At 36.3% G+C, this 72,089-nt stretch overlaps 1 protein-coding gene and 1 pseudogene across 6 annotated transcripts; one reads left to right on the top strand and one right to left on the bottom strand.

The window, feature by feature from the left end:
• Positions 1 to 15,581: 15,581 nt before the first annotated feature.
• LOC131151913 (probable myosin-binding protein 5) lies at positions 15,582 to 55,553 on the bottom strand. 6 transcript variants are annotated; one of them, XR_009135799.1, is made up of 5 exons: positions 54,459 to 55,546; positions 51,698 to 53,319; positions 49,695 to 49,760; positions 47,782 to 47,842; positions 15,582 to 15,771 (listed from the first exon to the last, which is right to left on the bottom strand). XR_009135799.1 is itself a non-coding variant. In XM_058103407.1 (4 exons), the coding sequence occupies exons 1-3, from the start codon at positions 55,132 to 55,134 to the stop codon at positions 49,701 to 49,703; spliced, it is 2,358 nt and encodes a 785-aa protein (XP_057959390.1). In that variant the 5' UTR covers positions 55,135 to 55,546; the 3' UTR covers positions 15,582 to 15,771; positions 49,695 to 49,700. The 6 variants fall into 6 exon arrangements, 3 of the variants coding, with proteins under 3 accessions (XP_057959390.1, XP_057959391.1, XP_057959389.1); XR_009135800.1 differs by lacking the exon at positions 15,582 to 15,771 and adding an exon at positions 19,055 to 19,273; XR_009135801.1 differs by lacking the exon at positions 15,582 to 15,771 and adding an exon at positions 47,110 to 47,531.
• On the top strand, positions 22,452 to 22,551 carry LOC131152503 (small nucleolar RNA R71; annotated as a pseudogene).
• Positions 55,554 to 72,089: the final 16,536 nt, after the last annotated feature.

Raw genomic sequence — 72,089 nt, 5'->3', positions numbered from 1 at the left:
TTGCTCAAAGTCATAAACATATTTTAGGATATCCTACCATTAGTGGTAAATTAGGAGAAAACGTTTCCTCTCGCCAAGAGCATTGTTCAAGAACGATTCGTATACTCTGAAATGTTCATTGCCAAAATAGTTAGGACATACTTGTCATGCTTAATCTATTAACATGAAAATATTATGCTTATTTCAAACATGTCCACTTATAATTACTTTGGAATTATGTACTAAATTGAAAAATAGTTCTCAAGTTTTGACCTAATGAGCATCCCCTGCCAAGGAATACATGACTCATCATTTGGATGCTAATTAGAAAAGCAATACCAAAGTAATTCAAAAAGAAGTTGTCTTAACATAGGGGTACCCTAAGGATTAAAGACTTGTTAAATCTTTACATAGGGTAACTCCTCACTCTTCACTGTAAAAACATATGTAATCATTCTGCACTCTTATCACAAGAAAAACCTAATCAAGATTTATCTATTATAGCTAAAAGTATGATTAAATAGAAAATTCAGAAACACTTGTATTTTAAGTGACATAGATGTGAGTTATGATATGCCTTACCCTAAAATGTTATCTCAGTTACGGCTTGATTAGTAAATGTATTATTCATGTAAACTCATTTACCACACACTGGTAATAACATCTTTCATCTTACTGAGAGGTGTCTCACCCCAAAAATTCAACCATTTTAGGAAATCCATACCGACATGCGGAGCGAGCTCCGAGATAGAGGGGACTTTAGTATTGCCCTAGCTGCAGGGTAAGTTTTTGAGTTCGGAGTTGTATTTTTGGATATGCCTTTAGGACATTGTGTTTCTTTTGGGGATGTATATGTGTATTTATGTACGTAGTAGAACTATGGTATTGTATATGCGGTTGGATATTTTATGTTTTCCGTTACTTAGATGGTTGGTAATGATGGACAAGTATCCTCGGTACCACTTTGGGTCCGGGATGTTATAATGGAAATCATTATGGGTATCAGAGTAATAAATGTTGTTGCAAAAAGAATATAAATAAATATAAAAAAAATGGTAATAATTTTGGGGTCGTTACAAGTTTGGTATCAGAGCTTAGGTTGCTAAGTTCTGTAGACTTTAGTGCATAATGGAAAACAATACCAGAGTATAAGAATGGATTTTTATAAGGATAGGAAGATGATGAATTGGGATTTTGGTAAAGTCAATTTGAGGGATTAATATGAGAATTTAGGGTTTTGTCTTGCAGTTTGGAGATAGAAACTTTAGGGTGGTTTCTGTGATTTTCATGGGATGATGATTTCATGAAAGCCATGGTAAACTATCATCGATTTTGTTTCTAAATGGTAAGATTGAGCCTTAAATTAGCGGATGGGTGGTATGAAGACATGTTATGATTCTTAGTTAGATTAATGCAAGAATTGTATTATGAAGTTAGGATTCTCATATTATTCTCGTGTTATTGCAGGATGGACCTTGAAAATAGCAATGCACATGTCAATGGTGGTAGTGATGCAAGGCCTTCAGTGTGGGTGGCAGTAACTCTAACTAGGTGTTGCGTAGTGTAGCACAGCAAGTTATGGTAGAAATTGCCCGAAACAGTAGAGAACAAGGCTACCCACTAGCCGATCAGGGCTGCACAATCCAGCAATTCACTAATATGAATCCTCTAGGATTTTTAGGAGGAGTCAACCCTATAGTTGCTGAAAACTGGATATAAAAAATTAAGAAAATACTGACGGTGTTGCACTGCACTGACGATTACAAATTGACGGGAGAGGTTGAGAGGTAGTGGACAGCTGTGAAGTTATTGGAGGAGCAAAGGTCGGTGCCAGTAGTCATGACCTAGATCCGATTTGAAGAAATTTTCTATGATCGCTACTTTCCTGCCACCATCAGAGGAACCAAGGTGAAAAAGTTCCTAAATTTGACCTAGGGGCATTTTAGTAGTACACGATGAAATTTATTGAGCTATCACATTTTGCCCCATATATTGTCCCATACAAGGCTAAAATGGCAAGGAAGTTCGAGAAGGATTTGAGACTAGAAATCTATGAGCAGGTGGTTGTTTTAAAAGTGTAGTATTTTTCAGAATTGGTCGATAAGGCCGTTGTAGCATAAGCGAGCAAGCAGAGGGGTATTGGGATGCAGAGCCAGGGAAAGAGGCCCATGCCTCCTAGATTCCAAGTAGGTACCTGCTGGGGCCCATGGAAGGGAGACAGATACGGTGGAGGTTAGAGGCAGGTGATGGGAAACTATGGATGTCAGGGCGAGCAAACTCTTCCCATCTGCCCTAGATGTGGCAGGAGGCATGTGGGAGAATGCCGTGTGGGAGACAATGTTTGTTATCGTTGTGGGAGGCTTGGACACATTGCACGGGCATATCATGGGCTGTTGATCAATGCACTAGCTCCTAGACCATTCTAGGGGAATAACTAGGCACCCCGAGGAGGCCAGCAGAGGAACACCACACTAGCCAGGTTCTGTGCATTAACGCCGGGAGACATTGAGGCTACGGGTGATGTGGTGACATGTACCATTAATCTGCTTTCAATTAAAGCTATTATTTTACTTGACTCAGGGGTCACACATTCTTTTGGTGTATGGGGTATGTCAAATTATATGGGGTAGAAACTCAACTGTTAGACACCGAGTTTTTAGTAGCTACACTGACAAGGTCAGTAGTGAGGTGTCGAAGGGTGCTCAGAGGCTATCCAGTAGATATTCAGGGAAGAGTATTACCAGTTAATCTTGTGGTATTAGATATGCAGGGGTTTGATATGATTTTGGGTATGGACTAGCTAGCAGCTAACTATGCCAGTATTGATTGTCATTAGAAAGAGGTGATATTTAGGCCTTTTGGAGAGCAAGAGTTCAGATTCATGGGTTCTTGTGTGTGCACCCCACCACAGTTGGTGTTAGCTATTCAAGGAAGGAGACTACTCCTGGATGGTTGCCAGGGGTACATAGTTTGTATAAAGGAAATGCCAGATGAAGAATTGAAACTTGCTGATATTCCAGTAGCCAGGGATTTTTCAAATGCTTTCCCAGAGGAGTTACCTAATTTACCACTGGATCGTGAAATTGAGTTTGCTATTGATTTACTTCCAAGGTCGGCATCGATTTATAAAGCACCTTACAAAAAGGGTCCAACATAATTGAAAGAACTGAAAGAACAGTTGCAAGAATTATTAGACAAAGGGTTTATCAGGCCTAGTGTGTCACCGTGGGGAGTGTCAGTTTTATTTGTAAAGAAAAAAATGAGACGATAAGGATGTGTATAGACTACAGAGAAATAAATAAAATGACAGTTAAGAACAAGTATCATCTTCCTCGTATTGATGACTTATTTGATGAGTTCTAGGGAACCTGGGTCTACTCTAAGATTGATCTTCAGTCAGGATACTATCAGGTAAAAATTAAAGCAGAAGATGTTCCTAAGATAGCCTTCTGAACCAGGTATGGCCACTACGAGTTTTTGGCTATGCCCTTCGGATTGACCAATGCATGGACAGCGTTTATAGACATAATGAACAAGGTATTCCACCAATATTTGGACCAGCTTGTTGTTGTTTTCATTGATGATATTCAGGTCTACTCAAAGAGTTTTGAGGAGCACAAAGATCATGTGAGGATGGTGCTGCAGGTGTTGAGAGACAAGAAGTTGTACGCTAAGTTTAAGAAATATGAATTCTGGCTGAGGGAAGTTACGTTCCTCGGACATGTGATCTTCGGGGATAGTATTTCGGTAGATCCGAGCAAAATAAAAGCGGTAGTGAATTGGATAACATCGAGGAATGTTTAGGAGATTCAAAGTTTCATGGGTTTGGTGAGATGCTACTAGTGTTTATAGAGGGTTTTTCTAGATTATCAAGTCCTCTGAAATGGCTCACAAGGAAAATGTGAAGTTCGAGTGGACCGACGAATGTGAGCATAACTTTCAAAAGTTGAAGCAGCGACTCGTCACCGCACCAGTTTTGACCATCCCATCAGGGGATGGAGATTGTGTTCTACAGTGACATGTCTCTGAGAGGACTTGGATGTGTATTGATGCAAGAAGGAAATATTGTGGCATACACTTCTCAAAAGCTCAAGGAATATGAAAAGAACTACTTGATGCATGATTTAAAGTTGGTTGCAGTGGTGTACACCTTAAAGATCTGGAGGCATTATTTGTATAGTGGGAAATGTGAGATCTTTACAGATCATAAGAGCTTGAAATATTTCTTCACATAGAAATAATTGAATATAAGGCAGAGGAGATGGTTGGAGTTAATTAAAAATTACAACTGTACCATCAGTTACCACCCAAGGAAAGTGAAAGTTAAGGAGTTGTCCCAAGAGGGGGCTAAATTGGGTTATTAATTCTTTTTATGAATTCTTTGACCTCTTGTTGCTTTAACAAACACACAACAAAGCTTTTTAATCACTTAATCAATCCACAAACCAATACTTAACACACCACAGGTAAACACAACTTAAATATTCAACCAACCATTTTTCAATTAAAGTAATCAACCATAAAATATCAATTCAGATATGGTAAGCAACTTTTTGAAAAGTTTCAACCTTTATAGCCCTATGAATATATCAATTTGTTTCAAGCCCTGTATTGAATGAAATTGATTTCTCAATATGATGCACAATATGAAATCCAACACTCCTTCCAAGAACTTGGACTTTAAATAAACTTTCAGTTAATGAGTCTTGGGTGTTAACCAATCAACGTACTCCTTTACGATTTCCGCAATTTGTATTGATCAACCAATGTACTTCCTTTTGGTTTCCGCAAGTCCCAAAATCAAATTAATCTTTAGTTTATTTAATATACAATCTATGCAGTGTATATGATCGAAAATTAAATTCAACCACGCAAATAATATATGCTGGAATTTAAAGAGAGTAAGGAAAGAGAGTGACACCACGTTTTTCATGAGGTTTGACTTATCCCTATCCTACGTCCACGCCTTAGGCCAATACCACCTAAGGATTCCACTATACTGTTCCTTTTCGGGCAGAATAAATCGTTACAAGCGATACCCCATACTTAGAGACTCCTTCAATAGGCTAGAGCAACATCTCTCCAAACGATACCTCACGCTTGGTCCAACGATTCAACAACCTGGAATCGTCAAAAAACTACAAGAGACAAGAAACAAGATGGTGTACAAAGACACTCTCATACAGAGTTGATTAGTACAATCTCAAGCACTAGATACTTCAATATTTAAATATCAATTTGAAATAAGAATGAAGCTCAAGTAATATTTCACCAATATCCTTTTCTAGATGAGGATCAGTAGTAGAAATCAGAGTAGGATGGATCAGCACTTCAGTATTCTCAGCAAATCAGATTTTGCAATGAGTGAGTAAGAGAGAGCTTTGAAAGAGCAAGTGTGTTTTCAGCTTTGAAACATACTTTTCAATTTTTGGTAAGTTTAATTTGCTAGAACCATGTATTTATAGGCTTCTAAAAGTAATTTTTTGTTGCCCAAGATTACTTGGAGTATTTCCCAAGTTTTCATAAAATTTGGGGCACAAGAAACCATTCTTTGAATTTTAAAACATTTAAAAGAATTTGTCGTTAATAGTGTTCAGTAGACTGAAGTGTTGGGTTCAGTCTTCTAAAGTACCTTAATACATTGAAAAATTTAGTTTGGAAACAGTGTCAGACGTCTGAACTGAGGGTTCGGTCTTCTGAGGGTGTACTGTTTGTTCTGTATTCCTTTAAGAAATTCTTTAGCAAACTGAACTAATTCTTCAGTCTTCTATAGAAATTCTTCAGTAGACTGAACTAAAACTTCAGTCTTCTGAAGTAATACTTTAGTCGCCTGGTCGTACACCTCAGTCGTCTAGATAGACCATTTTCTGGTTTTTTTTTTTTTCAGTTTTAATTTTCAAAAAAAAAAAAATTCTCTCTTGCTTTGATTTCTCATAAACATTTTTGGGGTTTGAAATAAGGTCTCTAAGTCCATAATTACCCCTAAAGAGCTTCAACATATTTCATGAGATATTTAGACATTAAGTACTTACAACATTGTTCTTAAAGCCTAGAACTCTATGCTTCAAGTCTTCCATGATATATTTGCTTTGTGTCCTTTTTGACTTGAGATTTGTGTCAACTTTTGATTTCCTCATACTCTGAGATTTTTGGTATTGCTTGAGCTATCTTTGGATGTCTTTGCATATGAATGTAGCTTTAGAGTCCCAAGTAAGCTTTGAACTTTTCATTTGCATTTCTTTAGTTTGAACTTGGTCTATAAGTAAACCTGAAACATCATCACTTAAACACACATATTAAATCATCCTTTATTTGTTATCATCAAAACAAGATTGAAAAGTCATGTTAGTCCAACAATCTCCCCCTTTTTTATGATAACGAATAAGGAGCAAAAATGAGGATTCCTTAGAAAAAGGCTCCCCCTTACAATAAGCATTCATTTTAATAAGTTTGAAAAATGATGATATCAAAAAGTTCAAACAATAATCACAATTAAAGCATATGAACACCAAACAAGTATATCAAGCATTAAACACACACAATCCATTATATTTCAATATAGTATGTGTAGTGTTAGCATTTGTAGTGTGCTTTAACTATTTTAACTTTAATTTTTAACATTCATATATGGTTCAACATAACATTCATTCATTTTAATTATTCATATATGTCTCATATTTTAACATATTCAAATATGCTTTAACATCCATATTTGCCACACAAGTCATCTTTGCTTACAATATTCTCTCCCCCTTTTACATCATTAAAAAAGAGTGAGGGGATAAAGCAAACGGTCATAACACAAGCAAAAAGTCATCATACAAGCCAAGAGTCATTACAAGCATAGAAAATACAAGCAACTCAAAGCAACATAAGCAACTTAAGTGTTTTCATCAAAAGTGCTTAATACATCATAAAAGTTTTCAAGTTTAGCTATCATGCTCAATTTTTGCCCAAAAACTTCTCCCCCTTTTGACATCAATCAAAAAGAGTAAGATATCAAAAAAAAAAATTGCATAAATACTAAAGCAATGAGCAACCATAAGCAAAAGTATAGATCTAGTGAAGGCTTAAAACAAAAAATAAGATTAACAAAAAGTCTCAAAGTAGCATGAAAAAAAATACAAAAGATTGTATATCATAATTTTCAATGACCATGATATCATTATTTATCAAGTCTAACTCCCCCTGAATGAAATGTATTTTATATTTAATAGGTTTAGACTTTCATTCTTGAATTGTAAACTATGTATTCATGAAGATACCAATTGTGCTTTTAAATTTATCTCGCCATGCATCAAATATTAATTTATTTCATGTAAGTGCTCATGGATACTTACATCAAGAATAATACCAATATCATATCAATATCATCAATATCATAACATGCTTATGAATACAAATATGTTGTCATACTCAAGTATCAATTAACATACTTATGGATACCAATATATTTCATAGATACCAATAGTAATATCATATCATGAGCTCCTTATGGATATCAATTTATGTTCATAGATATCAAATTTTCAATTCAACTCTCTCTCCCCTTTTTAAATGTGAAGGCTGTCAATAAGCATATGCATTCTAATGCAAGGTGCAGCCCAAAGCAAATAAGCCTATGATAATTCATCCATTGATTGTGGCCAACAATATTATTTTCATTTGTTTTAATATGATAAGAATCAATAAGCTCGCAAACTCATCCTTATCCCCTATTTCAACATGTTTAATATCCTTGTATTATGAAATGATTTTCCATAGATTTGATCAAGGAGAATTTTCTTCTTGAGTCAATCATATGCTATGAGCATAAAACAAGTTCATTGCACCTACAATACTTTAATCAGTTGTATTTCATATTTTTCGCTTATGAGCTTTGTTTATGATTGATTTTCTAAATATCAAGTATGTGCAAATAATATTATATGTTATGTTCTTTAAAAAAAATTTTAACCTTAAGTACTTATAACTATTCAATTAAGGTTATGTTTTTTCATCCCTTTAGCTATAGCTGAAATATTCGCCATGATATGCATAGTTAATATAGACTTTCAGATTATGCATCAAATCTTTAAGGTAGACATATATATTTATATTTTATGAGTTAAGCATGTCTATTATCAGAGCACATTTATAATTATCACTTTATTTCTTTTAGGATTGGTTAACTTAAATTCTATAGGTTGTTGAGTCATTACTAATCCATTTCATTTCAGCATAATTTTAGCTTTCTTAACTCCTAATAAAAGATTGCTTAAACCTAAAATCTATGGTTTATGAATTAGTCTTTCATCTTGGTACCCATACTTTCTTGGGTTCGGATGGTTTAACAAGAGATGTTTCTTTTACTTTCCAAACTTGTTTAATTTTACATCGCTCCTCTTTAATGGACATTCGAACTTAATATGCCTCTTCTTCTTACATAGAAAACATGTAGTGTGAGTATAAGCATTAGAGGAGGTGCAAGCATAGTCTTTGGAGGTTTTCGTAAAATACCCCATATAGAGGTTTTTTTTCCTTATATTTTCAACTCCATTGAACCCTATGCCTTCTTTATTCAAAGACATTCCTTATGCCCCAAACATTCTATCAAAGTTCTCTTTTCCTTTAGTGAAATTGTAAATTATTTTATCTTGATCCTCATTTTTCCTCTTAAGATCACTAATTCTTGAGTTTAAAGTATTTTTACCCTTTTCTTACAGTTTTTTTTGGTTTTGAGACATCTTGGCAGTTTTATTTTCTAGTTTATAAATATAATTGTCTTTTTCATTATCCATTGAAGTTTTGGACTTTAGATCTTCTAGTTCTTTTATCACCTTCTCATTCTTGCTTTTTAGTCTATTGATTTTTAAATCTTTTTCTCTTTCAGCATGTCTTAGAGATTCCAACTCTTTCATTACACCTTCATTCTTATTTTTCAATGATGTATATCTTTTAGTCACATTAACTAAAATCTTATGTACCTTGAATAATTCATTTTAAAGTTCTTCATAGGAAAACATACTTTCATCATTAGATTCTTAAGATGAATCATTGCAAGAATCATTAATTGATTTGGACGAGAAGCTTTCCTCATTGTCCCATGCCATATAGCAAGTGACCTCTTGGTCACTTGATTCATTGTCTGAACTACTTGTACTCATATTATCCCAAATAGTGACTTTCATTACCTTTTTCCTTTTCTTTGTGGAATATTTCTTAAGTTGTGGATAATTTGATTTTATATGTCCAACATTCTTACAATTATAGCATATTAAAGGTTCAGCTTTTGTTTTCTTTTTATCGATTTCCTTTTCTTCTTCTTCATCTGATTTTGAGTTCCGGATTTTTCTTGTAAATTTATTCTTCCTTCTAAGAATTTTTGCAAGTTTCTTGAATATGAAAACTATTTCATTTTTCATCCATTTATTCTTCATCTTCATCACTAGAGCTTTCGTTTGATGCTTTAAAAGCAATGGATTCTTGAGCTTTAGATTTTCCACTTCTTTCATTTATAGTCATTTCATACGTGAGAAGGGATCCTATGAGTTCATCTAGTGATGTATTTTTGAGATTTCTTCCTTCCCTAATTGCTGTAGCTTTAGGTTCCCATATTGGAGGAAGTCCTCTAAGGATTTTTCGAATCATTTCATAAGTTGAGTAATTCTTTCCTAAGACATTAAGGGAGTTTATGATATGAGTGAACCTAGTATACATGCTTGTGATTGATTCATTCGGGTTCATTCTAAAAGTTTCATATTCACTAGTAAGCATGTCAATTCTAATATCTCTTACATCAATGGTACCTTCATAAGTTACTTCTATTTTGTCCCATATTTCTCTTACTGTTTTGCAGGCCATGACTCTATTGAACTCATTTATGTCAAGGGCACAATATAAAGCATTAGTAACACTAGAGTTTACTTGTAACATCTTGTGATCAATTTTAGTCATGCCTTTTTCTTCCTTAGATACTTCTTTTCCATCTACTAGTTTGGTAGGAATTAAGTCACCGTGTGTGACAACCTTCCATGCTTTCCAATCCATGGTTTAAAGGTAGATCCTCATTCTTTGTTTTCAAAATGTATAGTTGAAACCAAAAAAGATTGGTTGTCTGGTTGAGGATTGACCCTCTTCAAAGGGAGCTACTCCTACGTGTGCCATCTAGATCTTTGTATAACTTCTAATTAAGATTTTCTATAACCCCTCTCCGATACCAATTGAAAGTTAAGGAGTTGCTCCAAGAGGGGGGTGAATTGGGTTATTAATTCTTTTTATGAATTCTTTGACCTCTTGTTGCTTTAGCAAACACATAGTAAAGCTTTTTAATCACTTAATCAATCCATAAACCAATACTTAACACACCACAAGTAAACACAACTTAAATATTCAACCAACCATTTTTCAATTAAAGTAATTAACCATAAAATACCCAATGAAGATATGGCAAGCAACTTTTTGACAAGTTTCAACTTTTATAGCCCTATGAATATATGAGTTTGTTTCAAGCACTGTATTGAATGAAACTAATTTCTCAATATGATGCACAATATGAAATCCAACACTCCTTCCAAGAACTTGGACTTTAAATAAACTTTTAGTTAATGAGTCTTGAGTGTTAACCAATCAACATACTCTCTTATAGTTTCCGCAATTTGTATTGATCAACTAATGTACTTCCTTCTGGTTTCCACAAATCCCAAAATCAAACTAATCTTTAGTTTATTTAATATCCAATCTATGCAGTGTATATGATCGAAAATTAAATTCAACCACACAGTTAATATATGCTGGAATTTAAAGAGAGTGACACCATGTTTTTTACGAGGTTTATCCCCAACCTACGTCCTCGGCTTAGGCCAATACTACCTAAGGATTCCAATATATCGTTCCTTTCCAGGTGGAAGAAACCGTTACAAGAGATACCCCACGCTTAGACACTCTTTCAATAGGCTAGAGCAACGTCTCTCCAAGCGATACCTCATGCTTGGTCCAACGATCCAACAACCTGGAATCGTCAAAGAACTATAAGAGACAAGAAACAAAATGGTGTACAAAGACACTCTCACACAGAGCTGATTAGTACAATCTCAAGCACTAGATACTTCAATATTTAAATATCAAATTGAAATAAGATTGAAGCTCAAGTAAGATTTCACCAATATCCTTATCTAGATGAGGATCAGCAGTAGAAATCAGAGTAGGATGGATCAGCACTTCAATATTCTCAGCAAACCAGATTTTGCAATAAGTGAGCAAGAAAGAGCTTTGAAAGAGCAAGTGTGCTTTTAGCTTTGAAATAGATTTTTCAATTTTTGCTAAGTTTAATTTGCTAAAACCATGTATTTATAGGCTTCTAAAAGTAATTTCGTGTTGCCCAATATTACTTGGAGCATTTCCCAAGTTTTCATAAAATTTAAGGCACAAGAAACCATTCTTTGAATTTTAAAACATTTAAAAGAATTAGTCATTAACAGTGTTCAGTAGACTAAAGTGTCGGGTTCAGTCTTCTGAAGTACCTTAATACATTGAAAAATTTAGTCTGGACATAGGTTTAGACGACTGAACTGAGGGTTCAGTCTTCTAAGGGTGTACTGCCTATTCTACATTCCTTCATAAAATTCTTCACCAGGCATTTATTACTAGTCTGGTACTTCAGCCAACTTTGCTAGAGAAAATTAAGATCGCTCAAATGCAAGATACGTAATTAGTAAAGATCAGAGATAAAGTACAAAGTGGACATAGAGCCAATTTTACTATTTCAGATGATGGTGCTTTGAGGTTTGGTACTAGACTGTGCGTACCTGCAGATACTGAAATTAAAAGAACCATCTTGGAGGAGGCGCATCGATCCTTGTATACAGTGCACCAAGGAAGCATTAAAATGTACAGGGATCTTTGGGAATTCTTTTGGTGGAGCAATATGAAGAAAGAGATAGATGAGTACGTAGAGTAGTGTTTGACGTGCTAAGAGAAAAAGCTAAGCACCAAAGATTTGTGGGAGAATTACAGCCACTCCACATTCTTGAGTGGAAGTGGGAACATATTTCTATGGATTACAGGAATGCCGCCAACACTTCATGGTCAGGATGCTATTTGGGTAGTCACACCCTTAAAGCAGTAAAATGTACAGGGATCTTTGGGAATCCTTTTGGTAGAGCAATATGAAGAAAAAGATAGCTGAGTACGTAAAGCAGTGTTTGATGTGCTAGTGGTAAAATCTAAGCACCAGAGATTGGCGAGACAATTACAGCCACTTCATATTCCTGAGTGGAAGTGAGAACATATTTCTATGGATTTCGTTACAGGATTGCCTCCAGCACTTCATGGTCAGGATGCTATCTGGATAGTCGTAGACCGGTTGACAAAGAATGCCCACTTTCTTCCCATCAGAGTTGGCTACTCCATGAGTAGGTTGGTAGAGATATATATATATATATATATACAGGCAAATAGTGAGACTACATGGAGTGCCTATGTCCATCGTCTCTAACCGAGACCCATGATATTCCTTCGCCATAAGTGAGGGAAATTAATAAAATTGTAACGTTTTTCTTTAAAGTTGGAAATGTGATTGATAGAAAATTTTGAAGATGAAATTTTTATAAGGAGAGGAGAATGTAGAGATCCAAAAAATAGAAAAGATAAGAAAAATAGAAGAAAATAGGAAAATGGTTTGGTGAGGGCCAAACCGTCGACGATTTTGGGAGAGCCCAAGAAAACAGTCGATGGTTATATTTTTACCACAGCCAGGTTAAGGGTAAATAGTAAAAACTGATTTGGTTAAAGACCAAACCGTCAATGGTTTTCTGAGAGCCCAAGAAAACCTTCAATAGTTTTTGCCAGGGACAGAATACTATATAAGGTTGTATGGTCATTTTTCTTTGCAAATATTTTAAAATCCTCACTCTCTCTCTCAATTGCGAACCCTCCCTCTCTCTCTCTCTCTCTCTCTCTCTCTCTCTCTCTCTCTCTCTCTCTCTCTCTCTCTATCTCTATCTCTCTCTCTCTCTCTCTCTCACTCATTTTCTCACTCTAAACTTACCCCATCGACGATCAGACTCCATATCTAAGGGCTAGAGGCGATCCTCATCAATTTGACCGGAGCAGAATTATGTTTGGAGGATCCCAGGCACCACCCCAAAACTGAGGTTAGGAAGTTGTTTATGATGTTCATTGGTGGTTTAACTCGTTTAATGGGTGTATAAGTCTAGGGATGTGAATATGAACATAATTCTGGGGTTGAACTGATAAATTAGGATTTGTGGAATACAGGGTTTTGGTGTGAACGCCGCAGGCACGGGATTAGGGTTCCTATAGGCGTTTCCTCAGGGAATGAGGTAAGGGTGATAAATATTTAATTGTTTGGAATTTCATTGATAAAATAGAGTATGTGGATTCAGGAAAATGTAATTGTTATATTATTCTGGGAAAATACATGATTTCAAGGTTTTTGAGTTCTGAATGCCACAGGAGTGAGTATAGAGATTTTTACCAGGCCACTCGATAATCAAGTAAGGGAAATATATTATGCCAGTTATTTTAGAAATTTTTACTAGTAAAATATAATTTATATATATATATATAGAGTTATGTGATTTCAAAATATGATTTTTGGGATAATTTAGAAGTATGACATTGTGAGTATGAAATTATGTATTTTCAGGAAAATTCAGAATTTTTGGGATATAGGAAAGTTTTACAAATGATATATATTATTTTTATATCGAAGGAAAAATCTAGTTTTTCCTATACAGATTATAGTACAAGAGTTTCATTTAAATTGTGTGGCATGAGAAATATTAGATATAGTACAGAGATTTAATGCAAAATTTATACAGTTATTACAGAACCATGATTATACTATTTTTATAGAACCATGATTATACAGATATTACAGAACCATGAAATATAGATATTACAAATATTATAGAACCATAATATTTCAGTTTATACAGAATCATAGTTATTTTAGTTATATAGAATCATGGTAAAACAGTAATATACAAACGTAGTATCATATAGTATCAGATCCCTGATGGACCAGAACAGATTACAGAGCATGGTACCATAGCTAATATAGTATAAATAGTGCAACCACACATCTCAGATAGAGTGTGGAATGACAGTCAATTGTGCCCAGACAAGAGACGAAGAGCTCCCTGACAGTCAGGACTAGGTTGAGGGGGCCAATCATACTATTGAGGTTTACAGTTTGACTTAGCCTGGTAGTCCAGCCAAAGTTAAGTTCAGTCCACGGGCCGCACAACCCGAGAATGCGAGGTCAATTTATCTATTATATATGTATGTAGATTCATAGAAATCAAGATTTATCTATTATAACTAAAAGTATGATTAAATAGAAATTTCAAAAACACTTGTATTTTAAGTGACATAGATGTGAGTTATGATATGCCTTATCCTAAAATGTTATCTCAGTTACGGCTTAATTAGTAAATGTATTATTCATGTAAACTCATTTGCCACATACTGGTAATAACATATTTCATCTTACTGAAAGGTGTCTCACCTCAAAAATTCAACCATTTCAGGAAATCTAGACCGACGTGCAAAGTGTTTTGAGATGGAGGGGACTTTAATACTACCCTAGCTGCAGGGTAAGTTTTTGAGTTGGGAGTTATATTTTTGGGTAAGCCCCTAGGACATTGTGTTTCTTTTGGGCATGTATATATGTATTTATGTATATAGTAGAACTCTGGTATTGTATATACAGTTGGATATTTTATGTTTTCCACTGCTTAGATGGTTGATATTGATGGACAGGTATCCTTGGTACCACTTTGGGTCCGAGATGTAATAGTGGAAATCATTATGGGTATCAAAGTAATAAATGTTGTTGCAAAAAGAATATAAATAAATAATTTTAAAAAAATGGTAATAATTTTGGGGTCGTTACAATTAAACTGTGTTTTAAGATCACAAAAGTGCTAAGTATTTTATATCCAGTTCAATATCTAAGAAAATAGACAATAAAGGGAAAACACGGTTGTTTCTTAAGACCCAAATTTAAACATATTTTTTTCTCTTCACAGCCTAATTTCATCAATTACTAGTGAGCAAAATTGTGATTGATGTGATTTAATGTGTAAAATGATTGCAATATTATGGCTTAATCACCTAACTATTTCTCCAAATAGTCACATTCAAGTTGCACTAACCCCTAACACTCTAATTTGCCCTAGCTATTTCTCCAAATAGTCACGTTCAATTTGTGTTAATCACTAACACACCAATTTGACTTGGCTATTCCTCTAAATAGTCACATTCAAGTTGCACTAGCCACTAACACTCTAAGTTGCTCAAGCTATTTTTCCAAATAGTCACGTTCAAGCAATTCTAATTGTCTTGAAGGCATGTGGCTTTAGTTCCCAAACCCGAGCAGTCTTTGTCAAAGCTAACCTAGAAATCTACACATCTTTGTAAACCCACACATTTTTTATTTTGTTATATAAGGTCTGGTCTAAAATTTGTGTTTTTTTTTTTTTTTTTATAGATTTGTTACTGAAGGATGACAGAAGACGAAATCTTACTGTCATATTAAGAAACAAACCTATAAAGGGGGGCAGATGTAGACATCCCATTTTGAATAGAGCCTAATATAACAAAAGTAAACACATTTATTTTTATTTATTATTCCGTACAAAATACAGTATGATAAATATAGTGGAATATAGTAGAATATAGGGAAATACGGTGAAATCTAGGGAAATACAGCAACACAAAGAAAATATTGGGGGATGCAAAATACAAGGAATATATAGGGGATATTCGGAAAGTCTCTGCGAGCACCTGCACACACACAAAAAGAAAAAGTCAGAAAAAAATCAAGCAATAAAATCAGTTGATCTGCAAATAAATTGAATGATTTTTTTCCCAAAAATGAATGATTTTCAATAAAGAAGATTGATTTTCTTTTCCTAATCCAATTCCTCGGTTGGGAACCCATATGGAAAGAAATCAGCAAAGAGAATCCGATTTCAATCAGCCTTGGCTAGGGATGGGAATTTTTTGTAGGAAGGAAAGCATGCGCATGGGAAGATAGAACACAAGGAAAGTGGCAATAAGGGAAGGTTTGACTTGTTACCTATGCTGGTCGGGGCCCTGACCCTATAAATAAGATCCAAGGTGAGTGATTTTGTTGGTGTTTCGTCCGATCAGAACACGCGCAACACAAGCACACAACCAATCACAAATCACTCAACAATCACTAATGCAAACACTCAATGATGAAATATACTAAAGAAACAATCCAACAATAATAAGAACAAGCAAAACACAACTAGAACGCAAAAGATATATGTGGTTCGACAATAGCGTACGTCCATGAGAGTAGCAATTCAATTTTCAATATGAACAATGTCAAAGCTTACATATTTGGGTTACAATAGTGTTTAAGTATGAACCCAATGCATATAGAAGAATTCTAGTAAAACTAAACTACATCTATAGTGATCCCCTGTAGGACAATCCTCTAGATAACCCCAATCTACATGCCCTCGAATTCAAAATTCGTAATCAGCGCCGACTGCATCAGTCGATTGTTTAGGCCAAACAGTCGACTGATTGGTGCTCAGAAAATAATCTTGCGTACTGCTTGAAACCGTCGACGATTTAGCCTAATCAGTTGACAGTTTGCCCTAGTGCTACATACTCTTCTCATGCAATTTGTCCCTCACTTCACATAGCTTTCTCTGGTATATATAATCCGCTCAAAATATGGGCCACATCTCTAACAATACCCACCTTGGCTAATATTCACCACCTTGGAAATCTGAAAGGATAACTGCGGCTCTTCTTAGGCCTGTAGTTTGGGTCTGTCTCCCCTCTAGCACTTAGAGACTTTGATCAAGTCCAAACAATGCTTGAACTTGTCTGTCGTGACCGGTTTTGTTAGTATATTAACCACATTATCAAATGTATGGACCTTACCAAGAAGAAGTTCCCTTTAAGCAATCAGTTCCCTGCCCTATGATACCACACATCAATGTGCTTCGTCCTTGCATGGTACACCTGATTCTTCGCCAAATAAATGGCACTCTAACTATCACACTACAACCGAACTCCACCTCGCCAAACACCCATCTCTTTAACGAACCTCGTAAACCACAATGCTTCCTTGGCAGTCTTAGCCACTACCATGTACTTCGACTCTGTAGTAGACAACACCACGAGCGACTATACCATAGACCTCTAATAAATGGGTCCCCCATAAGGGTAAATACATACCCCATGGTAGACTTCCTGTCATCCATGTCTCCTACGTAGTCATCATTCACATACCCGAACACTATCAAATCACTCTGTTGTGCTCTAAACTCAATGCCATACCTGGTTATACCCCTAAAGTACCTGAGAATCCACGTCACAGCATCCCACTGTTGTCGACCTAGATTAGAGAAGAACTTACTCACGATGCTAATAGCATGTTCCAGGTCTGGCCTTGTAGACACCATAGCATACATCATACACCCCACTTTGCTAGTATATAGGACTCTCGACATATCTCGAACCTCGTCGTCTATATTTAGGCATTGGACGTAGATAGCCTAAAATGACTCTCCAAAACGTGTGCTCACTGGTTTAGAATTGGTCATGCTAAACCTCTCCAACACCTTCTCCACATAGCCACCCTAAGATTACCATAGTCTTCGTGCAGCTCGGTCCCTGCAAAATCTCCATGCCAAGTAATCTCTTGGTTGCAGCCAATTCTTTTATGTCAAACTTTTTTTCCAACAGAGTCTTCAACCAATTTACCTTGGTCATATCTTTAGCAGTAATTAGCAAATCATCTATGTATAGCAACAGAAAAATAAGAGACCCATCCACAAGTTCCCTCACATAGACGCAGCAATCGTATTCACATCTCTTGTAGTCAATCTAGGTCATATAGATGTCGAACCTCTTGTACCACTGTCTTGTAGACTGCATTACCCCGTACAGTGACTTGTTCATTTTGCAAACTAAATGCTCATGTCTAGATTTTTTGAACCCTTCAGTAACTCACTCGAAAAAATGAGCTGCTCGGAAGCTATCCTAAGTATAGGAGTTCAGTCCTGTAATATTTAGCCGAAGCGCTAGATCGTCTCCTCAGGGAATGCTGTTTTAATTCCAAATTTTATGTAATTCCAATCAGAAAATTAAAAAAAAATAAAAACAAAAACAAAAAAGGTCACTGAACACAGTTCAAATTCGGTTTTCTAGGATTTTTGAGATTTTGTAATGAAATTTAAACCCTGACTAAAAATTAAACACGCACAAAATAACTGTTTAAATACTAGATTTAAATATTAAAATAATGAAATAAGTAAACCCTGCAATCATCCAACTAAATAAAAATATTAACTTTAAACGTAAACCCAAGTAAAAATACACTCTAAATAAAAACCCCAACTTTAATAATAAAAACACCCAGAGAAAATAATTAAATCCCTATAAAAACTTTAAATCAAAAGACAAATTAAAATTAACAATACTAATGCTCAAACAAGAATTTAAATGCGAGAGAGAGAGAGAGAGAGAGAGAGAGAGAGAGAGAGAGAGAGAGAGAGATTTAAACAGAAATTTATCTAGTAAAAAGAAAGTTCTTAAATTAAACAAACTATTTTTAATCAAAAATTAAACCAAACTTTGAATAAATTAAAAACTTAACAATAAAATTAATTTTAACAAAATTGAGTTCAAAGCAAGAGAGAGATGAGAGAGAGAGAGAGAGAGAGAGAAGGAGAAGGAGAAGCTGGCCGTGTGACGCAATTGCTCTGCGCACCGCTACTGCCCCCTACTACGTCTTTTTAAACAAAAACAAAAAAAAAAAAGCTTTTAAGAAACCCTACCCTACCTCCTTTTCTCCTCCTTCACTTTTCCTAAACTTTCCTTCCTTTTCTTCCCTTCACTTTTCACTTCAGCGCCCAGCATGCCAAGCAAAGAAAGGGGACCCAGCTACATGGCTGGGTCACATCAATGTATTTTATATATTTTTTTCTTGTTTTTTGTTTATCTTGTTTCTCTTTTTTCTTTTTCTTTTTTTTTTTTTATAGTGAACATGAACGATTTCAACCGTACTAAAGTCTGTATCTCTCAAAACTCAAAATATGAAAGTTGTAGAGCTCTTTCTCAACTTTCCTAGAATTGTCGACCTTGATGCATCCAATATTTCTCAAAATGCAAAACATGAAACTTGTATAGCGTTTTCTTATATTTTTACAACATCTTAAATCATCTAAATCGGACGTTGGATGAGAAAGTAATGCACAGATTACAAAGTACCATCGATTTTTAACTTCCAATAGTTGCCCTGCAATAAAAAATATTAAATATTCATAAATTACTCAATAAAACCCAAATATTATAAATAGGACACAATGTTAAAAAATTGAGAATAATTAGGTATTTAATTAAAAATATAAGTCCCAATGCATGAATTAAAATACCTAATTACGCAATTTAGGTGCGTAATTACACCCCCAACTAACGTTTTGCTAGTCTCTGGCAAATAACATGAATGACTTCTAGGGTGGTACCCACAAATGCTAACTTCAACAAACATGAAATGACTGCATATGTGACACAATCATACCGTTTCACATATAAAAATATAACCAAATTTCACACGAATTCATTATATACAATGCATGCAACTCCTAAGTAAGTCTATCATGCAAGTCTCATCGTTATATGGCCATTAAGAACAGTATACTCACATGAAGTTAACCAGAAATACAATTCAGAGTTAATGTAGTCATACAAATATGAGCATAAACAGGTGAAATATTGAGGTATGTGTAATGTGTATGACTGGTTACAACTTAGATACTAGTGGACACCTATAGAACGGTCGTTTTGACTCAGCCTAACTAGTATACCCTCAAAAATACTCAAAAAAGATGGGTTCACAAGTCATATGTAAGGAGGAGTGTTGCAATCAAACATCCCACATATTGTAAGGAACAAACGCTAAATGCATGGAGTCAACTAGTTTGAAGAGGATCCAGTCAATTTGTTAGGTGTCGGGTTCTTCACCCTAGCATCTTCTCACTTATTCACCATGTCCAACTAAGGCTGTCCTAGATCAACTTATTCACAAACCAGGTATGAGTACATCTGAAGTATTAAGCAGGTAAAGAGTCTTCATATGTGGAGAACATGTGTCGTGTCCCTAACCCTTTGTGGTATTTGTGTGGAGCATGTATTAATCTTTCATTTCATGTGCATTTCTAATTTTCCTATTCTTTCTTTTACTTATTCTTCAATTTCTATCTTTCCTTGGTCAATTAAGACAATTATTACACTTCTTTTGTTATCTTCATACCACTCATGTGAATTAAGCTCGAACAGTAATCCATGAACTAAGTCTATTTCTAGGGGTGACTCAGCCTTCACATCTTGAGTAGGCTACAAGATCTAGGTTTTTATCTCCCCATTAGATGCCACCTCTAGGCTAGAAACTCAAAAATAGAGACTAGTGTACAAATAGTATCTAGATAAAAAAGGGAAAGTTGAGTTTCATGAACTCTGAGCTTACGTCAAAAACTCAAAAGAACGATAAATAGCTCAACAATACCTCACAAGGTGTCATAGTCATCACGGGTGCTCTCTCAGTGCTCACAAGAAACCCTAAGTGCTACAAGTCACGTGAACGTGTATTTTCAACCTCATGAGATACCATGTAAATATAAGAGTTTATATAACCAAATTAACACGAATGAAGTACTAATCAACCTACATAAAGTTACAATTCTTAGATTAGTCATATAAAGAGAAACTACACATAAATAACCCACTATACAGTTAAAGTGTGTAACTCTTAAGTTATATACAAGTATGTAAAGGGTATAAGTCAGTGTTAATCATGGTCCAATCATCCATATTCCAAAAAAAAAATTCAATGTATTTTTTCATTCCCCCCCCCCCAACTAAAGTGGAGCGGTTCTTCAATGTGAAAGCATAGGGGAAATAGAAAATATGTGCACGGGAAAAGTAGAGTGTACCTGGGTGGAGAAGTCATGGAAAAGAAAAACTGAAACTACAGAAAAACGTACCTGAAAATTAACTAAAAAAAAACAAAGTAAAACAAAATGAAAAGAAAGGAAAGAAAAACATTACAGTCTGTCTAGTGAAGGCTCTATAGGAATTTCTTCTGGTGGTTGCAGTTTTATAAATTGAACTGGCAGGTCTCCAAATTTGAGCCGCCATAATGAATCAGTCTTATTACTTGCTCGAAAGTTAGTCTCAAATAAATCAATATGTTCTAAGGTACCAAAAAAAACATGTACAGACTGTCTTCCTTGTTTTAACAAGAAAAAATCTTTATTCAGTATATTTTCCAAGAATTTCACTTCTTTAAGAACCGATTTTTGAGGCAAAGTTGTCAGAGCAGTTACCTTTGGTTCTTCAAAAGCATCAGCATTAAAAATTTTACCTGGTTCCTTGAAAGTTAAATTCTCACCAGTCTGCTCACTCTCTTTATTGGGTGTACCCATCACCTTACCACCACAGGGATTTACTTCAGCATTGCACTCCTTGACATTTAATCCCATAGGGAATGATGGTTCCACGACTATCAATCTCTGAGGGTAAGGTACCACAATTTGGTACTCCTTACTGGTCTTGGTATCCATGTTAACTAACTTCTTCAATTATGGGCTTGCTTTCTCTGATTTTTCTTTGACCTCATCTATCTTAGTTGTAACATCAAGTGTCAGGACAACTGTTGGTTTGTCGATGGGTATCTCAGGTCGGGAGACTTCTTTTCCACTTCTTAAAGTAATAACAGTATCCGCTGTCTCAAGAGAATCCCCTGAGACATTATGTAATTGTTGTTGTTGTTGCTGGTATTCTTGAGAATTAGGTTAAGGTTGTGTGGGAAATTCCCCTTTTCTAGGATACTCAGTTGCATACTCAACTTGTTAATGGTGACCTACAATTCATTTATGGTCTGAGTGTACTGATTGTTAGTTATGACCTAAATCTGCATGAACTGCTGAAGAGTATCCTTAAGAGACTTCTCCAGTGGAGCAGGTGCTACATTAGATTGAAATCCTGAAGGTACATAACTCTGAGAGATTTGTTGTGACTGATATTGATGCTGAAAGGTAGCCTGATGAAATGACGATTGATAAAGGGGTGCATAGGATTAGGAAGGCTGATTCCAAAATTGCTCTGTACTATTTTTCTTTTCCATCTCCATACCATCCAATCTTCTGGTAAGGTCAACCAGACATGCCTCGACATCAAAATCATCTTTTAATCCATACCACTCTCCACTATGTATTGCTCTCAATGATTGAGCTGCAATTGGTCTTCTGTCAATCCTAGTGTTGCACTACTCAACATAGCCAGTTAAATGATCCAGAAAATTCAATGCCTCATCAAGCTCCTTCTCGAAGAAATATCCTGAACACATAGTATGAATGAACTGTTTCAATTCAGAAGTCAACGCAGTGTAAAAATAGTTGACTAGGCGCCATGATTCAAATCCATGGTGGGGACACATGTTAACCAAATCTCTAAATCTCTCCCAACTTTCATGAAATGTCTCATCAGATCTTTGCATGAATCGACTGATCTGTTCCTACACAAATTGAGTTCTCTATAAGGAAAAAAATTTATGTAGAAATTTGTTTTGCATATCAGCCCAACTAGAGGTAGAATTAGACCTAAGAGAATTAAACTACGTCTTAACCTTGTCTTTCAATGAAAAAGGAAATAGATGCAATCTAATCGTTTGATTAGTTGCAGCCTCATCTATGAATGTAACACATGCAAGCTCAAAATTAGTTAAATGCTGATACAGATTTTCACACTCCATGCCATAAAATTGAGATATCACAGATATCATTCCATACTTAATGTTAAAGTTCTGTGTATTTTCGGGTAATATGATGCAAGATGGTTGTGTAGTTCATGTGGGCTGTAAAAAATTTATAAGCGTGCAAGATGCAGGTACAGCCATATTTTCTTCAAAACTCTTTTTTTTTTTCTTTTTCATGAGAAAATTAAAATAACAAGGAAAACACTAATTTGAAACTAAAACTGACATTCCCCGACAACGACGCCAAAAACTTGACTCACTCGAAAAATTGAGCAGCTGGAAAACTATCCCAAGTATAGGAGTTCAGTTGTGTAATACTTAACCTAAGGACCAGATCGTCTCCTTAGGGAATGCAATTTTAATTCCAAATTTTACGTAATTCCAATTAGAAAATAAAATAAAACAAAAAAGGTCACTGAACATAGTTCAAATTCGGTTTCCTGGGATTTTTGAGATTTTGCAATAAAATTTAAACCCTAACTAAAAATTAAACACGCGCAAAATAACTATTTAAATACTATATTTAAATACCGGAATAACGAAATACATAAACCCTACAATCATCCAACTGAATAAAAATATTAACTTTAAATGTAAACCCAAGCAAGAATACACACTAAATAAAAATGCCAAATTAAATAATAAAAACACCCAAATAAAATAATTAAATCCCTATAAAAAATTTAAATAAGAAGACAAATTGAGATTAACAATACTAATGCTCAAACAAGAATTTAAATGCGAGAGAGAGAGAGAGAGAGAGAGAGAGAGAGATTAGAGAGAGAGAGAGAGAGAGAGAGATTTAAACAAAAATTTATCTAATAAAAATAAAGTTCTTAAATTAAACAAATTATTTTAAATAAAAATTAATTCAAACTTTGAATAAATTAAAACCTTAACAATAAAATTAATTTTAACAAAATTGTGTTCAAAGCAAGAGAGAGATGAAAGAGTAAGGGGGAGAGAGAGAGAGAGAGAGAGAGAGAGAGAGAGAGAGAGAGAAAAGAGAGAAGGAGATGGAGAAGCTGGCCGTGTGAAGCAATTGCTTTGCGCACCGCTACTGCCCCTGCTATGTCATTTTTTTTTTAAAAAAAAACTAAAAGAAGCTTTTAAGAAACCCCACCCTACCTCCTTTTCTCCTCCTTCACTTTTCCTAACCTTTCCTTCCTTTTCTGCCCTTCACTTTTCACTTCAGTGCCCAACGTGCCAAGCAAAGAAAGGGGACCCGGCTGCATGGCCGAGTCACATCAATGTATTTTATATTTTTTTTTTCTTTTTTGTTTATCTTGTTTCTTCTTTCTTTTTTTCTTTTCTTTTTTTTTTCGCAACGAACACGCACGATTTCACCTATACTAAAGATCGTATATCTCAAAGCTCGAAACACGAAAGTTGTAGAGCTCTTTCTCAAATTTCTCTAGAATTTTGAATCATCTTGATCAGAGTTTGGACAAGAAAGTTACACCCAGATTACGGAGTAATGCTAAAATAGTCCATAAAAACAGCGTATGGTAAATTCACATTTGATTTCGACCTTGATACAGCCAGTATTTCTCAATACACAAAACATAAAAATATTGAAGAGTTTTCTTATCTTTCTACAGCATCTTGAATCATCTGAATTTGAGGTCAGATGAGAAAATTATGCGCAGATTACAAAGTACCGTCGATTTTCAACTTCTAATAGTTGCCCTATAATAAAAAATACCAAAAATTCATAAATTACTCAATAAAACCCAAATATTATAAATAGGACATAATGTTAAAATATTGAGAGTAATTAAGTATTTAATTAAAAATATAAGTCTCAATGCATGAATTAAAACACATAATTACGCAATTTAGGCGAGTAATCAGCTATGTCATGTAAATCAGCTCCTCCAAGTCACCATGGAGGAATATCATTTCTACGTTCGTCTGTTCTAGATGCAGATCATGTTGCGCCACTAACCTTAACACTACCCTGATGGAAGTGTGCCTGACCATAAAGAAGAAGATTTCATCATATTCTACTCCCTTCCTCTGCGAGTATCCCTTCACTACCAAGTGAGCCTTGTACCTTTCTCTTTCCCTTTCTGAAACTACTTCCTTTTTCTTGTGTACCCACTTGCATCCAATTTCCCGCTTCCAATATGGAAGCTCTATCAAGTCCCACATCTGGTTCTTATGCCATGACTCTATCTCCTCCACCATAGTGCCTACCCAGCTACCTTTCTCTTGGCTATGCATCGCTTCCTGATAGGCAGTAGGATCTCCGCTGCTGGTGATGAATGCATAAGACACCAAATCGTCAAAATCGTATCTTGGTGGTGGCTTGATGACGCATCTAGGTCTATCTACAACTATACTCTAACGCAAATACTGGTCATCCGAGCTAGAACTCCTTGTGTCATCTCCACCTTGAGTTTCTGACTCCACTTGCACCGCTGTCTGATCTCTTAGGCTAGGACTCCCTGTATGTCTACCCTGAGCCTCTAACTCCAACTGAATCATACACTCATTGCTATTGCAATTTTTTGGCATCTTTTTCTCTATTTCCATCCTGAGTATGTTGTAACATGGCTTTCCCATCGAAAACCACATCCCTACCGATCACCACCATGTTGGCCACTGGATCTCACAACTTGAACCCTTTCACACCTTTTTGATATGTCAGAAAAATGCACCATCTAGACTTCACATCAAGCTTAGATCTCTCCTCACCTGAAATGTGTGCATAGGTCGGACACCCAAATACTCTAAGTCCAAAGTAGTCCAACTTTTCATCAGTCCACACCTCTTCAGCAACTTTTCCATTCTATGATGCCCTAGGTGATATGTTTACTAAAAAACACGCCATATTAACTGCCTAGGCCCAGAAATTCATGGCGAGCCCAGCCTGCAACCTGAGGCACCGAACCCTTTCAGCTATGGTCCGGTTTATCCTCTTTGTCACATAGTTTTGCTGCTGTGTTCGGCGCACGGTAAAATAACTCCTTATGCCTTGCTGGTCGCAAAACTCTCTGAATTCCAAATTTGTGTACTCAGTCTCTTTGTATGTCTTGTGAAATTTTTTCTTTCTCCTAGTCTAGTTCTCCACTTCAGCTTTCCACACTTTGAACTTGACAAAAATTTCTGATTTGTGACACATGAAGTAAACCAGACCTTTCGAGAGTAGTCATCAATAAAACTCACGAAATACACATGTCCCCTTTGTGATGCCACTCTCACTGGTCCCCAAACATTGGAATGAATGTAGTCCAGCACTCCCTCCTTCTTGTGCGTGGCTGTCATGAACTAAACCTGATTATGCTTCCTAAGTACACAGTACTTGTAGAACTCCAACTTGCATGACTTCACCACTTTCAGAAGATCTCTCTTGTGAAGTTCCTGCATCTCATGCTCTCACATATGCCCTAGACGCATATGCCACAGAAGAGTAATGTTAGACTCAGACTCTACAGTTGCGGCTCCACCTACAACTATAGTACCCAACAGTGTGTAAATATTATCCAGCACTCTCTTCCCTTTCATCACTATTAGAACTCCCTTGCTCACCTTCATTACCCCACCTTCAGACTTGTAACTGAACCTGTTACAATGCAAGGTGCCTAATGAAACCAGATTCTTTCTCAACTTTGGTATGTGCCTCACATCACACAACGTCCACACTACACCGTCATACATCATGATTTTGATACTCCCCATCATGATCACTTTGCACGCAACATCGTTCCCCATCAGAACGGAATCAAAACTGACTAGTCTATACGTAGTGAACCAGTCCTCATTTAGAGTCATATGATACGAACATACAGAGTCCAAAATCCAAGAATCCGCAAACTCATCCAACCCCGATGAAACCGAGAGCATATCATCGTCACTGCTCCCAAAATCTCCTTCTTCAACTACATTCATCATTGTTGACGAACCTTATTTGTTTTCAGCATCTCCATTCCTCCTTTCCGGACACTCCGATTTTATATACCCTCTTTTTCCGCACTAAAAACACTGCACGCCCTTCTTCTTCCAAGACTTGAGGGGAGCCCTTTGGCCGTTTTATCCACTCTGGGAATCGCTCCTCCCATGAACCTAATTCCCCTTTGCCACGAGCTTTTCAGCATGTGAACCCTCGTCGCTGGCTTTCTTCTTTTGGTAGAACCCCAGCAATGCACTTGTGATATCCTCCAACTCTAGGATTTCTTTCCCCAAGTTAGAGTCATAACCATGTTTCGTACATCAGAGATGTCGGTACGAAATTTAGTAGCATCAATGACTTACCTTCCTCCTCGAACCTCATATTGACACACTTCAGATCGTAATAATATGATTGAAAAGTTTGATGTGCTGAGAAAGATCTGAACCCTCCGCCATCTTAAGCCCATAAAGCTTTTCCTTAAGAAATAACTTGTTCATTAGAGACTTAGACATGTACCAACTTTCAAGCTTTTACCATATCGCCGCCGGAGATTCCTCATCCATGACGCTGTACATAATGTCATCGGCCAGACGATTTCGTATTATGGAAATCGCCTTTGCTTCAAGCTCCTTCCAACTTGCTTTGTTCATGTTGTTTGACTTCTTTCCATACAAAGCCTTCACCATCCCTTGTTGTACTACAAGATATTTCACTCTTCATTGCCAAAGCCCGAAATTACCTGTTCCATCGAACTTGTTCACATCGAACTTCATCGAAGAGACCCCAACCATTGTAGAACCAATAGCTCTGATACCACTTGTTGGTGTTTCGTCCTATCAGAACACGTGCAGCAGAAGCACGCGCACAACCAATCACAAATCACTCAACAATCACTAATGTAAACACTCAATGATGAAATATACTAAAGAAGCAATCAAACAATAATAAGAACATGCAAAACACACCTAGAACGTACAAGATATACATGGTTCAACAATAGCTTATGTCCACGGGAGTAGCACTTTGATTTTTATTATGAACAATGTCAAAGCTTACATCTTTGGGTTACAATAGTGTTTAAGTATGAACCCAAATCCTATAAAAGAGTTCTAGTAAAACTAAACTACATCTATAGTGATCCCCTAGAGGAAAATATTCCATATAACCCTAATCCACATGCCCTCTATTTCAAAATTCGTAATCTGCGCCGACTGAATCAGTTGCCTATTTAGGCCAAACAGTCAATTGATTGGTGCTGAGAAAATAATCTTTGTACTGCCTGAAACCGTCGATGATTTGGACCAATTAGTCAATGGTTTGCCTAAGTGCTACATACTCTTCTCATGCAATTTGTCCCTCGCTTCATGTAACTTTCTCCGCTACATATGATCCGCTCAGAATATGAGCCACATCTCCAATAGTTTTGTTTAGTATTCATAAAATGCTTTGCTTCCAATATTCTTTGTTTCACTACTTGTATTCGGTAAAAATAAAAGGAAGTTACCTCCCATGCAACTCATCCCTGCAACCTACGAGCCCACAGTCAAACAGCCAAGTCTCAAGCTCAAGTGTAAAGAGTCTTTAATCCCCCCCCCCCCCAAAAAAAATCCTATGTTTTGAAACATGTCTCGGAGTACAAGGCTAAAAAAAACCCAAGCCAGTTTTAAGAAAGCCCCAAGTCCACTATTTAAAATAAAAGCCCACCCTACAACCTAGTTTCAAAAATGTCCATCATCCCATGGTTTTAAAAGTCGAACCCCCAACCCAATGTTCTAAATTAAAGCCCAAACCCAATTTTTTAAAAAACCAAACCAGCCCACAATGTTAAAAAGCCCCTTGCCCAGTGTTCTAAATAAAAGCCTAACTCCAATGTTTCAAAAAACCAACCCAGCCCACGGTGTTAAAAAGCCTCAAGCCTAACAATTTAAATAATGACTGAGACCCAATGTCCCCCCATTTTAAATAAAAACCAAACTAGCCCATGGTTTTAAAAAGCTCAAAAAGCCCATCATCAAAAGGTCAAGACCCAAGCCCAGTTTCCAAATAAGCCCAAACCATAACCTGACCAGTGCACAAACTAGAGTCCAACCATGACCTAACTCGAGCCCAAACCAGAGCCCAACCCTGGACCTAACTAGAGCCCAAATCAGACTCCAACCCTAGACTTAACCAAAGCCCAAACCAGAGTCCAACCCAAGTCCAACTAAAGCCCAAACCAAGGTCCAACCTTGACCTAACCCGAGCCCCAACCAAGGTCCAACCTTGACCTAACCCGAGCCCCAACCAAGGTCCAACCTTGACCTAACTCGAACCCTAACCAGAGTACAACCCTAGATCTAACCAGGGTCCAATCCAAACCTAACCAAGCCCAAACCCTAGTTTCACTAGGACCCAACCTAGGTCAAAAATATGGGAGCATGTTTGGCTCCTAATAAAATCCAAAATAAAATCCAGCCAAACCATATCAAACATTGTCAAACAAAAAAAGAGCAAAGACCACTTATTTGTGTTTCCAAAGGAATCAAAATAAACCCTATACTCATGTTTAATCTTGAATTTGTAAGAAAACACACACACATGAGGTTAGAATTGCAGAGAGGTGAGAAAATAAAAGAGAGAAAGAGTGAGATAACAAAAGATCCGAGGGCTCATGAAAAGAGAGGAAGAGTGAGAGAACAATATGATAAGAGAGATATAGAATAAGAGGGTTTGTAGAGAGGATAGAAGAAAAAAAAGTAGCAAGAGAGAGAGAGAGAGAGAGAGAGAGAGAGAGAGGGACGAATTGCGTAAAAGAAAGGAGAGGAGAGAAAAAATACATAGGAAAATGGGGCAAAAAAAGGAAAAGAGGGGTTTTTATACCTAGGGTATAGTGGGACACGTGCCACCACCCAAGTGGTGATACATGGCACAATCTGAGCCAAGTATCATTTGAGCGACGTGGAGAAATATGGGTCATCTGATTTGTTTTTGCCCTAAATGGTCGGAATTCTGCCACGTTAGCAATCATGGTCAAATTTTTAGGACTAACCGAGTGCTGACATGTGGAAGGAAAGAAAGGGAAATCACCAAGTTCTAACATGCGGCAGGTGATGTCATGTTGACGTCACCCATGTCACAAAAAAAAAAAAAAGGAAATCACCGAGTGCTGACACGTGGTAGGTGACATCATGCTGACGTCGCGTTGCTATAGTAAATTCAAAAAAGGGGGAGAGGGAAGATGTTGCCACATGTCCCCACCGTGGGTGGACATGTGGCCCACCCAAATATAATCGATCCAGACCAGTTGGACTAGTCTAGTCTTTTCTAGAAATTGTTTTTTATTTAATTTAATTTATTATTTTATTTTATTTTTCTGTGTGAATTTTATTTTTATTGGTTTTTAAAATTTTAAAAGAAAAAAATTAGAAAAAAAATCAGGGAAAATAAAAAAAAAAACATTTAGAAAGTCAAAAAAATGAGGAAAATATTTTTAAGTTGTTTTAAGTCAAAAAAAAAAAAAAGGAGAAAAAGTCTTTAAAATTTTCTGAAAAGTTTTAGAAAAATTTTGAAAAATCACAAAAAAAAAAAATTTATAAATTTTGGAAAATTTTGGGGGATACTTTTAAAGACTCTTTTGTTCAAAATTGAATATGTTTTCTTGATTTTTGCTTAGGTGTGTCCTTATGATTTTGAAAAGGGCAATGAGTTATGTCAAACCTCACAAGATAAATAAGATAAAAAAAATATCTCTTGAAATATTGAGGAGAGTTGACATTTATTTATCTCCTTTCTATGTTTTGAAATCATAGGGGCCTGGCGCACACATGCAAACGATAATGCAAAAAACTAATTTTAAACACATTTGTTGTTCTTTTCTTGGTTTTTTTTTTTTTGCGAAAAACTAACCTTAAAAGATAACAATAAATATCTAAGGAATTGGAAACACAAATTTTGTTGGGTATTTTTTTCCTAATAAAAACAATAATGCTAAAATTCTAAAAAAGCATATAAATGCACATGCATAATAACATGTTTAGACATACACATACAGACTTATGCATGATTCACAAATGCATATAAATATACATGCACATACCTCACATCTATGCATTTAAATGCCATAAACACATGCATAGGCATGCACTGAACTACAGACTCACATACTAATACATTAAGGCATCTACTATAAACAAGCATGTTAACACAAGCATGCACCATTCACACATATATTCATATGCCCCATGCTCTTACACATGCACATGCATTTGTACATTCCACCATGCATGGTTATATACAATTATGCGTCTACATTTATACTCATGCTAATAGACAAGCATACACCTATCACTATCATGCATGCATAAATCTATCCATGTACACATTACATGCACTCCATATCATTTATACACAATGCTCACACACCCATGCATGCATACATGTATACTCATGTATGGACATACCCTCACATAGATATATACCTTTTCTCACTCATAAACACATGCATGCTTATGTGAGACGTACACACACACACACCATGCATCAATATTTAAATGCTAATGCACCTCATCAAACATACTACACATACACGCATACTTGACTATCTAAGATTCCAAATGATCATGCAGATGTAACCACATGTCTTTCACACCTTATCACACACATGCATGCTTATGCATCCCAACTAACATAACCATGCATGTTTGCATGCAAGCTTAGGTAAACTCTGGCATGCATGCTTATGCATTCCAACTAACATAGCCATGCATGCTTGCATGCAAACTTGGGTGGCCCTCTTATAGTTAAATATTAATAAATAAGGTCAATGGTGGAGGATGGGACTAGGCAAACTCTGGCATGCGAGCTTAGGTGGCCAAAGATGGCATGGGAAAGGAGGAGATGGGCTTTTGGATAGAACATTCGGAGGTGATGGAAGGAGAGTTCATGGTTTTGGTATGCTTAGGGATTTGGCATGGAAAAAGGAAGGGTTTGGAGCACGTGGATTTAGCATGGGAGTCCTATTGCCAAAGACAATGGTGGATCAATCGGGAGGGGGTTGCATGCTCGGACGAGAAGAAGAATGGGAGAAGAAAGGGAGGGGTGTCAAAACGATGTCGTTTTTCCATTATTTTTTTTTTTTTAAATAAAAATTGCAATTTGATCTTTTTAATGGATGGGCATCGTTTTGGCATTTGTCCAGTTATTTATTTATTTATTCTTAAAACAAAAATATCAAAACATTTGTTTCTTGCCTAGTGTACATAGGCATCCGCACGCAAGTCAAATCTTTTATTATTATGTTCAAGAATATTAATTCATTAATTTTTTTTGAAAAAAAAAAAATTCAACTTACCAAAATTAATAAAAATACAAGTAAGAACCACAAAAATATATAGAAATTATAGAAAATTTTGGAGAGGCTAAAAATTACCAAAAAGAAAAAGAAAACCCTAAAAGGATAGAGGTTTTCTCTATTTTCATGCAAAAAGCCTGAAACCTTCCTAGACTGTTTCCAACTATTTCAGATTATTTTGCATCACCCCGATATAATAAAAAATTTCTAAAATGAGTAGAAATTTCTCAAAAAAAAAAAAAATGGATGGAGAGAAAGGGGGATCAGGGCACCTAAAAAGTCAATGCCTTGAATTGCTCTAATCTTTTCCTCAAGAATCTCGACTTTGCTAACCATTTTGTTATGTTCCTCTTTTGTGACAGATTGCTTCTTCCTTTATTTAGATGATTCCTCATCAAGGATTTCAACATATCAGGGAATTATTTGGGTACTTGGCAGAGATTGGATTGAATTACCTACCATTTCTACATGTAAAAAAGAAGGCTAGAGATTGAATTGAATTACAATTAAATAGCTTCCTTAACAGCTTCTGAAGCTATCATGTACTCTGCTTCTGTTGTAGACAAGGCAATGGTAGGCTGTAAGGTAGACCTCCAACTCACTGGACCATTAGCAAATATAAAAACATATCCAGTAGTTGATCGACGTTTATCCAAATCACTTGCAAAATCAGAATCCACATATCCAACAACACGTTGATCAATAGTATTATTTTTCTCAAATACTATACCAACATCAATCGCATTCATAATATATCTCAAAATCTATTTCACAGCTTATCAATGTCCTTTACCTGAATCATTCATATGCCTGCTCACCATACTAATAGTTTGTGAAATATCAAGTCTAGTACAAACCATTGCATACATCAGACTACCAACAACACTTGCATAAGGAACCTATGAGAAGCAAGAAGAGTGCTTGCTAGTTGACTGCTCGGACATGCCAAAACTCTGTACTACCTTCTTCAAATACTGTTTTTGAGACATACTAACTCTTTCTCTCATTCTATCTTTACGAATCTTCATGTCAAGTATCTTCTTTACTTCACCAAGATCTTTCATCTCAAACTCTTGATTTAACTGAATTTTCAACTTGTTGATTTCTTCCCTATTCTTTGAAGCTATCAACATATCATCAACATACAAGAGTAAATATATAAAAGATCCATTTTGTAGTCTACGAAAATAAACAAAATGATCATGTTTATTTCTGATCTACTTCTGACCCATCATAAACTGATGAAATCATTTGTACCACTGTCTTGGAGACTGTTTTAAACCATACAACAATTTACCCAGTTTATATACCCAATTTTCTTTTCTAGCAACCTAAAATCCATCTGACTGAGTCATATAGATTTCCTCTTCCAAATCACCATGTAAAAATTCAGTTTTTACATCGAGTTGAACTAGTTCAAGATCAAATTGTGCTACCAAAGCCAACAAAATTCGAATGAAAGAATGTTTAACAATTGGAGAAAATACCTCATTATAATCAATGTCTTCCTTCCGTGCGTAGCCCTTAGCTACCAATCTAACTTTGAAGCGAACATTATTTGCATCTGGAAATCCTTCTTTCTTTATATAAACTTATTTGCAACAAATTGTTTCTTACCATTGGGAAGCTGGGCTAGCTCCCAAGTTTGATTCTGATGAAAAGACTGCATTTCTTCATCCATTGCTCTTTTCCACTTGTCTAATTCAGAGTTCCTCATTGCTTCTTTGAAAGTGTAAGGAACATTATCATCCACAACTGGAAGTGCATGGGCCACCATATCAGTATTTCGAGCAGGTTTTCGAATTTTTTGTCTTAGCCTTTGAGAAACAATTGATTCTTGTTGCTGTGAAGATTTTCGAATTGAAAGCTCCTCTTCTTGTACACTATTCCCCACCGTAACTGGAGAGTTACCTTGTGTAGTCTCATTTCTTACTAGGTTTCCCAAAATTGTCTTAACCTCCATCTGTTATTGAGTACCACTGGTCTTCTCTTTAACTCGTGGCTCCTTGCGTATTGTTTTCTTCATCATCGCAAGCTCATCAAAAGTTACATCTCTACTTAAAATCATTTTTTTCATCTCTAGACACCAAAGACGGTATCCTTTGACTCCTGCACTTATCCCCAAGAATATTACTTTCTTAGCTCTTGGATCCAACTTAGATTCTTTAACATGATAATAAGTCATAGCACCAAATACATGTAAAGAATCATAATCACTAGCAGGCTTTCCAGACCATACCTCATAAGGTGTTTTTTCCCATATTGCAGATGATGGTAGACGATTGATGAGATGACACGCATATCTAATAGCCTCAGCCAAAACCTTTTGTCTAACCCAGCATTAGACAACATACATCGAACTTTCTCCAGCAAAGTCTGATTCATGCGCTCTGCCACCTCATTCTGCTGTGGTGTATCTCGAACTATAAAGTGTCGAACAATACCTTAATCCTGACATACCTTCATAAACGAGTCACTCGTGTATTCACCACTATTATCTGATCTGAGCTATTTAATTTTTTTGTCAGTTTGAGTTTCAACTAATTTTTTCCACTTAAGGAAAATATCACACTTTATTTTTATGCTTCATAGAACACACCCAAACTCTTCTGAAAATATCATCAACAAAAGTGACAAAATAATGCATACCACCCAACGAAGCTGCTTTTTGTGGGCCTCCATACATCTGTATGGATGTAGTCTAAAATACCTTCAGTCTAGTGGATTGTTGTGCCAAATTTCACTCTAGTTTGTTTTCCTAAAATGCAATGCTCACAAAATTCAAGTTTGCACACCTTTGCACCCTTTAACAAACCTCGCTTAGCTAATTGTTGTAAAGATTTTTCTCCTGCATGTGCTAATCGCATATGTCATAATCTGGTTGTATCTGAACCTGCATGCTTCTCAGAAACAATAGCTGCTGAGCCAAAAACTGTACTACCTTGTAAATAATACAATTTATTTTTCCTTATTCCTTTCATCACCACCAACGCACCTAATTTAATCTTTAAGGTTCCATCTTTCAAAGTGATAGTGAACCCTTTAGATTCTAAGGCACCCAATGAAATCAGATTCTTCTTTAGGCTTGAAACATGCCTAACATCAATCAAGGTCTTAATAGTTCCATCTTGACGTTTCAACTGTATTGATCCTATTCCAATTGTTTTACAAGTATTATCATTTCTCATAAAAACAACCCCACCATCTAATTCTTCAAAATTAGAAAATCATTCCCTATTGGGATACATGTGATAGGAACAACCAGAATCCAAAATCCACTCACCAAAATAATGTGACGAAGATGTTCCAATAAGAGAAAAATCTGACTCATTTCCATCATCATTGGCTATATTGGCATTAGAATGTGCTTTACCCTTATTCTTCTACTGTAATTTAGGGCAATCTTTCTTCCAATGCCCTCTCTCAGGACAAAAAGCGCATTCATTTTTAGCAAGTCTCCCACGAGATTTACTCCTATGAGATTTACTCTTCCTTCCAGGCATACGACTCTGAGAACGTCCCCTTATTGTTAGTGCTTCTGTTGTTTCCTTATGGACCCTCTGATCCTTCTTTCTGCATTCAGTACTAATCAATGCAATACAAATAGCATCATAAGTAACTTTATATTTCCCATACAATAAAGTGGTGGTCAAATGTTCATACTCATCAGGGAGAGAATTCAGTAACAATATGGTTTTATCCTCACCTTTCACCTTTTCATCCAAATTTAACAAGTCGGCCAAAATTTTATTAAAAGCATTTATGTGGTCATTAATCAAAATACTTGATTGATACTGGAAGTGAAACAATTTCTTTTTCAAATAGAGCCAATTTTCTAGACTCTTGGTCATAAATGTATCTTCCAATGTCTTCCACAATTTCTTTGCAGATGTCTCCCTCATAACACAATATTTCTGATTTTTGGCGAGACAGACGAATCGTACCACATGCCTGATGATTGATCTTTTCCCAATTTCTGTCACTCATATCTACTGGTTTATCATCCAAAGCAATATCTAGTTCTTGCTGATACAAGTTGTCCATCACCTCACATTGCCACATACCAAAATTATTAGTACCATCAAATTTCTCCACCTCAAACTGAGCATTAGCTATCATCTTCGATGATGATGTCGAAGCCAAAGGGGTTGGAGTTCGTGCGAATAGAGTTTCTTCTACTGTTGCACTAGTTTCTATCATCTTCTATATATTCAATAGCAACCAACAAAGCAAAAGGCTTATGATGAATAGTACGTACCAACTGTGTCTACTCTGTTTTATCCTATGAAATTCCACTTTGACCAGGTCAACCTCCAAGGAACGACTGAGCCGCAATGGTCTCTGAACACTCGTTTAGACAAGGTCTTTCTTAGGCATCAAACGTGGAATCAAGGATCCTAACAAAGGAACACCTCCGTATCAATACTTTTCAACCTAACTCTAATACCAATTGATATGTCGGGCACCCCACTTGTGTCAAACACCAATACTACAACTATTGCTATTGAATATATAAGAAATTAAAACAATACAGAAACTAATAATAAAACAGTAAAAAAAACAAGACAAAAAATTTACGAGGTTTGGTAAAGAATTACCTATGTCATTGGGCGCCGATGATCAATCCACTACTTCTTGACAAAGTACAACTTTAAGGTGTGTTTTACAAATGAAAAGTTGAGCTCTTTATATAGCTTCAACCTCAAGTCCAAAAAACACTTCTCTTCAATGTGGGACAAATAAAATAAAAAATTCAAAGCAACATTTTATACTAATGTGGAACTATTCTACCAATGTGGGACAAAAAACAACATCTCAAACCCAATAATAACGAACTTAACCAAACTTAGAATAAGATAAAACAAAACCTCGTCTTTGACAAGAAGAACAGAGTGGCATGAATCAGCTTTAAAACAATCTCTAAGGAAAACGGAATTATTCAATAAGTGTTAAGAAGATCGCATGGTTTAAAAGACACTGGCAATTATGTTTAAGTTCTCTTCACTTCTCAGTTGGAGATATGTCAGGAGGCCAAACCCTGGAACCATCAAGGTTAGGCCATGCCTTCACAAATTGTCAACTTAAGGCCTTAAGGAGTGTTGCTACCAAAAATTGAATCGCGTATATCCTAAGTTAGGATATGCAGGAGGTTTTTATTTCAATAGTAAGGGAGAATAGGTGAGAACGAGATGCTTAACTCTTCCCAAGGTGCCCCTTTTATTGTAGTAGTGGTACACCCTTATTTAATTCAATATTTATGGGTACATTATTTCGCTTACTATGGATTAATTTAGGAACATTTATGATAGGGAATAATAACTATTTATTGATTGTGGCTCCCCATTTATATGCACATTAATCTTTGGCTATATCAGTTCACCCACCCCCCACCCCCCAAAATTTTACTCTCAAATATAAGGAATTTAGTTCGAAAATTTGAGAGTATCTTGAGCCACCTTTCGATTTTTAAGTAGTCCTCCGCATTTTTTGACTCATGACACCCCATTTTTTTTTAAAAACAAAAAAGTGAATGGCTTATTCTTCGCATATGTCAAGCATTCAGCTTAATCCAGGCCGATGTAAGAGAACAGCTCAAGCTGAGCCGCCCCTTAGGAGTGGACGGCTCAATCTGAGTCGGTGTCACGCTTCGGCTCAATTTGAGCCGCTTCTTAGAAGTGGACAACTCAATTTGAGCAGGTGTCATGCTTCGACTCAATCCCATACACTTTTTAGAAATGGATGTATCAATCCAAGCCGGTGTCATGATCGGCTCAATCTGAGCCACTTTTTAAAATGGAATGGCTCAATTCGAGCTGGTATCATGCTTTGGCTCGATCCGAGCTAATATTCAAGGAAAACAACTTCATCTAAGCCTATCTAGCTCAATATGAGCCAATATTTAGGGACAACATACGGCTCATTCCAGCTCAATCAGAGCCCATGTTTGCAAAAGAATGGCTCAATCCAAGCCTATACCTAACTTAATTCAAGCCGATGTTCAAGGAGGACAACTTCATCCGAGCCTATCTAGCTTAATCCAAGCTGATATTCAGGGACAATGACTCATTTCGGCTCAATCCGAGCCAATGTTTGTGGGAGAACAACTCTATCCAAGCTGATAACTAGCTTAATCCAAGCCTGTGCATATGTTTAATGCGAATTTTTAATCAAATAATTGTACCTTTTTTAGGGTAGATTTTTGGAAAATATTATCCGAGTGGCCTTCTACCAGAAAAATTTTGTGAACCTACTTCACTGTGGGGCAGCTTCTTGCTTAACAAGTGATGTTATCTATTGCACCAATGTTATAAAGGGTACCCTATGAGTTGAGCTTACCTTTAAGTTGCCTCATGAACTATGATCATCAAGTAAGCATGTCTTCAGGTCTCATAAACTATTCTCATCAAATGGGCATGTCTTCGAGCCTCATAAGCAGTGCTTATTAGATGGGCCATTGTCGGTGAGTTGTGCTCACTCTTGGGTTGCTTCATGAGTTATGCTCATTAGATGGGCAAGCCTTCAAGCCTCATGAGCGGTGCTCATCAGTTGGGCCTTATCTAGTGAGTCATACTCACTCTTAAGTTGCCTCATAAGCGGTGCTCATTAGATAGGCCATAATCGATTAGTTGTGCTCACCCCTGGGTTGACTCATGAGTTGTGTTCATCAAGTGAGCATGTCTTCGGGTTTCATGAGCGGTGCTTATCAAATAGGTCATTGCTAGTGAGCGATGCTCACCTTTGGGTTGCCTCATGAGCTATGTTCATTAGATGGACATGTCTTCAGGCCTCATGAGCAGTGCTCATCAGTTGGGCCTTATTTGGTGAGTCATGCTCACTCTTAAGTTACTTCAGGCCTCATGAGCTGTGCTTATCAGATGGGTCATAATCAGTGAGTCATGCTCACCCCTGGGTTGCCTTATGAGCTATGCTCATCAAGTGGGCACGTCTTCAAAAGAAAAGTCATTGTTTTGTAAAGTAGTGCCATCACATGATATACACATAGTTGAATGAATTGGTCATCACTCATTCCTTCATTAGCTAAGTCCACTGCACTTACCACAATAATTGATGCATTCGTATAAGTGGTATGTGCAAGTTTATTTTGCAATTTTTGATGTTTTCCTTCTTCAGAAATAACATAACTCGTAAGGATTGTGAAAACTACTTTATGCATATCCCCATGCAGCAAGTAAGAATATCCTAAATTTTTGGGGGCCTTGCAAGCTCAAACAATGGGACCAATTCATCCCAAAACAAAACCATAGAATCATAGCCCATATCACCAACATAAATTGCACCTGTGCATTTTTGGCTATCCATTTTCTAAAAATGCAACAAGTTCCAAGTGAAAAGAATCCTCATAACATAATGCATACATTGGTGATTCTTCTCCCTAGTTAGGAGATTCATCAATGTTGCTTGGACGTTCATCTTGGCCCAGCAATGAATAATCTTTGTTCATGACTAGATTGATAGTTGGCTCCATAAACAAAATCAATTGACTTTAGGAACTAAAGAAGCCACTTCAACGTGGCAAGTTGAACTTTGTATGACGTATTTGACCAGTAGAGAATCATCCTTTCTTAAAGCCCATCAAAAGCATTTTATATTTCAGGTAAATTAAAAAATTTGGAGCCGCAACAATATTCGTGTGGCATCTGGAAAACTTCTTGTACCATCTCTTTAAATTCTTGAAATACACAATTGATATAGGAAATGACCGCTTGTTTGCATAATATTTCCATCGTTGGGTCATAATATGAAGACCTGGAAGTCTCCACATTTAAGTATTGTAAAGATAATGCTAGAAGAAGATTGTAAATGATACCAAAATTTTTGCTGGTTTGACATTATACTGAGCATTTAATCAAGTATCACTAGGAAAGATGTATTGAGAGTTGGACATGTGCACAATTTGGGAACTCCCAATCTATGAATGCATGACAATAATCTGAATCAAGTCACTTAGAATCTCATCTTTCTTGGAGAAATTAGTCAAGTTTCTACAATTGGTATATGGAAGAGAACCTATTTGCAAGAGCATTCCATGAATGGAATTAAAAGAAGTATGGGAGGTTGAGCTAGATGATGCTCTAGTGGTTGTCATTTGGTTCTCGATCTATACAAGGAAACTCAAAGGCAATATTGAGCAAGACACATAGCAATTTCTCATTAGATACCAGGCCTGTTGAAAATATTGAAGCAAGTATGCATACTAGTAGATTACTTTAGGTTGAGCACCTCTTGATGAATGGTATATACAAGAAAAGATCCAAAGAATCTCCAGCTTCAATTGCCATTGTAGAACGATGGAGTTTAGATAAACGTATCAGAATAGGGCACAAGCTTGGATGCACAACACTTGCCAAGTTGGAAACAAAATTTTCAGAAGATCCATCTCCAAAGAGCTCAGTTGTAGCTTTCAGCTCATTGAATAGAAACGGGTGCAGGGAAGGATACCTTCATCTTGAATTTTTAAGGTTTTTTTGTTCATTTGTCTCTAGTGAATGCTTAGAAATGATTGCTTTGTTTGCTTCTAATGATAAACTCCTGTGTGAGTCATCTTTTGCCCCACTGGCTTCATTTGTTTCTAGCAAAGACCTGTCAACTACATACATTAGCCACCGCAAAGCCAATGGGAGGAGCTTCTTTGGTGTGCCTTCTAGTTCTAAGAGAAAAAGAAACAATAAATGATGCAGGAATGCCAACACTTTTCCTCAGGAGATCATCCACCATTTGTCCCTCAATTACAATTATTTCCATAAGTCGCTCCATCCATAATTCTGTCAACCTGCAAAGTCTGGGATAATTTAAATAAAAGTAATCCGTTGCAAAGAGTTGTAAATCCAACCATTGTCTTATTTATAACACCATTATGATTCATTTTTAGAAGCACCTCTAAGTCCACTGTTGTTGCTTCTATTGCTGCATCAAAAAATCCTCATGTCAATATAAAAGCCTTGCATTACCACGTGGGTCCTGAGACTAAGAATGTATTTGATGATACATTTTGGGAGAATTTGAGAATTGTCATACAATGTCAATGCTCGACTATGTGTTGATCAACGATGCTTATATTTCCAAAAGCCACACCTTGAGTTAGGGACCCTCGGTGCCCAATACAACACTCAGATGGTTATCCCCCACCTCACGGAAAACTATGGTGCCTTAAGAGATCTATCAGAGAGGCATGTGCCCATGCGCATAGTGCATTGGAGGTGTCCATCATTCATTACTCCTCTATATTTCTTTCTGGTGCAGATGTCAATAAGAAACCATGATTCTGAAGTTTCTTTTATTGCCTCTAAACCTTTTGGCATTGAGGCAAATGATACAAAGACCATTGGGAACACAAGTGAGAGCCTTTGAATGAGGCAGACACGACATCCAAATGGTGAGGCAAAGATTTTGTAAATGTCCTTTCCAGATGTGTTCTGGCCACCAGTGACTTGAATTAGTTAAGCAATTTTCAAAATGGCACTCTCATTATCTTAAGAAAACCAATAAAGAAGAAAATTAAGCAATCCTACTCTAGCACATGATGCTCGATTGGAAATGGAGTCTTTAAGCAAATGTAGGAACACATTGAGTCTATGATGCTGCAGAGAGTCATTGCTCTTTTGTAAAACACTCAGATAAATTATGATTACATCTTCATTATTTGAGGCATCATTATTTGTAAGCAGACTGATTGGGGTTTGAAGAACATTTAAAACTAGCTTCTCTCCGGTATTCGCATCAAGATTTACTTTTAATAAAGAGAACACGCAAAAAGCATTCTTTATCACAAAACAATGTTTGATAGTACAGTTAATCAATTAGAGGAATATCTCTCATGTCGACCACGAGATCAACTGATATTTTAGAAAATGGTGTAGTCTTCATTAGGTTAAGAATATCTAGATATATAAGTAAGCACTTTTGATTCTCAATCCTCCTTCCCAAAATAAATCAAACAAACAGTCAATGCACACAGAATTATGTAGGATAAGAATTTTTGCTCCGTTTGCTAAAGAGAAATATTTTGAAAGAGCTCCATGATTGTTTCCATGCTGTGAGCACAATAAGATCATATGCAACCAGTGATATATCCACATCTCCTGCAATTAGTACAACCTCAGAGGAAAAGCCGATCATCTCCGATTGTGAATACAGTGAACTTCCTCCAAAAGTGCAATTTCCCTCTTCTTCAAACTTTTGGATTAGATGGGATTCTTCACCTAGATGGTTTTTTTTTTTTTGGGTCTATGCTTGTTTAAGATTATTTAGTACTTTGCTATTTTTCAGTCCCTTCGAGTTGAAGGTGCAAGCATTCTACTTCTTTATTTGATTTCACTCATGTTTCTCTTTTGCAAACTTTGAGAAAGTATTTGGAATTTCTTTCTATTGATGGTTCTCAATATGTTGTATATTCCTAAGGACACTTAATTGAAGTTCACTAGAATTGATCACATGGCTTGTTTTTGTGGCGAACTACCTACTAATTCATAGTTTTGGATTGAAATGTGGTTTCCATCTTAATTTCTTAGAGCTATTTGATCAAGATTATTAGAAACAACCTACACATGTCAAGGTTGAGGTACTTCTTTGTTTATGTGATGATGTGACTGAAGTAGAAACCATAAAGGCAAAGCTCAATAGAAGGTTATGGACAGCTAAGCCAGATCTAGATTTTGGTCAAAACGTGAACAATGAGACTTGCAAAAAAAAAACAAAAAGAGGATTGATGTTTTGAGTCTTACTTGCTTGATGCAGGAGGTTGTTGAAGAAACTAATGACTGGAATAGTGATGAGTGTTTCCTCTATAAGATGGATGGAAACTTAATATGTTGTGATGGTTGTCCTGCTGCATATCATACTAAGTGTGTTAAAGTTGCTAGTGATCTTTTGCCAGAAGGTGATTGGTACTATCTTGAGTGTGTCATTGACAAAAATAAGCTGATGAAACTGCAAAAATCATTTCAAGGAGCAGAGCTGTTGGGAATTGATCCTCATGGCCGACTTTATTTTAGCTATTGCGATTACCTACTATTGTTTGATTACTATGATGCAGACTCATCTTCCCATTGTTACTATTGTAATGAGTTGAATGTTGTTATTAAGGTGCTAAAGTCATCACATATTCATTATGATGATATTTTAAGTGCAACCTCCAAGCATTGGAATGTTCCAGTTAGTTTGTTTAAACCAAGTACAAACATGAACTCTCAAATTCAAACCAGCAGCTCAGGATACCTTGGCTCTGATTTTTCAAAGTCTGTTAACTTAGATTATGTGGCTGGTACCCACCATATGGATATGGAAAAGCCATATATGAGTGATGAAGGGTTAGCTGAAATTACACAAGCAAGTACAGCCATTAAAAATTTTCCAAAAGCAGGGGTCTGACTGCTTGAATGCATCTTGTTAAAATCTTAATCAATCTCCGGCTCTAGCTTTGACACCGATCAGTTTTGGCGTTAAACAGGAAAAAGATGTAGAAACTACAGTTCCTGGTCATACATCATCCATAATAAGCTAAAGCAAAGGGAATGCTTCCTCACAAGTGCAATTGCGAATTGGTTACATGAGTAGTTATAGTTTTTTTTTCTTCAACAACTTCATCAATTTCAAAAGAGTTAATGAATAAATCATTAGACAAAATCAATGAGGACCCTATAATGTTGTTGATGTACATAAAGAAAATTATTTTGAAGTCACTTGACATAACATCAGTGAAACATATTTTGCTTATATTAGAGTCAAATTTGCATCGCCTTGCTCTTTCAAATGATTGGTTGAAGCATGTAGATTCTTATGTTGTAACCAGTACCCCACATGTATCCCCAAAGCATGGGATTAGCAAAAAGTGGGACAAATATTCAGAATGTCTCCAACTATTTTGCTAATATTGCTACTAGATTGGGTATATGAGTCAAAGATGGAAAACCTCCTAAGTTCCCACAGACGGCATCAACTGTTATTGCCAAAAATTGAATGGTGTACATAGATTGATCTTTGACCACAATTACCTGTAAGAATTCAAACAAGAATGTCTTAGAGGACTCGGGGTGTACTTTGAAAGATCACTCCAATGCCTAAGTTAGGGACTATGGGAGGTTTAGATTGCAACAGTAAAAGAGAATGAATGAGAATGAGATGATTACGTCCTCCCAAGGTGCCCCTTTTATGGTAGTGGTGACATACCCTTATTTAATTTAAAATTTATGGGTATATTATTTCACTTACGGGGGTTATGGTTTAATTAAGAGACATTTAGGATAGAGAATAATAATGATCTATTGATTGTGGCTCCTCATTTGTATGCCCATTAATCTTTAGCCATATCAAGGTGGGAACACAAACTAGATGTTCTTTTCTATTAGAAAAAATGCACCTTATCCAAGTTCATAAGACTAGAAAATAACATGGAGTTGTCAATGACAAACCAATTGGTAATAAAAGAGGATTATACCTATGTTGGAGAGAAGGTTTGCAAGTGCATATTATCCCTGTGATGGAACATAATTTCTGCACTGGTATCTAGCTACGGAGAACAGGTTTACTCAACGGCGTCTATGTACTGTCACCTTATTGTAGGTTCTTTAAATTTTTTGGAAGATGGGTAAAACTGTTGATGACTTTCAAGGCATTGGAGATTTCAACAACATTTTACTTTCACGTGGACAAACTAATGGGAGACTCAGTGGCTTCTTCATCGAAGAAAGGTCTTATAACTTGATTGAAGACCATGGACTCAATGATCTTGCTTTCTTTGTTAACTCTTACACTTTTGCAAAATAGAATAGTATAGGATTGAAATGGAATGAAAATTTAAATAAAGAATTTGAAAAAATCAAGTAATACATACAATTCCATTCCTTCCTTATGTACAAAACATGTTGCTACACCTAGAGTTGGTTGAGGCATTGTGTCACAAACTGCCAATTTAAACCCAACTAACGGGCCGCGCGGCACTCGTCAAGGCTCGCCCTCGACAAAGTCAGCCAATAACCATATGTTCAATCCGGCTATCATGACACTCGAGAGGTTTTCAAAAGTCATCATAAGTATGAAATGTCAGTTCCAACAAAAATGAATTCATAAAGACAAGCAACCTTCATACTCAATGACATGTGGAACTAGTTGTTATATTCAATCAACAAGACAAGGACACAAGCCATCATCTAAGTTATTCAACATCTAGTATAAAAATCCCTGGCAACGGCAAGTGAAGACATCTCTCCTCCCCATTTAACCAAGATCACATTGTCAACCCCTAACATTCTCCCCCACTCACTCTATTGACGACCTTGTCGATGTATTTGTAAAAGGACTTCACACTCTTGCTATTGATGACCTTCGTCATTGACTACATGTCTATCAGTTTATACTCTACATATTTAGTATCTACTCTATATGACTCATCCACGATATAAGGGAACCATGAATACTCACTTGTAAAGAGTTGAAAAGGGACACAAACTCATCCACCGTGTGAGATTACGATGACTACAGACTTGCAAAGAGCTGAAGAGATAAACGACTCATCCATTGTGTGAGTTAACTATGACTACTGACTAGTAAAGAGTTAAAAAGGGGTACAACTCATTGACTATGTGCGATAACGACGACAACTAACAGGTAAGGATTTGAAAAAAGGATACAACTCATCAGCTATGTGAGTTAACTACGAAAACTGATAGGTAAAGAATCAAAAAGATATATGACTCATCCATTCCAGTTGGTTGTCTTTTGAGTATTGAAATCTACCAAAACTCTCAATGTAGCATCGTTCAAGTCGTCAAAGGCTTGCAATTTTCTATCTGAACTTGGTCAGAGCGTGCAGTGTTCACCCTGCCTACCATTTTTCGTGCATTTGGTGTGTTACCCTGCCTACTTTCCTAGGTACTTGGCGGGAACCATTATCCTATCTCTGCTATACCAATTGAAGCATGCATTATTTACCCTACCAACCCTTTTGCGCTTGGTGCGACACCCTACTTGTTTTCTTGGGCGCTTGGTGTGAACCATTACCCTTCCTCTGCCATGTTGACTTACAGAGCGTGCAACGTTCACATTGTCTTCCCTTTTGCACTCTTGTGTGGCACCTTGCCTACTTTCCTAGGTGCTTGGTGTGAACCATTACCTACTCTCTGTAGTCTTACTGGAAGTCCTCTACTCACTTGCCCATCAAATTGTCATGGATTCTTTTCCCATTCTCTGTACGCGCAATATAGCAACAATCTCAATTATCTTCCGTAGGATAGCCTCAAGCTCTATTGGCACAAACCCATGGTATTCTGGATTGCATCCGACCTCGATATCTTTCAACCTATTCAAGGCTTCCGACAGCTTAATATTCTCTAACAAACCTCAAGCTCTATTGGTCTATTTCTCGCAGGGAGGCCTCAAGCTCTATTGACTCTACCCTTGGGACCCTCAATATGTTTCAGCCTACTCAAGGCTTCCAATAACTCAATATTCTCTGGTCGACCTCAAGCTCTATTAGTATTCTTCCTGTAGGGAGGCCTCAAGCTCTATTGGCCCTACCCCTTGGGATGATGGATGGCATCACGTCCCCGATAAGGATCCAACTGCTCAACCCTCCTTTCAAAAACCGCAAGCTCTGTTTGTCTTTCTCCTTCATAAGAGATGGGAGATGGCATCATGCCCTTTATGTATTTCAACCTATTCTTGAGGCTTCCAACTACTCAATACCAGGGATTTTCATAAATGGAGTAACTTACTCAAGTTCCACAATTTTATTTTCAAAATCAATTTTCTCTTTGGTGGCCTCAAATTCTATTGGCACACCTTTCTCTTGAGTCATCCCTTGCCTTACATGCCTCCACATTGTTCTGTTTTACAAAATTTAAAATTCTCATTTTCCAACTCATAAGTGTTCACACCCACCGAGCTCACGCACATTGTGCTCTAATACCAATTGTCACAAACGGCCAATTTAAAACCAATTAATGGGTCACGCGACACTCGTTGAGCCTCGCCCTCTATAGTGTCTGCCAATAACTACACGTTCAATCCGGCTGTCATAAACACTTAAGAGGTTTTCGAAAGCCATCATAGGTATGAAATATCAGTTCCAAAAACAATGAATTCATGAAAACAAACAACCTTCATACTCAATGACATGTGGAACTAGTTGTTATTTTCAATCAACAAGACAACCACACAAGCCATCATCCTAGTTATTCAACATCCATTATAAAAATCCCTAACGAGGGCAAGTGAAGACATCTCTCCTCCCCATTTAACCGAGGTCACACTGTCAACTGCTAACACATTGCTTATTTGCTAAGCTAGTGTGGAAAGGTGTCATTCCTTGACCAACACTTTCAGACAACTACCAGTAATTGAATCAAATCATAGTCTAATACTTCCAAACGCTTACGGAGAGTTTTAAGAGTTCTCCAAAACCATTTAAATTGAAGTACAATGGACAAGAAATATAGCAAGCTGCAAGGTGATCCTTGAAGCTAGCATGGAAAATTCATGTTAAGGGATTACCCCTTCCTGCGCTGGAAAATTGGTAAGCTATTAATAAAATTAATAAGGAAAATATTCAGCAGCAAGCATCTCCAATATCAAATATAGCCCTTATGTCAAAGCTATTCAACTGAATAAGCAGCTTTGTAGAGAAGATCTTTGGAACTGGAGTTAAAATGGAATTTGGAAGGTGATGCAACCACAATCACCTTTTCCACTTTTCCAAAATTACCAAGAGAAGGGCAAATTTCAATGACTGCATTTAAGGAATGGAGATGGTACCTGGATTAATGACCAACATGACATTGAAGAGGACTTTATCACCTGCTTCTTGAAGATGTTCCTGGGCAACAGGAAGAACATTCAGTTCTGTGCACAATTCTCTCAGCCAAGTAAATTTGGGATACGATTGTGTATGGGTCCTCTCCAAGGACCCCCGCTAGACAGTAAGTCATTTGTATTCTTTAAAGCTTACTGGTGTATATATATATATATATATTGTCGTAAGTCATTAATTACAACTTTAGTGTAAAACTGGGAAAAAGCTTGAAGAGTTAAAACTTGTACAAGAATTATCCTCATTCCCAAAACAACCCAGGATTGGTCCAGGGCCATCAGCCCATGCAATGTAGTGCAGAAACTCATCTTTAAGATAACTGCAAACCAACTGAAGCAACTGATGGAGAAATTAATTTCACCAGCCCAACCTACTATCTAACGAGGTAGAGCAATGTCAGATAACTTGATTTTTGGCTTGGGGATCCTGTTTTGAGAATCAACAACAACTATTGACAGAGAATTGTGTTCTTAGAAAGCTAATGCCCTATCCTATATTGAAAGATGAACATTATGAGAGATGAACATTATCAAAATCAGTTGCACTTGCAATGCCAGGATATGCTGCAACAACAGTGAAGATGCCAAAAGCTTTTTGCAAAGAATGAGACTTGGTAGATAGGAATTCTTGGGGGGCAAGTTGGAGGAACAACGGAAGAAACGAACTTTAAAATGCTGTGATAGCTTTGCACCCCAGAGAAATTGAGAGGGCTGGGTGTTTGATGGTACTACAGGAGGAACAATTTTATGATTGTGGATGAAGCAAAATCAGCACTCTCAATAGTGGAAATAAAGAAGTAATACAAAAAGAGCGATGTGCTTTTCCATGCTCCATTGTGTTTTAAGACTACACCAACGGGTAGTCCACCAATTAGTCCAAAAGGATCTTATGAGATTACTGAACAAGTAAATAAAGGGTATGATTTTTCTTTTTCTTCTTTTTTTTTTTTTCTAAACCATTTCTTATGCTGAATAAACACAATGTAACTAGATGCAATCTCCATTATTTTTTAAACAAAAATTTCCCCAAATTAGCCCCAAAGGGTGTGTAAGAAGGAAATAGAAATCAAAACAATGCAAACGCCAAACAAAAAATGGATACATAAATGAAGAGGCAACAATGGTCAGAAAGGGGTGCTGAGAAGCTGTATTAACAGACTGATGTCATTCACCTCGCCATTCACCATACCCAGAAAAAGAAATTATCTAAAGAGCTATAAAACAGTTATAAGGGGATTTCCATTTATTTTTGTTTATTTTTTATTTTCATTTGCTATGTCGTTAAAAGAGGCTTAAAGCCATAAAGGACAGACAACCATAAACTTCTCTTATATGCTCCCTGCATTTCTATTACCACCAATGAGTTGCCAGCTTCATCGATAATAATAATGTCACTCTGATCACCAGGCTTCCCAAAGGGCCCCGCATCATTGTTCAAGCATATTCAGCATCAAGGCACTGAGCAATGTTGCTCCTAGATGACTAGTGTGGCACAACAGCAGTTTTAAACCCAAGGAACCTGTAAAACTGGTGATTAATAACCATGATCTCTTTCTAGTTAATATGGTAAATAACACGAGACATTCCTCAAGTTTCACTACTTAACCTTCACTTCCTTAAGTTCAAAATATAACAATTTAGGCGAGTTTAAGTCCCTGCTAGTCAAAGCTAGATTTGAAATTTCAAAGATCAGATTGATACAATTAAAACTTTGGGGAGTAAAGTGCAATTTGGTGAAACTTTAGGGCTTTACAGTTTAAATTAACCTAGTTAAAATTGTGCAAGAATAATTAGTGATGCAAGCATTTGATGTATCCATAAAGTAATATAAGCAGCTTAATGTGATATATTGGTCATACCTGAGTTTAGGCACTTTGACGCACACCTAAAGATACGCTTCGGCAGCGCCTTTTCTTTGACAGAACCTGGGGGTGTCAGGGAGGGTATATGAACAAAAATACACAAAATGAGAAAGGAATAGGACAGAATAGTTCTGAGAATCAGCGATAACTACTCGGGGAGCATGTTAAATGTCAAAGAGAATTAAGATCTAAAAATGAATGGAGAAAGCTAGTCATTCCAGGATTACATAAAAAGCTTTATGCATGCAATGAACTATGAGTTTAAAAAAAATAATAATAATAATGAAGAAGAAAAGGGAAGGATAACATCATAACAATGACATATATAAGGAGCCATGGCAACTATATTCCGTTGAGCATCAAATCACAAAGCTGAAAATGCAAGTTCAAATTCATTAATGAAGTATCCAATACTGAAACAATATATCCCTCGATGGCTTGTTATATGATAATTGTGTCATAAAAAGAATTGCAAAAACAAGGACAAAAAAACAGGTGTATGTTTGGGAAGTTACTGGTGTCAATTCTTGATGCATAAATATTTCCAAATTGCAAGAATGTAAAACTACAGCTCCTCATATATATTGCAAGAATAAAACTTGAAGTGATCAAGGTGTTCTGTTGATAAGAATAAACATCGTAAGGACTTTCCTTGGGGGCCTTTTTATATTGCACCTTTGCACTGTCATCCTCCTCAAAACAGATCAGACTTGAGAGACACAAGAGGCCTACCCCCTCCCCACCCAAAAAAATAAAGAACAAAACAAAAGAAAATAATAAAATAAACACACAAAAAGGAAAATGAACACTCCTTTTCATCCATAGAAACACCAAGTTTTACCATTTCTGTGCTAGATTCAAGATTTCAGCTTCCATGACTACGACAAGTCACATATTCTAAATGGCATTCTCTCAAACAGCACTATTTGCATCTGATTGACGTGTATTTTCAGTTCTCAAGCAATGGAATTTGAATTAGTGGAAAAGTAAGGACCCAGGATAATCTCTAGGTTGCTATCACTCAGTTATCTTACAATTATGTCCCCTATCAACCTGTTTTCCAGTATCCTGAGTATATTCTCTCTCATCTCCACCTACTTTCTTAAGAGTAAGAAGTATATGTGCACTGGCCATTCCTTACCTCCAACCCCCATCCTTTTTCCCTAGCTGATTTTCTCTCTGCAAGCTATTAATTTTTAATCAACATCAAACACCATCTCAAGATTCTATTGTGCAAGTCTATATGGTATTTTGACCAAAAATGGGTACTAATTGACAATAATTAGAAGCTTCATAGATGCTATGACTAAGGTCCTGCAAAACACAAGAGCCAGAAATAAAATAGTAAAAGAAAATCAAAAGACAATTGACCCAAGATTAGCAGAAGTCATTGAAGTGAGAGTTCATATAAATCATGAAAAATGTAGTTCATGCATGGGTCTACAATATGGCTTAGGTTTGGCACTTCTAATTGTAAAAGCACATTCCAAAAAGTAAGAGCAAGGGTAAACAGCCATGACAAAATTCATTTTATATATTTAAATGTAAAATTGTGCAGACAGTTTCATCACAAAAGAAAAGACAATGATGGTTATATTAAGCACTTTTTTTAACTGCCTTTAGACTACAAATTAATTTAGTTTTGAATGATTAAACATTACAGAAAATAACCATTAAAATCAAGTATTCTGAATAATCATGTTTGTGCCTATGAATAGAAGGTAGGTAATGGTTGCTAAAGCTCTTGCAATTCCCAGCCAAACACTCAGCCAAGTGTGTGACCAATGTGCTGGAATTAAAATGCCTTAAGTTGATGTGCCAAAAGTGCAGTTAATGAAGGATCACCCAAAATTATTATACTCTGAATTTTTTTATGAATGAAATCAAGAATTTATAACAAGAAGAAGAAGACATAAGAGCATGTTGCCTCTTTCCATAGTTAACATAGATAAAGAAAGTGAACAATAACAACATAATACCACAACCACATAATACCATACCTTAGCGGATGGAGGGGGCAATGAAATTTGTCGCAAAGCCTTCCCAGGTTCTGTTAGCTGCCGAATCTCACGAAGCTGGCTCACTATATCCTCTAAGAGTTGCAACTGAACATTTTCCCTTTCCCTAGGCTCCACAGAGAAGTTGAGCTTCTCCCTCCCCTCTTGTACAATCCTTAGCCTGTCTCGGAGCCACCCAACTTCAGTGACAATCTTCAATTTTTCATAGTCAAGTGCAGACATGGAATTTCTCCGTACATCAGAAATTAAAGCTTTTCTTTTTGAGAGAGGCAACCCTCTGGTTATGCCTGAGCTGCTTTTGCAAATATCTGGCCTGGTTTCCAACTGGATGTCAAAAGGTTCAGATGCCATATCACATTCCCTTGAGATTATAGAGGTAGCATCAATTGAAGTGGGTTCGCTTTTGTTTTCACCGACTGCATTAAAAGGATTGGACTCATCATCAATTACATGAACATCGTGAACATGAGGCTCTATATCAAATATTGGGTTATGTGGGTCTTTGCTTCTCCCATCGACAACTTCTCTCTGCTTTCTGAGGTTTTCAGCATCACACAGAATACACATCTCAGCTTTCTTCTGAGTTTCATTAGTCATTTCTGCACTTCCTAGGCACAGATTGGCAATGCTATTTTGCTCTTGGTCTTCCCTCACAAATACAATGGTTTTCTCAAGATGATAATCTTGTTTGGGACTACTTGAGTCGCAAAACTGTAAACATGCCCCAATTTTTTGCCCTACCTTTTCTTGAGCAGATAGATTCCCATCCATGGATACCACACCCTTCTCCTGAAACTCTTGATTGCAATCATTGCAGAATCTTGATATGTAGGGATGAAGTTTGTTAACATTTAGCAGATCATGAGTATGTTCCTGTTTGGATAATTCAACAACTTCATCCCTTTCTGGAATTGGTAATTCTTTCTCAAAAGAAAGAATACAATTTTGATTTTCAACAGATGTCACATTGTAATCTGCAAACTTCATTGAGGTATTTACAGTTTCCTTGCTGCTGATAGATTCACTAAGCTGATGCAGCAATGCTTCTGAATCCTCACTTGAATTAAGCATTTTTCCTTCCATGTCTGCTATACCATGCACTCCATTCTCCAATTGTTCACTCTTAGAAAACATCATCTGCCTATAAGCTTCAACTTCCTTCTCCAAAAAATACTTTTCCCTCTCTCTTCTTAGAAGGATTTCTTTAAGAATGTTCATTTCTTCAGCATCATAAGCAGATTTTTCTTCTATTAATCTTTCATACTGCATAGCTTCCATTTCGACTGATGCTTTCTCCTCTTGTAAACGCAAAATCATTGCCATGGCCTCATCAGCAGCAGTAGCAGCTGCACTTCTCTCTTTCTCAAGCTCAAGATACAGAGCAGCACGAGCCGCTTGCTCTTCTTCGAGTGCTTGTTCTAAGACTCTAAGTGCATTCTTATCATTGCCATCAAACCCTGACTCATCATGTGCATTGCATCTGAATTCTTCAACAAATGATGGACCCTTATCAATAAGCTTATTTTCTTCAAGAGGTCCATTCAATTCAAAGTCGTGTGAAGCTCTCTCCCCACAATTAATGACCATGGGAGTCTCCCCTTCATCTAGGTCGCATGATGCATGACATATACAGTAGTATTAGCAATAGCATTCATTATAAAAACAGATAATATATGTAAAAATGCATTTAACATAAGGATGCAAACATTTTTCTATTATGAATGAGATTTCATGTGGTAAAAAATGCAAAAATATACTCTGGGATGAAATTAAATTGGGCGCTGGTCTGGGATAGAATTCAGTATTTGGCCTCACTGTGGTGCATTTGGTTTTGGATTTTTTCAGAGGGAATAGCTTCCAGGAGTTACAAAGAGATTGAAGGAACATGCTGGCTTGTTGATTTTTCTCTTTTTGTCATTGTTTTTTCTGGTTTGTTCCAGCTCTTTTTTGGGAGATGTTTCATTTTCTCTCTTGTAAATTCTTTTCCTATAAATGAAATCTTCTTTTGTTATTAAAAAAAATGCAAAAAATATTCCACATAATGTACCAATACAGTTCTCAAAAGCATAGAAATTTTAGACATGCCCCTAGAAGTAAAGGGCAAATGGTCAAGGCTCAAATCTAGGAATCAAGACCTAAAGTGAGGTCAAGGGGGGATTCAAAACACACTCAACAAGGCCCACCACAAATGTTCTGATTCATTAGCTAAAATTATTATAAATCATTTTCACTTGATATATCCCAATTACATTGGAGCAATTATTGCCTTAAAATTTTACCACCCACTATACATTTTGAGACTTTATTTCACCATGAGAGTCTCCTTATGGAAATCAACTACATTTAAGTTGAAAAATTAAATATGAAGCTTTCAGGTACATGTAGCAGCAGTTTATTGTACTTGAATTCAAAAAATTTAATCATGAAAATTCATGGAAAACATTATTCTTTTGCAGTTTTACCATTCAACAATTGAATCATATATGCTTTATACATGGACCATGGACATAATAAATTACTAATCCTCGACCTCAGGTTTTGACATTGAATTACTATTTCACATTGGGATTTTGGAAAAATGGGTAGACAGTTATTCAGAAATACTGTAAAACTACATAAAACATTGTAGATAGATTCTTTACTTCTTTCTTCATTTTTGTCCCTTTTTGGGTGGTAGGGAGAGAGTTGGATCAAATATGTACGTGAATTCAAAATGCAGATTTAGAGCAGAATTCAGACTTACAATTCACATGCTCTTCTTTAACTTCATTCCCCAAAGTATTGGTGTCAATTCCAGAAGGAAACTGTAATGCAGATAGCATTTCTGACTGCAAAGGCTCAGATGACCCAAAATTTCCATTATCAACAGCACTTTTGCGGCGCTGCCTAAGACTTGATCTTGGCCTCTGATTTGTCGGGCCCTTCCCCTTGATATCAAACCCTTTTTCTTTTGTTGTGGAGAAGTTTACTTCTCCAAACTCAGTTTTCTGAACGGGGTCTTTAAAATCTAAGTTCTGCGTATTCTTGGCATCTGAAAACGATGTGCATAACCCTTCTCCTTCCAATTCAACACACCCTTCAACATCAATGTTCTTCACAAGGAGCTTCAAATTCAATTCACAACCTTGATCCTTTGACCATATTGAGTCAAAAGGAAACTTGCTCTTCACTGAGAGTTGAACAGCAGAGACTCTCTCTAACGGGTAATCCACTAATCGTCTCTGCAAGCAATTATTACTATTGACGTTGCCAAAAAGCCCATCACAAGGACATGGCAGACGAAGACCAAAAACCCCCAAAATTTTCGAGGCAAAGAAAACAAGAGCTGACCCACAGAGTAAAAGGAAAGCAATAGCAAGATCAAGAAAACCACCCACTAGCCCAGTAAACGTCCACGATTGAATTGCATGGCATGCCATTTTCCTCAATTCAGAAAATCTTCGCGCGCATCAAATTAAACAAAATCACCAATACAATCTCAACAACTTGATTTTGAGTACCCAGATAACCAAAACATCTAATCTTAAATTTTTCTTTTTTTATTTCTAATTATTTTCCTGTAGTTTCTCGGGAAAATAAAGAAATCCAAAACCCACGAGAGTAAAGAAATAGAATATCGCAGAAAATGTGAGAGAAAAGACGAAAGGGCAATACCCAGAAGGAAAATGTAGCGACCTCAAGCGCTTATTGTTCCTTGTCGGTGATGCTGTGATTCGATAAAGATGAATTCCAGTGATCAAAACCCTAATTTTGAAACAAGACTGCTGTTAGAGGTGAGGAGAGGTGAGGAGTTGTAGATGGGGAAGAAAGGGACAATATTGGCGTCTGGTTGTTCTGTACATTGGCCCGGCCGCCTTTATTGTTTTGAGGCAGAAATACGACGTCGTTGCAAGCATTCACTTTGCGGCTTTGAAGACTAATTCCAGAGAGCGTCAACGTTAATCTGACGAGGCGCCTTGCGAATTCTCAATCTCCAACGGTAAAATAATAATAATAATTAATGCATCACGTAGTGATTCCAAATTTTTTTATTTTTAATTTTTTAAACAAAAACTATTCTTAACTAAGGAATATGAATATTTATTAAAAATAGAATTAAAAAAATTCAAAACACAGAAATGAATAAAAAATGGTTTACATGTCTAACTAGATTATATCATGCTGGTGGGGATATATGGTCTAATTTAGATTGTTTGTTCTTGCTTTTTCCCCCCTTGACCAAAAGTATATAATAAAGAAAAAAAAAAGTGAAACTCTTTGGATGCATATTTTAGTTGCTAAAATTTGTTGAGATATAGATAAGAGGCAATGAACCTTTTTTATATCTGATGAAAAATTATAAATTTTCTCTAAGCTTTTGAAGACTCTAAAAATTTAACTTGAAATTTGTAAAAGGTCTGTATCTTTTTACCAAATCTCAAGAGATGTTTGTGAAATTCTTGAAATTTTTTTCCAAACTCAGAGATAGTTGATAGAGCCACAATGATTGAGAGTGGCATATAGAGAGGTGCTAAGGTACAAAGTCAGAGGAAGAGGCCCGCGCCTCCAAATTTTCAGGTAGGGTTTAGCCGGGGACTGTGAAGGAGGTAAGATAGCAGAGGATGTCAGAGACAGGGGATGGGAGGTCGAGCGGTACAAGATAGACCGATGCCCCCTACTTGTCCCAGATGCTACACGAGACACTCGGGAGAGTGCCGAGTGAGGGACGTTGTTTGTTATCAGAGCTATCAGCCTAAACATATTTTGAGAAACAATCAGGCACCTCCAATGATAGTGACTGCTCCTCGACCATATAAAAGAGCCTATCAGGCACCTAAAGGCGAACAACAAATGAATACTGCTCTGGCGCAAGTTTATGCACTAACGTCGGGAGAAACTGAGGTGGTAGGAGATAGGGTTGTTAACCCTATAGGTCATACCCTGTTTTGATCATGATAAATACTCTTGGTATTTAATGATTTTCGAGTTTGTGCGCAGGTATATAATTAGTAAATCAACTAATGGCACGTGAAGACTCAAAGTTTAAAAACCCTGAAGACTTCTTTCATGTTGTAATTCATTTTAATTCAATGAGGGTCTGTAATAATAATAAGGAGAAACGATCTATAATAATCTCTGCATGTCATGCATGTAGGTTTTGTAAGCTCAAAATTATCGTAGAATCACCATAGGAACCAAATGACTTTGGGGCACGGCCGACCGACGCCGAATTTTTGGGACTATCTCAAAACAGCCTCAGTAAGACCCTAGTATGATTTTAGGTCTCAACATTCACACACATATCATATAATATATAGGAGTGTTAAAATGTGCTTAAATTGAATATTTCTAAGGAATTTAAGAGAGCTCGGGTGACCGAACTCCAGGACTTCAAAACTCCTCGGGCGCTCGAACTGTTGAAGAGTCAACAGTTGACTTGGACTCTCGGGCGACCGAACTCTTTTGTGCGTACTGTCCACAGGTGCCCAAACCCCTTGAAAAGGACTCCTCACCAACTCGGGTGACTAAGTAGTTTAGTTCAAAATGAGCCCCGGGTGACCGAACACATGAGTTTGGGTGACCGACCCTATGACCGAGCCCCCAAAGTTATGAACAAATGTTACTGACTTTGATTCGGTTTGCTGAAGCATGACATGGGTGACCAAACCTATTTAAATACCTTTTATTCTTGTGTCTGTTCGGGCAACCGAACCATGGTTCAGCCACCCGAACCTCGTTAGGTTAAAAATTATTTAACAATGGTAAAATTGAGTTAATTTGGGTTAAATGTGTTTAAGCATTTTGGAACTTTTCTAATAATACCCAATAGGTCTCAAACGGTTATATTTTTTACCTAGCCTATAAATATGGGTTCATTTGTAAGGATTAGTAAAAAAAAAAAAAATCATTATCCAAAAATCCTCTCTATTTCAAAATCTCACTTTGCTCAAATAACTTCAAATACTCATTCCTTTGATAAATCTTGGTAATTGCTAGATAGTGGTAAATGCTCTCACTTGCTTGTGTGATTGAGATATTGTTTTTGGAGAGTTTAACTTAGATTTATCCCACATATTTTCATACTATAAATCTTGTGTTAGGATAACCTAGTAAGCTTAGGATATTTGCATCTTTGTTGCAAGTGTCCAATAGCTTGGTTTTTTTTGTGCAAATATTTTTTCAAACAAGCAAAACATTTTCAAACTAGTATTGTGTGTATTTCATTGAGGAAAATCTTCTTGAACTAGTTTGATTATCTAATTCATATCATTAGAATATTGATTTGCTGTTAAACTGTGCATTGCTTAGATTCCAAGATATTGCTTATTTTGAACACTCTTAGCATATCACTGATTATACCATATTGAGTGTTGATAGCACAACTATTTGCATCACTGAGCTTACATAACCTATATTGTTGATGTGTGGTTGATCGATTATACTGTGCGTATTGGGTACATTTCTTCTTTACTTGAGAGGCACAATTAGTGTACCGGTTACTTTGTGAAAAATACTGTTGTATTTCCAAGCGTGGCCTGAGGAGGCTTGATCTAGCCGGAAGGATCAGGTTGGGGTCAGCCCTGTGAATTTGACCTAGGGCCTTCTCCACCCCGCAAGGAGAGTTTGCAAAGGTTGAGGTCAGCCCTGTGCTAATTGACCTAGTTGTATTAGGTGTCGCTCCACCCGTTAAGTGAGTCATTAGTAGAATCCTCGGACTTGCGAGCTAGAGGCGGGGACATAGGCACAGTTGGTCGAACCTCGATAACATAGCGTGTACTTTATATTCTTAACACTTTATATTTCTGCACGTGTATGTTATAGCACATGATTTAATTTCCGCATATTATCTATGCATTTGGGTGTGTGTATATAGAAAAACCCTAGGTTGTGAAATACTGTTGTTGAACTAGCTAAACCTAGGAATAACTTTTAAATACCCAATTCACCCCCCCTCTCTTGGGAATACACCAAATTCTAATAATTGGTATCAGAGTCTCATTGCACTAGATTGAACTTTTTTGCAAAAAGATCACAATGACTCAATTTGGTGTATCCCCATTCGGAGAGGGACAGTTACCTAGTAGTCCTCCATTATTTTGTGGTGTCGATTACACCACTTGGAAAATTAGAATGACAATATTTTTAAAATCTATGGACTGGAGGGTCTGACTTGTGACTACTAAAGGAAGATGTGCTTAAATAAATAAAAATGATTTTAACATGATTAATTCTAATGCCATGGATATATTATACTGTGCTTTTGAGTCTAATATTTTGCATGAGATTATGGCAGGTAGTAGTGCACAGGAGATCTGGGTTGAGCTGGAAAAGAGATATGGAGAGACCCAGGAAAAGGAGATTGCCACTTTAGAAACTCTAAGATCAGATTATCTAGTAGTGGCAAATCATAAGCTAGTAATCAACGAGGAGGTATATGATTCACCTCCTGTTTTAGTTTGTTATGCAGTTGATGATTCTTATGTTGATTGTTGCAAAATATCATGTGGAGAATCATCTGTTGATCTTTGTGAAAATACTGTTGTTGTTGCATGCAATGATTCATGTGAAAATTATTGTGTTAATTCATTTGATGAATCATTTGATATTCCTTGTGATAATTCTGTTGACAAAGCATGCAATGATTCATTTAATTATTATTATATATCTTATGATGAATCATGTATTGAATTTGCTGTTGAAAGCATGCCTTCGTGTGAAAAACTAGAAAATGCTTTATTGAAAATGAATAAGTTTCTAGTTAGGGTGAACAAGAAGAAGGTATCTTTCAAAAATGAAAATGAAAGGATAGCTCAACAATTAGAATAATTGAAGGAATATCATGGTATCCTTGAGAAGAAAAAGATTAAGAAGGTCTTGAAAATCATCTACTTAGAAAGAAAAATTGACAATTATTCTGAAATGATTTTCAAATCTAAGAAGTATAGTAAAAATAAACCCTTAGGAGCTAAAAGAAATAAGTTTTTCAAAAAGGGTTCATATTATATGTCCCACAATCATACGTCGTCAAATAAAAATAAAACAAGTAAGCATAATCTATCACATGCATATAAATTTCTTTTATCTTGTAAAATGAAAGGGCGTATTCGACTTAGAAATGCTAGAAGTATAGATAAAGAAATGATGTAGGTTATTATGAAGGCAAACCTCTTAGGATCTGAGGAAAACCGGAGTCAAATTGTAACGACCTGCTTATCTTAATATAAAATGAAAAATAATAAATAGAATAGTCAACCCGAACTCGTGGGTAACGGGGACACCTGTCATTTAGAGCGGAAACCTAAGCAGCAGTAAATATAACTCACATTCTCAAAACCATAGAATCTATAATACCAAAGTTAATTATAAACCATCATATTCTGTATTATATACAATCACCAAAATACCCAAAACCACCAAAAAGTATTTCCTATGATGTTAGAACAAAAATCATTGATCCTAGCACAACACTTACCCTCCTAGCGGGGTAACTCACTAAACTAAATATATCTATGTGGCAACATGAATATTTAATGCAGTTATACATACTCAGTACATTTCATATATCTAAAAACATATATCATAACATGGTAAATAATCATATACTTTCATATTTTCTAATAATTCATATTGATCATGAAATGTCTGTTATAGCTAATAACACTAAAAACATACCCAGGATAAATAGTTAGCTGATGTCATGTATTACCCCCCATGACGGGTTGTGCAGCCCATGACAGGTTGTGCAGCCCAAAGGCAGGACCCGACAATGGCTGGCCAACCATTGCCTAGTCAAAAATGTCTATAAGTATGATGGGCCCGCCACACCCTGGTCCGGACTTCCAGGTGGACGTCTACACTCTACGCTGAAAGTCACATCGACTATCCATCTCCCACCCCCTCGTGGGGTGGTTAGCACCAATTTGATCATAGATATCTGATCTATAAGCTACGGTACTGTGTTCCTGAACTGAACTAAACTAACATCCAGGCTCTGGTACATATAATACATGATATTATAGCATTATTCATAATTTTATAAATATGGCCTCGCGCCGAAATCATTTCATAAATACGGCCTTGCGCCGAACATTTCATATATATATATACATATATATATATATATATATGGCCTCGTGCCGAAATCATTTCTTTCATATCATTCTGAAAATAATCAATTATCATGTACTTATCAAAATCATCATAACATACTGTATCTTTTCATAACTCCTGAAACATGCACCATTCGTAACATAGTCATATCATAATACTTCTCACGCAAAGTAATATTCATGCGACACATTTGTTGTATTAAAACCATATATTGTATTCTAAAATCATAATTTCTGGCATCTCATACATACATATACATTTCAACATAATAGCAGTATTTTCCCAAACGTGCATTTCTTTCGTGATATACAGATATAATACATGCTTTTCTAAAAATAAATTTACTGATAAATAATAATAATTTGCATGAAAAATAACCGCTTTAGTTTATTTCCTTACTTGACACTGAAAGAAACCCCTTAAAATTTCTAGTTCTGCACTTGCAGGGTTCCCCATTCAACTCCCTGAAAACAATAACTCGCAAAAATAAACTTTGGTATTTTCACATGAATATCATTTCCTATAACTACAGTAAGACCAAATTTAGCATAAAAAACATTACCTCAACTCAGGGATGATTTTTGACTAGCTTCCACCAACGATCCGCTCCAGCAGATTTGAATAGAACTTCCCCAGGAGCGTCGTGGTGGCTTCAGATCATCGATCTGGCGAGCAATGGAGCCAAAATCAAAAAGCGAAGGAAGAGAAACCGAATAGAGAGAGAGAGAGAGAGAGAGAGAGAGAGAGAGAGAGAGAGAGAGAGAGAATGTGTGTGTGTGTGTGTGTGTGATATTTTTCTTAAATTGTGCATTTAAATCCGAGTTTCTACTATTTATAGGGTCAGATTCGTCGACGAGACACGTCACCTCATCGACGAGTCCTGTAGAAAGTTTGTCGACGAACCTGCACCTTCGTTAACGAATTTCAGACTTCCCAAAATCCACTCTCGGTATCTTCTCGTCGACGAAGTTTGCTGCCTCCTTCTGTTTCTATTTCCATTTCCCTTCCTCTCTATTATTTAAATACCATTATTATTCAGGTTGTCACATTCTCCCCTCCTTATAAAATTTCGTCCTCGAAATTTACTATCCATATAATTCATCATCCCTTAATAGGCAAAATGGTCTACTTATTTTATTACTTGCTCTTACTTATGGCAGAGGAATACCATGGTTACATTTCAAGTCCTAGGAGATTACATATACCAATAGAAAATTCCCCTATAACTAAAATACCACTTACTACCTAAAACATTACATGTACCTGCAAAAGAAACATTACATATTTACTCACATTTCTTAATCACATATGGACTTCTTGAAACAATTGTGGGTACTTCAATCTGATTTGTTCCTCGAGCTCCCAAGAAGCCTCATCTACTATATGATTCCTCCATAGAACCTTTACCAGAGGAATTTTCTTATTACGTAATTCTTGTTCCTTTCTGTCTAAAATTTGCACTGGTACCTCCTCATAAACTAGCGAATTACTGAGCTCTAACTCACCATAGCTAATAATATGAGAAGGATCTAGGACATATTTCCTCAACATGGATACATGGAATACGTCATGCATCCTGGATAGCGTAGGTGACAAAGCTAGCCTATAGGCGACCGACCCCACTTTCTCTAAAATCTCAAATAGGCTGATAAACCTAGGGCTAAGTTTACCCTTCCTACCAAACCTCATAACTCCTTTTAATGGAGCTATCTTCAAAAATACATGGTCACCAATATCGAATTCCAAATTCCTGTGGTGATTATCGGCATAACTCTTCTATCGGCTCTAAGCTGCACTGATTATATCCCTGATGAGCCGAACTTTATCATACGTCTGTTGTACCAACTCTGGCCCCACAACTTGCCCCTTACCCATCTCATCCCAATACAAAGGAGATCAACATCTCCTACCATACAGTGCCATACTAATGCTGGCCTGAAAATTGTTATTATACGCGAACTCTACCAACGGCATGAACTGAGTCCAGTTACCCCCAAAATCTAAAACACATGCTCTAAGCATATCTTCTAGTATCTGTATCGTCCTCTTAGTCTGCCCTCCTGACTGAGGATGGAATGTCATGCTGAAAGATAGCTGAGGCCCTAAAGCTTCCTACAAGCTTCTCTAGAACCGTGACATGAAACACAGGTCTCGATCTGACACTATAAATATTGGCACCCCATGAGAACGAACTATCTCCTGGACGTAAATCTCCGATAAATGGCCAAGGGGATAGCTGATCTTGATAGGGAGGAAATAGGTGGTCTTAGTCAACCGGTCTACTATCACCCAAATCGCATTCTGGCCATGCGATGTCGATGGCAACCCTGAAACAAAATCTATAGATATATGATCCCACTTCCACTCTGGAATAAATAACGGCTGCAACTGACCCACTGGCCTCTGGTGCTCAGCTTTTACCTGCTGGCATGTCAAGCATTAAGTTACATACTCAGCAATTTCTCTCTTTATACCACTCCACCAATAAAACTCTTGTAGATCCCTGTACATTTTTGTACTGCCTGGATGAACTGTATACAAAGATCTGTGAGCCTCCTCCAAAATAGTCTTCCTGATCCCAGCATCAGCAAATCCTAGCATCAGCGGGAACACTTAGTCTGGAACGGAACCGCAAAGCGTCGTCGTCTGCAATACTGAATTCCTCCCCCTGACCACTCTGTACTCTGTCTATTACCTCTGCTAATTCTAGGTCTTCCTTCTGAGTGGCTTTAATTCTCTCCTACATAGTAGGTTGTACCACTAAGTTGGCGATGCATACTGGAGTATTACTCTCTATCAATTCAATGCCAAGTCTCTCTAAATCCATCATGATCGGATGCTAGATCTCCATAGCCGTCAATGCTGATTTCCTAGACTTCCTGCTCAATGCATCAGCTACCACGTTTGCTTTTCCTGGATGCTAACTGATAGTATAGTCAAAATTCTGAATCAACTCTAACCACCTTCTCTGCCTAATATTCAATTCCTTCTGGGTGAAGAAATACTTTAAACTCTTGTGGTCGAAGAAAATCTTGCACTGCTTGTCGTACAGGTAATGCCTCCAAATTTCAATGCGCGAACCACTGCAGCCAATTGAAGATCATAGGTAGGATAGTTCTTTTCGTATTCTTTCAATTGTCTAGATGAATAAGCTACTACCCTGCCATGTTGCATCAATACACAGCCAAGTTCTTTCAAGGATGCATCACTGTAGATAGTATAACCCTCACCCCCAAACGGGATGATCAGCACTGGTGCTGTGACTAACCTCTGCTTCAATTCCTAAAAACTTTGCTCGCAGTTGTCGTCCCATTTAGATCTGGCATTCTTCCTAATTAGTCGTGTCAAAGGCCCTGATAAAGATGAGAATCCCTCAACAAAACAACGGTAGTATCCAACTAACCCCAAGAAACTCCTAATCTCCTAGATGTTCCTCGGTCTAGCCCAATTCACTACCGCCTCAACTTTACTAGGATCTACAGAAATTCCATCTCTTGAGATAACATGCCCCCAAAACATAACTTTTTCAAGTCAGGAGTGACTTTTGCTAAACTTTGCTTACAACTTCTTCTCCCTGAGCATATGCAAAACATGCCTCAAATGTATCTCATGCTCCTCATAGCGACTCGAATAGACTAGTACATCATCAATAAAAAAAACTACAAACTGATCTAAATATGGATGAAAAATCCTATTCATCAAATCCATAAATATCGCAGGAGCATTCGTCAGACCAATTGGCATAATAAGAAACTCGTAATGCCTATATCTGGTTATGAAAGTTGTTTTCGATACATCCTATGCTCTCACCTTTACCTGATGGTAACTTGATATGAGGTTGATCTTAGAATATACCCGTGTACCCTGAAGCTAATCAAACAAGTCATCGAAATGGGGTAGATGATACTTGTTCTTGATAGTCACTTTATTAATCTCCCTGTAGTCTACACACATCCTCATAGACCCGTCTTTCTTCTTCACGAACAGTACTGGAGCTCCCCACGGTGATACGCTAGGTCGTATGAAACCCTTATCAAGCAAATCCTACAATTGATCTTTCAATTCTTCCAACTCTGCTGGCGCCATTTGGTACAGTGCTTTAGAGATTGGCGCTGTACCTAGAAGTAGATCAATGGAAAAATCTACCTCACAATCAGGTGGCAAACCTGGCAATTCATCTAGGAACACATCTATAAATTCTTTCACCACATGCGTATTGATAAGCTTCAATTCATTTTCTGACATTTTCTTCACAAAAGCCACAAATCCCTGACAGCCACTCTAGAGCAACCTCCTCGCTTGAACAGCTGAGACCATCTGAGGTAAAGATTGGACTTGTGACCCTGTAAATCTAAATTCTGGTTTTCTTGGAGGTCTGAATATCACTTCTCTTGCACGATAGTCTATAATAGCAGAATTAGCTGCTAGCCAATCCATGCCGAAGATGATGTCAAACTTGTGCATATCCAGCACCACCAAATCAGCAAATAAAATTCTCCCCTGAATATCAACTGGACAACCATGAAGCATCCTACTACATCTCACCATTGACCTGGTTGGTGTAGCCACTAATAACCCAACATGTAGTGATTGTGTTTCAACCCCACACAATTTAACACACCCAAAGGACACAAACGAGTGTGTGGCACCAGAATCAAAAAGTGCAATAACTTTAAATGAAAGCATATTAATCGTACCTGTCACCATGTCACCAGCCGCCTCAACATCGCCCGGCATCAAAGCAAAAACTCTTGCTGGGGCCATATTCCACTGCTGGCCTCGAGAATTTCCTCAATTATTTTTTTTCCAAAGTGCAATGTCGTCGCGTTCGTCGACGAAGTCTGCTGCCTCCTTCTGTTTCTATTTCTATTTCCCTTCCTCTCTATTATTTAAATACCATTATTATTCGGGTTGTCACACAAATAGATATAACTTAATTATTTTCTTCTTTCTTAGATCTTAGGATTAGGTTTAGGGGGTTGTGATGACTATAGGTTTGGAAAGTGGTTGTTGCTTAAAATAAAAATTCTTAGTATATGTATTCGCTATGCACTTTTGCCATACTAAGAATCATAAGATTAGTAAGCTAATTCAAAAAATTGGATAAATTCCACTTCCAAATGGACTAGACATCTTTGTTAGGTAAATATTTTCAAATGCTTAACCCATGCTTAAATATAATACTTTAAGTTGAGCCACTGTTGTCCATTGCACAAGATTGAGTGTTAGGGATCCATCTTATATCATATATCACTATACCCTAGACTCACTTTTGAATATGAAAAGCCTAAATCAAAATCAAGTCATCACTCTAGGCTTAAAGCAATATTTATCATAAATGACTAATGTATTGAGTGCTTCTCATAGTTATAACCAAATTAGGGGCATCCACTAAGGAAATTAAATCATCTAGTTAAATCAAATATTTTTTTTTTTTTTGTGCTTAAAATATAAAACTCCTCTAATTTTGGTTCACCATCCCATCCATAGGAATCCTTACCAAACCATGATTATATTCGGTAAGGTTTCACCTATCTATTTGTATCCTTGCTTTAAATTGTGATTATATTTATAGGATACTTTGCAATCACCAAAGAGCATTGTTCTCAACATTCACATATCCTATATGCTCTTTGCCAAGCATGGACATGATTACCATCGTAGAAACATTTTGAAAAAATGTCATACCTCTTCTAAATACTCTTCTAAACCTAATAGAAATTTAACTACCAATAGTATTTAAATCATCATCACAAGCTCTCAAAATTTAAGTCAAACCTTTAGAGCTTCATCTTTGTGAATAAAGTTAAATGGCTAACATGATTGGTTTAGGTTTCAACATATATGAAGATGCAAAATTTCAAGAGACCTATGCATAATTCTTAAAGCTTAATGCCATTTGAACTTGTGCCTCTCACATTTTGAAGATCATAAGTGAGAGGCAATTATACGCTTTATTCATTGAAGGAATATTGATTGTGACTCTTTGGTCCTTTAAAGCCTATGCATCTACTGTCAAGATATAATAACTGAAAATCTTAAAACACTTGACTAAAGAACTTGAACTATAAGAAAAGGCATAAAATGATTAAGTGCATAACTTAGGGGGAGCGTTTATCCTTCATATCTATATAAATTAAGATGCTTTCCTTATCTCATAACATTTATGTCCATATGCCTTAATGAATAACAATACTATAATAAACTCATAACTCTATCCACTATTGTTTATTGTTCATATTATATCTTGATGGATAGTGATTTGTAATTATCTAGTATCGTGAACTGTTATTGAATATATTGTTTGATAATACTAGATTGCATGGAACACCATCTGCAAGGCTGTTGCAAAAACTTATTTACTTGCATGCTTGTATAGAACGCCAACTGCATGACTGATGCAGTATATTGTGTATTACATACTGGTAGCAGATATAGGTTCTCGTGTGCCCTGAATTTAATTATAAATTGCTTAATTCAAACTATCAGGTACAAGTTTTATAGGAAAATATCTGATTTACAAACGACATGCTGCCAAAATTTTAACAGGAATTTTTCCAAAATAAAACCTTGTGCTAAAGATGATTATGATAAAATTAATATTAAAACATCTTTGAAAGGATGAGTGAAACCAAATAAAAAATTAAATTTCATCCTTACATAATCATCAAATAATTAGGGGAGCCCAGCTCCATCCCTATCAAAAGAACTTAAAGAATCCATATGCATCACTTTCATCCACTGAAATATTGAGGCTCTTTTGAAATCCCTGAACATTATATCTTGCTCTTAAAGCTTTGTGTTTTGATATGGAATGTTCGTGGGTTATGAACTCTATGGCATGCCTCAATATATATCTTCTTATGCATCCATGGTCTATAGGGACAACTATATTAATCAAGTGATAATATGCAATTGACAAATACTTAGTATAGTTGATTTTAAAACTTTGGATTGATGGCTTATACTACTAAACATAATGAAATTAATCTTTGGTTAGTATAAGTGGTTAAAGAATATAAGCACGTACTCAAATTGATAAGGGGAGCACCTGAAATTAAATTCCTATCTTGTTAAGCTCGCCAGTATTCTTGGCTTAGATCAATTTGTTATTCACTGTGGCATGTGTTTAAATGTGTTATTCTTATAGCAAATCACAAATTTGAAATATGTTGTTATTGCCACAGTCACTTGATTTGCATAAATTTCTGGTTATATTTCAGTTTGTGTGCTTAATTAACAAGCCAGAAAAATGTTTCTTGCTTACATAATCTTTTAATTTTTTTTGGCAAGCAACCCCGAACTCTATTTTGCAAACATCATAAGGGGGATACATATATATATATATATATATATATAGATATACATATTTATTGTAATACTTTACAGTAAGAACAAATTTCAAAATGAAAACATTTTCTCTTGCCTCATTATTACTATATACATATATGTTTTAAAGTCGCATATCTAGTTCGGTAACTTTACATGAAATTGCATGCGAACTAGTTAGACTATTTTTATGCTCAAACCTTCCATTTGGTATCATATGTCGTGTGCTTTTAACTCAAATCTTTCACGAGTCTTATGATATGATTTAAAATGCTATGGTTTGTGGATAATTCTGGTCTAATTACGTTTGTTATGTCATTTAATTCTTTAAATGACTAGTTATATAGTTTGTGTGTTTAATTGCTAAATCTAAATTCGTTTGTGCTATGAAATGCATGACTATCATATCATGATTGATAGTTAGATTTATGTTTTGATCATACTGGAACTGTTTGAGTAGTTGTGGATAAACTGTTAGGATTTATAAACTCAAACAAGTCATTATTTATACTAGACTTGTGCTGGAAAGTCCCATTTTCAAACGATACTCTGCCGAAATTTTTCCAAAAGTTCCCAAACTTATTGTGTATAACAATGCTTATTACCCATTGATATTGCCTTGAACTATCATTCTTATGGCCCTTTTTGCTGCTGCCAAAAGGGGGAGATGTAGGGGGAAAAATTGGGTTAACCTATTGGATTGGAATGAATTGAATTGAACTTATTATTTAAAAGTTTACATGCTGCACATTGTTAGGGGGAGCCTTCTAAGGCTACACCCATTTTTTGCATGGTGTATTTTCCATTATCAAAAAGGGGGAGATTGTTGACCTTATAGGTCATACCCTGTTTTGATCATGACAAATACTCTTGGTATTTGATGACTTTCGAGTTTGTGTGCAAGTATATAGCAAATCAACTAATGGCACATGAAGACTCAAAGTTTAAAGACCCTGAAGACTTCTTTCATGTTGTAATTCATTTTAATTCAATGAGGGTCTGTAATAGTAATTAGGAGAAACGGTCTATAATAATCTTTGCATGTCATGCATGTAGGTTTTGTAAGCTCAAAATGACCGTAGAATCACCATAGGGACCAAATGACCTTAGGGCACGGTCGACCGATGCCGAATTTTTTGGACTATCTCAAAACAGCCTCAGTAAGACCCTAGTATGACTTTAGGTCTCAACATTCACACACATATCATATAATATATAGGAGTGTTAAAATTACTTGGCAATGGGACACCAATTTAACCGCTTAGGCATAAGCTCGGTTGGGATTTAACTTGTATACAACTTAATGTGAAATCTTCTGTGGTGATCTGCAGTTGATTGTGGCTTTTGAAGTTATCTTTAGAATCTAATCCTTCTACCATTAGCAACTCTCTAGTACAAATTAATATCACCATTTTCTTCCTGATTCATTTTACATAAGATTCATGCTACCGAATAACGTCCAATCACCGATCATAGCTAACTAAAAAACTCCATTAGTATTGCATTTCGTACCAAAAATCAAGACACATGTGTATTGCATATTTGTCCAGCTACTAGAGTAAGATCAGAGTTGGCTTGAGTCAATATACTAGGACTTAGACTTGCCATAATTGCAATCTGTGTTCTTCATTGAGGATATTTTCCAACTATGTTTTGATATTAAATGTGTGCCACCATAGGTTAAAAGTTGAGCCTTAAACTGTTTAAAGCTCTAGAAACCAATTTGGTAGGAAAATGATACCTTACCTTGATTAAAAGTGTAAGCTTGTGCATTAGTTTGACATTGAAAAGAAATTAGATGATTAGAATTTTAGGGAATGTTTGGGAATTTATATAATTTTTACTCAAACGAATTACAAAGTTTGATGAGTATTTTGAAGAACTTTTATACATTTGATCTGACAGACAAATGATTATGCATCCTAGTATGAGATGTCCCAGCAGGCATGATCCTTAACGAGTATGAGTCATTATTGCAAGTTCTTTGGTTAAAGATGAGGCTAACCATTGGTGGTCATCTATTGATTATAGACCTAGTTGTTTGTTTTTAGAAGAAAATAGTATTCAGAAATCTAAATGGAATGAGGGTTTTATTTCTAACTAATAAGCTTTCATACTTGACGTCTTATGTGCTTAGGAAAGGATAGAATTTGGGCACATGTTTGGGGTTTGTAGTAGTAATGAAAGAAATATACGAGTTAACGAATCCCAAACTTCTTTACCCATAGGTGATGAATTTTTAGATATTCTTTCCAGATGACTTATCGAGGCTACCTTCAAGAGGAGATTGAATTTAATATTGATTGGGTGTTAGGAGCGGAGCCTATATCGATTGCTTCCTATAGAATGACATCAACTGAACTAAGGCAACTTATGGTGCAACTAGAAGAGTTCCTTAACAAGGAATTTGTTTGACCTAGTATATCTTTATAGGTTGCACCTGTGTTATTCACTAAGAGACATAATAGGGCCTTGAGGTTATGCATTAATCATTGGAAGTTGAATCACGTTACAGTAGGAATTGATATCGACATCCATGGATTGGGGGATTATTGGAATAACTGATAAATCTTAAAATTTTTGAAGATTGATTTGCAATTAAATTATCACTAGTTAAGATTTGAGAATTTCACATCTCAAAGACAGAATTGAGTACACAGTAAGGTCGCTATAAGTTTCTAGTATTACCAATTGGGGTTATCAATGTACCTCACATTTTCATAGATATAATGAATCAGGTCATTCAACCATACCTAGATCAGTTTATTATACTTTTTATGGATGATTTTTGGAGTATTCAAAGACTCAAGAAGAGCATGAACAATATTTGAGGTTAATCTTTCAAACATTATGAGAGCATCAGTTACGTGCTAAATAGGAAATGTGGGTTATGGACAACTAATACAAAATTTTTGGGTCATGTCATAATCGAAGGATAATTATCTATTGATGTTAATTATGTTAATTATCAGTTCTAATGGACTTGTTTAAAAGATTAATTCAAAACTTATTTGGTTAATGATGGATTTTACTTGGAGTTCTATTCAACAAATTTTGAGAACGAAATTTTTATAAGAAATGAAGAATGTAATGCCCCTAAAAATGATATGTTTGGAAATGTAAAAATAATAATAATAATAATAAATAAATAAAAATAAAAATAAAAATAAAATTTAAAAATAAATAAATTATTTAAGATTTAAAATTTAATTAAATAATAAATTAATTAATTAAATAATAAGAATTATGAATTAAGTAATATAATATATATATATATTTTAAAAGTTATTACTATTATATATATATACATATATATATATATATATATATGTAAAGGTTAAAAGTTATTATTATTATATTATTTAAATATACAAATGCTTACCTGAAGCTTCAAAGAAGTTTTAGGATTTCAGAATCTTGAAGAAGCAGAATGCCCCTCCCCCCTTCTACTTTCTCTCTCCTCGTCTCCTCTCCCTCTCTCCTCAATTTCTCGGTAAATATTTGGTCGATTGGAAATCGAAAATACCATTGGGTTCCTAGTTCCGCCACCGACATTTCTACCGGAACAAATTTGTCATAAGAGCAGCCTAAACACCATTCCTGAGGTAAGGTAATTTTTTCCTATTTTCTCAATTTCTCCTTAGATCTTCAGCCAAATCGACGATCGGTCACCACCACGGGGTCTTAATCATGATCGTCATCATTTTGGCTAGAATAAATTTTCAATTTGAGTTTCCTAAGCATCATTCCAAAGTAAGAGTGAGATTTAGGGAATTACGTAAATTAGTTATATTTGAGGGCATAATTATTTATTTGAAATTTATGGGTCTAGGAAATATTAAAATAATATTTTATTTAGGGTTGATTTAATGAAATTAGGGTTCTTGATTCAGGGCTCGAGTAAGCACCGCATGTGTAATTTCGGGACCCTACGGGCATAGTTCAAGAAACCAAG

The sequence above is a fragment of the Malania oleifera genome, chromosome 3 (genome assembly GCF_029873635.1).
Source record: "Malania oleifera isolate guangnan ecotype guangnan chromosome 3, ASM2987363v1, whole genome shotgun sequence".
Lineage (NCBI taxonomy): Eukaryota > Viridiplantae > Streptophyta > Magnoliopsida > Santalales > Ximeniaceae > Malania > Malania oleifera.
This window is presented reverse-complemented; position numbering and strand designations above follow the sequence as displayed.

What these genes read in the sequence shown, in the direction of transcription:
- LOC131151913 (XM_058103406.1), bottom strand. Translation starts at nt 55,134, where the DNA reads ATGGCATGCCATGCAATTCAATCGTGGACGTTTACTGGGCTAGTGGGT. An exon ending in TAAAGAAGAGCATGTGAATT is followed by an intron (nt 53,320 to 54,458) that starts GTAAGTCTGAAT and finishes CATGCGACCTAG; the next exon opens with ATGAAGGGGAGACTCCCATG. An exon ending in TGCCCCCTCCATCCGCTAAG is followed by an intron (nt 49,761 to 51,697) that starts GTATGGTATTAT and finishes TGACACCCCCAG; the next exon opens with GTTCTGTCAAAGAAAAGGCG.